This window comes from Engystomops pustulosus, chromosome 4 (assembly GCF_040894005.1).
Source record: "Engystomops pustulosus chromosome 4, aEngPut4.maternal, whole genome shotgun sequence".
Classification (NCBI taxonomy): domain Eukaryota; kingdom Metazoa; phylum Chordata; class Amphibia; order Anura; family Leptodactylidae; genus Engystomops; species Engystomops pustulosus.
The window spans coordinates 114,628,746-114,697,714 of NC_092414.1; the positions used below are offsets into that span (position 1 = coordinate 114,628,746).

Consider the following 68,969-nt stretch of genomic DNA (forward strand, 5'->3'; position numbering starts at 1 on the left):
TATGCAGTAGGGAGAAAGTTAAAAAGTTAACCACCACTATAGCTCTCCACCAGTCGGGGCTTTATGGTAGAGTGTGCCAACAGAAGCCTCTCCTCAGAGCAAGACATATGAAAGCCTGCATACAACTTGCAAAAACACACACAATGAACTCCCAGACTATGAGAAATATGATTCTCTGGTCTGGTGAGACGAAGATTGAACTTTTTGGTTAGTGGTATGTGTGGGAAAACCAGGCACTGCTCATCACCTGCCAAATACCATACAATGACCCTATGCACACAGCTAAAATAAAGCAGTGGCTTCAGAACAACTGTGTCCATTCATGATTGGCCCTGTCAGAGCATCTCTGGAGAGACTTGAAAATGGCCTCCACCAACATTCACCATCCAACCTGAGGGAACTGGAGAGGATCTGCACAAAAGAATGTAAAAAACTTGTTGCATCATTCCCAGACTCATGGCTGTACTAGCACAAAAGGTGCTTCTATCCAATACTAAAGAAAGGGTCTGAATATTTATTACCATGTGATATTTTAGAATTTGTCTTGTTTAATAATTGTTTTTTTCCTGTTAAGATTAGGTGCAGAGTGTACATTAATGACATTTTTTTGATCTTGTCAATTGGCTGCAATGAAAGCATGAGCATTTTAAATGGGTCTGAATACTTTCTGCAGCCACTATAAAACTTGCACTTCTTTTCACCTATTTCCCTGCCCCTTTCATTTTGTCCACTCCAGACCCAAACACTTAAAAGAAAAATCAGTTTGTAAAGTTATATACAACCAGCATATTCATTGTTTGGTTGTACACTCACCGGCCACTTTATTAGGTACACCATGCTAGTAACGGGTTGGACCCCCTTTTGCCTTCAGAACTGCCTCAATTCTTCGTGGCATAGATTCAACAAGGTGCTGGAAGCATTCCTCAGAGATTTTGGTCCATATTGACATGATGGCATCACACAGTTGCCGCAGATTTGTCGGCTGCACATCCATGATGCGAATCTCCCGTTCCACCACATCCCAAAGATGCTCTATTGGATTGAGATCTGGTGACTGTGGAGGCCATTTGAGTACAGTGAACTCATTGTCATGTTCAAGAAACCAGTCTGAGATGATTCCAGCTTTATGACATGGCGCATTATCCTGCTGAAAGTAGCCATCAGATGTTGGGTACATTGTGGTCATAAAGGGATGGACATGGTCAGCAACAATACTCAGGTAGGCTGTGGCGTTGCAACGATGCTCAATTGGTACCAAGAGGCCCAAAGAGTGCCAAGAAAATATTCCCCACACCATGACACCACCACCACCAGCCTAAAACGTTGATACAAGGCAGGATGGATCCATGCTTTCATGTTGTTGACGCCAAATTCTGACCCTACCATCCGAATGTCGCAGCAGAAATCGAGACTCATCAGACCAGGCAACGTTTTTCCAATCTTCTACTGTCCAATTTCGATGAGCTTGTGCAAATTGTAGCCTCAGTTTCCTGTTCTTAGCTGAAAGAAGTGGCACCCGGTGTGGTCTTATGCTGCTGTAGCCCATCTGCCTCAAAGTTCGACGTACTTCAGAGATGCTCTTCTACCTACCTTGGTTGTAACGGGTGGCGATTTGAGTCACTGTTGCCTTTCTATCAGCTCGAACCAGTCTGCCCATTCTCCTCTGGCATCAACAAGGCATTTCCGCCCACAGAACTGCCGCTCACTGGATGTTTTCTCTTTTTCGGACCATTCTCTGTAAACCCTAGAGATGGTTGTGCGTGAAAATCCCAGTAGATCAGCAGTTTCTGAAATACTCAGACCAGCCCTTCTGGCACCAACAACCATGCCACGTTCAAAGGCACTCAAATCACCTTTCTTCCCCATACTGATGCTCGGTTTGAACTGCAGGAGATTGTCTTGACCATGTCTACATGCCTAAATGCACTGAGTTGCCGCCATGTGATTGGCTGATTAGAAATTAAGTGTTAACGAGCAGTTGGACAGGTGTACCTAATAAAGTGGCCGGTGAGTGTATATAAGTGAACCGACAATTGTACAAACTTCTGGCCTGCACATATAGGGGCTATGCAAGTACAGATTTCATGCACATATTCCAGACAGGTCCTTGCTTCTAAGGACGGCACTTACAATAATAATAAGCATTTTTCATAAAAACAAAATTCTTATTAGTGACCAAGTTTAATACATTCTCATGGAACAGATAGTAGCTAACATTTGGTAGACATATTGTTGGTATATGACATTCCTTAAGATGATCCATAACCATGGTTACAGTAGTCACTAATGAGCATAAGATATGCACAGCATGTCAGCCATATGGTTCATTTTCTATCTATGGGCAGGAGTCGTACTCTAAGTGTTTCTCCACTAAATGTGGGTACTGAGCATGTTTGTTTTATTTGAGAAAAAGGTTTCAGGATTATAATTTTTTTTTTACAGGATTACATGCGACCAATCCATGCCTAATACCTGGCATTTAACCCTTTAATGTCGAGGCCCTTTTTTGATTTCGCGTTTTCATTTTTCACTGTAAGCTGTAAATGGCTTATTTTGTGCGTAACAAATTGTACTTTGCAGTGATGGCATTTAACATTCCATGCCGTGTACAGGGAAGTGGAAAAAAATTACTTATGCAGTGAAATTGGTGAAAAAACTAATTTGGGACATTTTCTCCTGGGCTTGGTTTTTACAGCTGTGCGCCCCAAATTGCATATGTCTCCTTTAGTCTTTGGGTCGGTATGATCACGGGAATACAAAATTTATTTAGGCAATGTGTTTTAATACATTTAAAAAAAATTCAAAACCTTCTGTACAGAATCTGTATCTGTTTTGCCATTTTCTGGCAGTAATAACTTTTTCATACTTTTGTCTACGGAGCTGAGTGACATGTAATTTTGAGGGATGAGCTGATGTTTTCTTTGCTACCATTATTATTAAAAAAATTTTATATATTGTAAAATGGCAAAAAGTGTTGATTCAGACATTCGGGCGCCATTTTCCTTTACAGGTTTATAAAAATAGCTAAATTATTCCTGGCTTTTAGTTTATTTTATATCAGTTCTAGGGAAAGGGGGTGATTTGAAGGATGTTTATTTTATTTACTTTTAATTTTTAAATTTATTTTACCATTTTTCCCCATATACTCTAGGGTGCATTAACCCTATATTGATCTTATCATAAACTGCTATACTACAGTATGGCAGTATATGGGGATTTTACTGATCATCTGATGGTGTGCAGGGAGTATGTTTACCAGAGGAGGAAGGGGGTGTTGACTTGGGGCATTTCAAGAACACCCGGCTGACTCAGTTCCCAGAATTACAATGGGGGAAGTGGGGGAAGAAAGAGAAAGAAAAAAAAGAGAAAAAGAAAGAGGGAAAGAGTGTGAGCAATTTTATAATGCACAGGAGCCCCTGACTCATTCCACTATCATGCAGAGCAATTCACTAGATTAAATGCGATAGAACCTGGGGTTTGGAGGGCTACATGTGCCTGACAAAATCCCTTTAACCCCTTCATGCTCTGTGACGGATATATCCTATGATATGAAGGGTGTATGAAGAGGGCTCATGGGCTGAGCCCTCTTCATACAGAGATGGGCTTTGCTGCATATTGCAACAAAGACCCATCACCCACGGTCAGTGATCGCACCAATCGCAGGTGTTAACCTCTTCTTTGCCGCCAGTAAAGTTGCTGGCGGCACTTAAAACATGGCACCGCCATGTTTTTTCCGATCGCCGCTCCCCCAAACAGCATTGGGGGGCAGCGATCGGTTTACATGACAGCCTCAGGTCTTCCGAAGACCCGAGGCTGCATGGTTTCAGGAGATTCGTTACAATGAGCCAGTGGCTCATAGTAACGAATTGCAGTATATGGTAGGAACAGTAGTATTGCAGTATATGGTAGGAACGATCTGACTATCTAGGGTTAAAGTGAAAGGGAAATGGGGGGGGGGGGGGAGAGAAAAAAAAACTAAAATATTAAAAATTCTAACCCCCCCCCCTTTCCCCAGAACGAATATAAAACATAATAAACAGTAAAAATCAAACACTTGAGGTATCGCACCATCCCAAACTACCCGATCAAAATATAAAAACGGTTATAACTGGTGGTGACCTCCGAAACGGGAAATGGCGCAAAAATGTCCAAAGTGCGACTTTTACACCTTTTTACATGACATAAAAAAATTTAATAAAAGGTGATCAAAATGAGGCACACTCCTCAAAAATGGTAGCAATGAAAACGTCCGCTCATTTGGCATTTAAATTACAAATTCCCGTCTGCTATAAATATGCTTATAACACTTCTGTTTCTAGTCATTTAGAAATAGAATCTTATAATTGTTTGTGTTTGTTTCATACCTGTCCAGGTGTAAGAGCGCGTATTGGTTTCGCCAGTGTGGCCCAAACTGTGCCATCCTGATTTAACGTTAGTACACATGGCACTAGAAATTGTAAATACAACAATTAGAAAATATCACATATACTTTGTTACTCATGCACAATAACATTGAATTAAATTAATTTCCCTCTCCATATATTTATCCTATAGACTTGGAGAATGGGTGTCATGTGGATATACAGATAAAGGGTTACAAAAAAACCATCTCTAAAAGTAATGAAACAGTGTATAGTATTAATTATGGTTTACATCCCAGATCATGCCCATGGCAATTATAACTTTACTGCACCCAGTGAACAATGTAACCATTGAAAAATAAGTCTCATGTTATTTCTAAGCTAGGCAACAAGACGTGACAGGCAGAGCATTTCTTGGGGATTACAGAACGCTGTGGGTGCATTACATCAAGGAACAAGTCCAACAGCATAATAGACAATCTTCCCGAGAGCTCCTATAATCACACAGACATGCCAGCCTGGGATATGCACCAACACTACAGACATAATGTCATTACCTGTGATAAACATGGAACCTTTGGGCTGTCAGGTAGAAAATCCTAGGCAGTAAATCAGTGAGCAGTGTTACATGCCCCTCCTAAGAGCTCGGAGACTGCAGCCTCCCATGTCTATACATAGAAATACGTTGTATAAATTGAGGGGGGACAACACTGCCCCACATGCTGTTTATAGGCGCAGGACCTGCTAGTATAAGGACATACAACACCCTTAAACACATTATTACTGAAACTTCTCACTAGATGCCCGAGTTAACACGTTACAAGGCAGCATCATACTGATCCTTTACTATCTGTCAGACTGAATGGTAAATATTACTGAGGTTTTCCAATGGGCGGTAGGAAAGAAAATTAAAGCGCTTTCTTCTGGCTGAAATTTTCCTCTTGACATTTACACTTCTATCACAAGTTCCTAAGCAACAGACTGTAAACTGGGGCTTTGTTCATAGCGCTGCCTGGTGACACAGTTGGCTGTATGTCACAGCTAAAGAGCAACTGACAAGTGATGCAGAAGGTCTTCCACACAAGCCAATCTTTCCTTCCAATCACTTCAGCAGACATGCAGGTTGCTAATTCTGCTAATGCCTTAATATTGTCTCATCACCTACACTGTACATCCTCTTAGAGAAGAGATTATAAATAAATATAAATATCTAATAATGTGTGGTCACACACCAATCACAGGCTCACCTACCTGAACATCAGAACTCAGTTGCAAAAAAAATAAAAAAATAATTGTTTAAAGTGATCCTGTTAACAGGAATGTGATTTGTAGCTGGTGACAGGTTCCTATGCGTTGCAGATTTTAAAAATGGCTTTGGCAGCATTTTGAATCATTTCAGTAGTTTATAATAGTTTACTTTACATTACTTGGTTCCCTGTGTGTGGTGTGCCCTGGGGAAGGGAGGGGGCTAGCATGCATTCTTCCTCTTCTCCACAACATCCACCTCTCCTCCTTGCTCAGTGCACATAAGAGGAAGTGGGCAGGGAAGAGGGAGCTGCACGATTGTGAAAGAGAGAAGACTGACATAGGCACACAGGCTGCAGCTGCCCCCTATCCAGAATTAGCCACATGCTTCTGGCTGGGAGGCAGGTAATGTGAAATAAACTATTATAAACTACTGAAATGATTCAGTATGCCAATAAGGGCATTTTAAAATCACCATACTCTATTAGAACCGGTCTCCGGCTAAAAATCACATTCCTGGTGATAAATTCCCTTTAAAAGGGGTGTAAGGCCATTTACATTTTCAGACACCTTTTCAACTTGTAAGAGAAGGTGGTAATGCCATATGGTAGGACACACCGCTCCATAATTTGGTACTAGCATAAAAAAAGTTAAAGAATAGATTGCTTAATATAAGACTAGACAGTCTTAAACAACTGCTACTCTATGAACAACATTGCTGTAGTCTCCCAGTTTACATTAGACTATACTGCATGTATTATACATCACATACAGTTTTTTTTTCACTTTTTGTACACTTTTTTTTTACATAAATAAAACTACTATTGTTGATTTTTAGCCAGCCCTATGTCTTGGGTGGGAAAAAAATCCAACAAAGCAGTGAAAGCTTTACAACAGTGTTAACAATTCAAAGCAGACAGGAGATAAGTTGCAGATTTCTTCTAATCTTCAGAGAGCGCCATCTGCTGTTGAAATACTAGAGATCACCAACTTGAATTTTATGCACCAAATGCAACCTGCAGATTTTACAGTGGAATTTTAGGCTTGTTCATATATATGAGGTTAAATCAGACTTGTGGACAGCTCATAATCAGAGTGAATTAATGTAAATAAGAACTTGCAGTAGAGAGCAATTCACTGCAGACAATTCACATACTAGCAATCATTAACAATTCCTGTGCTCAGGAAAACATACCAAGTGCCATCTGGTGTTGAAATCTAAAATGACAGTCCATCATTTTGTTATTCACCAGCTCTGCAGGAGGCTCCTCTGCAATCCAATGCATTCTGTCGGTCCGCAGTAGGTCCCTGAACAAGGCTGGGTGATCTGTACATGGAGCCTTTAAAATACACAATTAGTGGTCATTTACTGTAGATTCAGACAGGTTTCTTAGCCATCTTTTTCCTTATGGGGACACCTTACAAGGTACTTTCCTTACCTGACAGGTTTGACATCATTTACCGTTTACTGGTAAAAGGAGTTACTATTGCTAAGACTTGTTAAATGTGGATTTATAAGCGGTATTACATCTGTATTATTGTGTATTTAGTGGGTGTGAAAAGTAAGCTATTGTGTTATTGAGATCCGTTATGTGAAAACGCTGCATGTGCTAGCTTTGTCTGTTTTTTTTTGAGGGTGGAGAGTGATATGTAATGCAAGAAGATGAAGATGGTCCACATATTAGTGCAATAGATGCAACTTCACATTGATTTATCTCTTTCAAGGTGGTTTTTAAAATATATAAAACATAAAATATAAACCTACAAATATTATCCTATAAACCCCTTAGATTGAAAAAGCCAGGAGGAGGAGCCTAATGTTTAGCTCCACCCACTGTCACAGGAAATCAAAGCATTAACTGCATCAGAAACCAAAACAATTACTGATGCTGATGGTTTCTGATGCTTGTGGAATTACTGTTAATTGTTTTGCAGCCTAAGAAATTCACATGTCTGTGTTTGTATACAACAAACATCAAATTCACAACTATGTTTATGCACATTAGCGTCTCATGGACTGTACTTCTGGGAATACTGGGGTTATCAGTGTTTTTCTGAAATTTTTATTGTGACTTGCACTGCTTATAGTATATGCAAAGCAATAAAACAGAAACACAAGACATTCAGACAATGATCCTAAAGCTGCTCATGGAATGCATCAGAAATTATTTTGGAGACCCTTGTAATAAAGCTTCTTCACAACTACCTTACACTGTGATTATTTAGGTTTGACATGAATGATGCACCTACCACAAAGATATCACCTGTGGCAACATCCTTATCAACCACAAACCACGGATCTCTTAGGCCGCCTATCCTTGCCCTCTGGCCCAAAGTGAACAGAAACCAACCTGAAATAAAGAGAATAAATATAATAGTTCTATTCAATTTGTTCTAGACTGATCATGCACATTTTATTTTTAGATGTGTCCAAGTCTATGGCACAGAAGATACTGTAGCTGTTGTGAATACAGGGAACCAGAACTTTAACCCCTTAAAGACTGGTGTATGTGCTTTTTACGACAGTCCTTAAGGGTATTTCTGGTGGAATGCCTTTCTATTGTGTTGCATCAGAAAATTGCAAGACCTAGCGTCCTGCTTCTACTATATACTACTATAAAAGGTAGTGTATCTATCTGCACATAAATAAACGGGGCCCCCAGAAATTCCATTAGGTGCCTGTTCATTTTTGATGACACACTATAAGCATATGCTAACAGGCTTCTACACAATCATTATGGGACATCAGAGTTGTCCTTCATGTGGCCTGCATAAGTCATTAAATTATTTCTATTACACTTTTCCAGTAAGAAAATAAAGACATGAATGACCGCTGCTCCGCCATAAACCCGGTCATTCTGTGTATAATGATACGTTCCTCAACTTACAACAGATTTAAAAATAAAAAAAAATATAATATAATATATATTATGTATATATACACACACACATATACAAAGCACGTCAATGAAAATGGAGGAAACTTGTCTTTTAATGGCAAACAATTAAAAAGATTTGTACAAGAAAACAATATAATATATAAATACCTTTGTGTGTGCCCAAGATTTTACCATCTTCAATTGAGACAAAATTTCCAGGCTGGGGCTCGAGATACTGTAAAAAAGATGTAACAGTAAAATAAGGGATAAATGACATAACATTTAGTACCTGAACTAAAAAAAACATTTTATGAATTAACCTCAAGGATGAATTTTTCAAAATTTCTTTCACCAATGAAGCAGATCCCCATGCTCTAAAAAAGGAAATATAAGAATGATTAGATTACTTATAAATAGGGTATTGCTATACACTGTACTGATTTATTGCACAGTGAAAATTATAATTGTAAAAAAAAATTATAGAAATGGCGTTTTATTTACTGCAAATGATGGAAAGTGTTGAGGTGGAACTGTTAAGTTTATAAAGTTTTTTCCTACAATAACTAAGGAAAAACAATAACTAAAAACTAACATTGCATTCTGTTTGCCAGGAAGAAAATGTACAGTGTAACAGAAGATGTAGGCAATGCAGTGTGCTTGTTCCCATCTCTGCTAGTAATTACAGGAAGCGGCTTCTTAATGTATGTTCTCTCCTGTCTACAGGCTACTCATCATACACCAACATACATACATTCACCTCCTCCTCCCAAAGCTGCTATATTTAATAAATAATCTTGTATGCTTTGTCTCCTTTTCCTACAGCATGTCAGCATCTTTTTTTTATACTCTGTACTCAGCAACCCCACTGTCCAAGGATGAAGGGAGAGTGAAGGCATCTACTCAACGGCCTGGCTGACACATCCATCTTCGCAGGTAGTGTGTATAGTAGTCTGTATTAGATCGTAGGTCCATCTGATGCATATATGTGAGTTTTTCTAATAATCTGTTTCAAGGTTACTGTAACTAATGCATGTTAGTATGGACGTAAAAGGGACATAAAATTTATCTGTTAAGGTCACACATCTGCGTTGTTCTGTAACGAAATCTAAAGAGGCTAAGGAGCAGCACCGGGTTTAAAAGAGAAAAACTCGGGTGCAGGTCTTCAGGGTCCAGTGCTGGCCCGTATAATCAAGGAAAAAAGATAATGAAGCAGCACTCCGTAGATGTAGTGAAGTGAATTTATTCCACCTTCATGATGCGACGTTTCGTCTATTCTATCAAGACATTCTCAAGCCTTGCTTGATTGAATAGACGAAACGTCGCATCATGAAGGTGGAATAAATTCACTTCACTACATCTACGGAGTGCTGCTTCATTATCTTTTTTCCCTGCGTTGTTCTGTAGTAACACTCAGGAGAGACTTCAGATGGAGATTCTGTGTCTCAGGCTAGAAAGAAGCATGATATAGGCGTTTTTGGAATTCAAAGGCTCTCTGCAGCTGTGCTAAAACTATTTTTTACCAGATAACTTCTAAGTTAAGTTTTAAAGTGAAGAAATTTGACTTAAATCATCTTGATACATAAGTAAAACGTCAGATAACTGAAGTTAGATCATGTGGCATAAATAAAGGAAAATTTGCATGTGGCCCCTATATTTTAGGATGTACTGGTGAGGAGAGGGTTAAGGTTTCTGCAGCTCAGGAGACATGCTGTAGGTGTTTGTTATATCAGAAGACCTGCTGTACAGACAAGCATGCATGATTCTTCAGACTTCAGCTATAATTTGCACTGAGACAGGGCAATGAAGACATCATTATGAAGAGTCGGGGGGGGGGGGGGGGTTAACAGCACCCTGGTACAACATTAAATTCTGAAACACCAGTCATCTCCTTTACCTCAGTAGCTTTGGCATATCATGCAGGTAAACATCTGGCATATCACATTCCACTGCTCCAGCACCAAGCTCCCTGGGGCCAGCGCTAATATCAATGTCACAATTCAGAGCAAAATCAGAATTGAGATAAACTGAATAAATTGGAATGGAATTTATTTGATCACCCACCAAGTTCAATAACTGGAATTACCTCTTTCCTCTTCAACACATGATGAAATCCAGCTTCAGCTGCAATTTTCTTTACAAAGTCTTTTGTCAATCCCCCAAGTGGGAATAAGGTCTTTCTTAATGCACATTGTGATATCTGACTGAGGAAGAATGTCTGGTCCTTGAAGAAGTCTGCAGCCTGAAGAAGCTTTACATCTATTGAATTGATAAAGAACACTGGCTTAAAAGCTCTCTAAGTTGTAAACGACACGTCAGTTCCAATTACATCTGTAGCTCCATACTTACTGTTTCTTATTTCAAATCTGTTCCTAAACAGAGTCTGTGAACTCTTTAAATATTGGTTTTGAAATATGTCTTCATCCTCGTGTGAGGTTCTTGCATAATGTCCAGTGGCTATGGCATCAGCCCCTATGGTGTTTAAAAGCGGACAAATATCAAGTCAGGTCTTTTCAGGATTTAAAGAAGCTTTCCAGGATTCAGATATTACTGACCTATTGCCAACCAGCTGATATCAGAAGCTATCACTACTGGAACTGCAGGCTGACCATACACTATGAAGTGGCCATAGTGGAACTATTAGCATGATGAAGGAAAACAAGGGTGTCAAGTTCTGTGGTCACAGCACAGGAAAGGGGTTGAGGAAAGTTATGGGTAGAGACTCATAGGAAGGCACTGCCTCAATGACTTGTGTGTCCCAGCTAAATGGGGTTTAAACTTCAACATCAATGATGTATGGACCCAAATCCATAGATATTTATTCAGCTCATAAAACATAAAAGGTTATCTTCAGTAGAATGACATAGCCCAACACTGATTATCTATCTGCACACATGTGTACCCAGGTTTTGATCTGTGTTTTTCATGCCAATTTCAAGCAGATTTGTCTATTTAGGCTACATGCACACTAAGGTATGCCTGCACGGCTATGGTGCCTGCTCCCCTCTCCATAGAGATGCACGGTGTGTAACACAGGGAAAGATAGGACATGCCCTATCTTTTCCCTGTGTGCGGCACCATATAGCTCCATGCGGCCATTCCTGTTCTATGCCCCCCCCCCCACACACACACGGTTGTGTGCAAGGGGCCTTAGTGTTGTATTTTTACACTTGCATTTTTTCCTGTTTTGTTTCACCTGATCTACATAATTTAAAGCAAAAAATTTTCATCAAATCCACATCATGTGTATTTGATAAAGATTTTCCCTCTCCAAAGTAAAAAAAAAAAAAAAAAAAAAAAAAAAAATACACATGCAAAAGTCTGCGACAACACACAAGAAAAGTAACATGATCATTATTTTATCTTACACACTGAGCAACAGTTTCTGTGCGGAAAAAAAACATCTTGAATAGTGACGAAGTGCCTTTATTCTGCAAAAAAATCAGGAAGTGTCGTGAGTGAGAGCGCTTGTCCCTGCTTGGAAACGAGCGCCTCCTTCACAGACAAGCGCTCACACTGACAAGCCTTCCCAAAAGCCTGATGACACCAAAGGCTCTTGGACAGGGGGTGGCTATGTAAGGCGTGCATAATTAATAGCTGAAAGAGCGCTTGGCCACCTGTGTAATGTCAACATGCGCATCTGGCACTAATTAGCATATTTTAAGAATCTTTTACTGTGGCATTTAAGCGCTATTCAAGATATGTTCCAGAGTCCGGGGCAGCAGGCCCGCGAAGAAGGAGTGTCTGGTTGAAACCTTCTGTACAGTGTCCTTTAAGCTCTAGATTTTCTGCACAGAATCTGCAACGCGTGCAGATAACCTTATACTTTAGGAATATCTTCACACACGACAAACATGTAGTAAACATTTTGTAACCGTACTCATCTAAATGAGGCCAGACCACACCAAAATTGAATAGAGAGTCAGAGCGGCTCATACACATTTTCTTACCCAAGTTATCAATGGCATAGTTTAGGAAGTGGTTAAACTTGATATGCTTGTTGCACAACACATCTGGATTCGGGGTCCTTCCTTTCTCATACTCATTCAGGAAATAACTAAAGACAGGCAGAGAAGAATTACTACAGTAGTTAGAGGTCAATATGGTGCATGAAGAAATGCTGAAAGACATCTACTCTGCCAGTATGCCCATCATATCAAGCACTTACCTAAAAACCTCATGCCAGTACTCCTTCACATAGGACACCTGGTGGAAGGGAATATCCAGCTTCTGGCAGACTCGGTAGGCATCCTCACAGTCTTTCTCTGCACTGCACATGCCATGTTCGTCCACCACATCCCAATTGTTCATAAAGACACCAGTTACCTGGTAACCTATCACATTTTATGATGAAGCCTTAGATATTCTAAAATTGACGTTGGCATATTGTACAACTGTACTTGTTATAGTAATAAAAACCAAGTCTACAATTCAATACCATCTTGGGTATTTGTCCTAAAATGTAAAATAAAATGTAAAAAACATTGATATAGACCTTTTCATTCTTATACATGAGCAGTCAGGTAAAATCAATGGCTCTGCCCGCTTGCTTTGGGCTTCAATAACCTTAGCATTGATTCTTACAGGGGATTTCTTTACCAACACAATGAATATCATATTCCTTAGGATAAGCCCCAACATAAAACCTGGTAGGGGTCCCTTAGCCTTCAGCAGCAGATACATAGAATATGGTTTCAGTAGGCAGAGCAGCTTCCATTCATTTGAATAAAGATGCTGTGAACCCACACATACTTCTGCTTCCGTTCTGTTTGTAGGGTACACATCAATCTGATAGGATGTCATAAATGGTTTTAGCCTAGAAAAACCCTTTAAACTTTGCTTATACTCTTTATGAGTAAGACTTCTTTATAGAGACATACACAAAAATGGACAGTGCTCTTTAACCCCTTAAGGACGCAGGGCTTTTCCGTTCATTTCTCGCTCTCCAACTTCAAAAATCCATAACTTTTTCATTTTTACGTGTACAGACCTGTGTGAGGGCTTATTTTGTGCGCAACAAATTTTACTTTCCCGTAATGTTATTTATTATTCCATGCCGTGTACTGCGAAGCTGAAAAAAAATTCCAAATGTGGAAAAATTGAAAAAAAACGTTCTTGTGGGCTCAGTTTTTACGACTTTCACTCTTCGCTCCAAATAACACGCCTACTTTATTCTTTGGTTCGGTGCGATCGCGGTGATACCAAATTTATATAGGTTTTATTGTGTTTGAATACATTTTCAAAAATTAAACAAATGTGTACAAAAAAGAAAAAAAAATTTTTGTCATCTTCTGAAGCTAATAACTTTTTCATACTTTGGCGCATGGAGATGTGTCAGGGGTCATTTTTTGCAAAATGAGACGACGTTTTCATTGCTACCATTTTGAGGTCTGTGCGACATTTTGATCATTTTTAATTTCATTTTTTTATGTGGTGTAAAAGTCGCATTTCGGACATTTAGGCGCCATTTCCCGTCTCGGAGGTCACCGCCGGCCGTAACCGTTTTTATATTTTGATAGAGCAGGCATTTTGGGATGGGGCGATAGCTAATATGTTTGTGATTTTTACTGTTTATTATGTTTTATATCAGTTCTAGGGAAAGGGGGGTGATTTGAACTTTTAATATTTTATAAATTTTTTTTATTTTTTAAACTTTTTTTTTTTCACTATTTCTTAGACCATCTAGGGTACATTAAACCTAGATGGTCAGATCGCTCCTACCATATACTGCAATACTTCTGTATCGCAGTATATGGCATTTTTGCAGGTCATTCATTACAATGAGCCACTGGCTCATTGTAACGAATCTCCAGAAGCCATGTAGCCTCGTGTCAAAAGAAGACCCGAGGCTACCATGGCAACCGATCGCCGGCCCCCCGATGACGTTCAGAGGCGCGACCATCGTAATAAAGATGGCGGCGCCCGCGTGTTTTAAACGCCGCCGGCGTTGAGAGGGTTAATAGCCGCGATCGGTGCAAGCACCGACCGCGGTTATTAGCGGTGGGGGTTTTCTGCAAAATGCAAAAACACCCACCTTTGTATGAAGAGGACTCAGCCCGTGAGCCCTCTTCATACACTCCTTATACCTCTGCGCCGTAGAGCTACGGCGCAGAGCGTTAAGGGGTTAAAGAATTAAAGGGAAGAGGATAATTGGTGACAATAGCCACATGGGCAAAGAGCCATTTCACTTTTGTAAAAGCAAGGGTATTCTCCATATCCAGAATTCGCCACCTTGTCACCACAATGTCCAATAAAAAACATAGTACAATAGTCGCTTAAAAAATATCTTATCGGAATAGTCCCTGAGCGTTTCTTTGGGTCTCCACGTCCTGAATAATCCTTTAAGTACGAATTAAACACTCCCCACACGGTTATTTGCTATTTAGCAATTTTTCTTTATAAAAAATATCAATTGTTACAAGCATTTTAGGCAAAACATAATCACCCAAGTGTGAAAGTCCATATAATCCAGCGTGAACTTCAGGGAAATGAGCTGCGCACACCGTAGTTACTCCATTCATGAGGATGGCATCCAGTACATCATGTGACGTTACAGGGCGTGGCCCCTTCTTCAGACTTGTCACATGAAGTTCACGCTGGATTATAGACTTTCACACTTGGGTGATTATGTTTTGCCTAAAATGCTTGTAACAATTGATATATTTTTTATAAAGAAAAATTGCTAAATAGCAAATAACAGCGTTTCATTCGTACTTTAACAATAAAAAACATACCACGATTGTCGTGCGGAGAGGGGATCCGTGCACAAGTTGGAACCTTAATGGGTGAGCTGATTTTTTCATTCCATATTGTAGATACAATGTCCAATTCATGTTAGACTTATATCCCAGATTCCGTCAGGGTGGATATATACCTCGTGCGAGGCTGTGTCACAGGCTTACCCAGTCTTTCCCTTTCGGCAATTTCCGTCAGCTCCATAGAGATTAATGGAGCAGACCAGTCATGAGCGGCCATCTGCTCCATTAATCTGACGGAGCGACGAGGAGTCCGACCCCTCGTTCTCGCATCTGTGGGGGGTCTCACCACTGAGACCCCCACTGATCAGCAAGTTAGGCCCTATCCTGTGGGGCCCTACCCTGTTAACCCCTATAACCGTTTATTAGCTGCAGGACACTGGCAGCACATTGTCACCCACAGGTCAGCATGTAACTCAGTGGGGCACAATGGGGTACACTGACAGTGAACTATGGTAACTGCCCATCAGGTGGGGATTTGCATTCACTTTAATTACAGTAACCTGCTGCCAACCATGACCAGGGTAGTCACATGGACTAATACTGCACAGTGTAAAAACTGAAGGATTGTGTGACTTCACTTCATCATGTGCCGTAGACGGGCCATGTACGAGGGCTCACCTCTCCTCCGCAGCAGCAGAGCGCTCACTGCGCTGTCCACCCCGCCTGACATGGCGCACACTACGTGCCGCACCACCTGCATGCTGCCCCTGTGCTGCTCAAGGAGAGTCACGCCGGTCCTCTCAGCTGTGAGGCGGAGCAGCACTCATATAGCCTCGGCCAGAAACATAGCTCCGCTTCAGACGTGCCTATGTCATGTCAGCAGCTTCCGCTAGATGGCGGTGCCATACTCATGTTTCCCCGTGAAGCGAGGTTTATAATAAAGGTACTGTACGATCCCGAGCCATGGGCTCAAGTGTACATGCTGAGCCTCAGGGGGAGGGACACAAACCGACCAAAACATTAATACTAGGCGAAGTCTATTCAGGTGACAGTGACGCATACGAAGGGTTGGGTGTTCGTGAAGCAGCAGACTAAATGAAGTATTAAAGTCACCTCTGTCATGCAAATATGGAGCTCCGCCCCCTTGCTGCAGCTAAACTGTGACATTATGGGGGTCATTTATCGTTATTTTTCTTCCAGTTTTTTTCTGTCTTTTTTGAGACTTTTTTTGCTTTTTTGGGGACATTTTGAAATGTGCGCCGGATATCCAGATTATCTTCTATTCCAGATGTGCTAAATGTCACAAACGACATTTATTATTTCAAATTTTCATACATTTTTTTATTGCAAAAAACTTCAGACGAAACCATGGAAAGAGTGACTTGAGACATCTGTGCAACAGTTTTGAGACATTTGTAACAAATGTCTCAAAAAGAGATGTGAAAGAAAAACTCATTTAACACAAGAAAAAAGTGAGATTGATAAATTACCAAAGTAGCAGACAGAAAAAAGGCCGGGCAAAAACTAGCCAAGACTAACAGAACTAAGATAAATGACCCCCTTTAAGTATCAGGTAAAATCTGATTGCGGCTGTTTAACCCTTACAGGACTCTGTAGGCCCTTTTTCGTCTTTGTTTTTCACTCCCCTCATTCCAGAAATGTGTTAGAGCTTGTTATCTGCGGGACAAATTTTACTTTTTAGTGGCGCCATTTAATATTCCATGCAATGTACTGAAAAGCAGGAAAAAATTGCAGTGAAATTGATAAAAAAAAACACATTTGCAGCATTTACTTATGGGCTTTCATTCTCCAAATGACGTCTCTTTTTTATTCTTTGGGTTGATACGATCACAGGTATACCGAATTTATATAGGTTTTAGTATATTTTTTAAAAATCAGTTCAAGGGAAAGGGGGCGTGATTAGAATTTTTAGGTTTTTTTAGTATAATTTTTTTTAAACTTTTTTTTATTTTTTTACTTTTACAATTTTTCTCCATAGGTTACTTTAACCCTAGGTTGTCTGATTGATCCTATCATATACTGCCATACTACTGTATGGCAGTATATGGGGATTTTCCTCCTCATTCATTACAATGTGCAATTAGCACATAGTAATGAATGGGTTAAATCCAGACAGCCTCGGGTCTTCGGAAGATCCGAGGCTGTCATGGCAACCGATTGCCGTAGCCCGTTGACGTCAGGGGGAGCAACAATCTCAAATAAGATGGCGGTGCTCTCGATCTTTTTGAAGCCACCGGCACCTTTGCCAGAGGCAATGTGTGGGTTAACACCCGCGATCGGTGCTAGCACCAATTGCGGGTGTTACCAGTATGTCTTTGCTGCGATATCCATCCGCAGCAGACCCGTGACGTGCAGGTCGTGAAAGGGTTAATCATGGTAACACAATGCTTAATACAAAGACTCATATATATTAGTTATATTCTTGTACATAGGGGCAGCATTATAGTAGTTATATTCTTGTACACAGGGGACGGTATTTTAGTAGTTCTACTCATGTACACAGGGGACAGTATTATAGTAGTTATATTCTTGTACACAGGGGGCAATATTATAGTAGTTATATTCTTGTACATAGGGGCAGTATTATAGTAGTTATATTCTTGTACATGGGGGGCAGTATTATAGCAGTTATATTCTTGTACATAGGGGGCAGTATTATAGTAGTTATATTCTTGTACACAGGGGGCAGTATTATAGTAATTATATTCTTGTACATAGGGGGCAGTATTATAGCAGTTATATTCTTGTACATAGGGGCAGTATTATAGTAGTTATATTCTTGTACATAGGGGGCAGTATTATAGTAGTTATATTCTTGTACATAGGGGACAATAGGACAATATTATAGTACCGTATATACCGGCGTATAAGACGACCCCCCTACTTTCCTTTTTAAAATAAAGAGTTTAAGATATATTCGCCGTATTAGACTACCCCTTTTCCAACGCATACAAAACACCGGTAAAAATTTTAAAAAAAACAGATTTGAATTTAACATGGTCCTTTTTTTAATTTAAATTCTTATGACATGAAGGTATATAGCAGGAAAACTGTCGCTCATAAACATAAGGCATACAACAACAACATTACCATCGTCCATTTTACTGTAAATGTTACCATACTGTACCTTAAATTTTTATTTTATTAAATATTCCATGCCATGTACTCAGAAGCGGGAAAAAAATTCCAAATGCAATGAAAATGGTGAAAAAACGCATTTGCGCCATTTTCTTGTGGACTTGGATATTACGTCTTTCACTGAGCGCCCCAAATGACATGTCTACTTTATTCTTTGGGTCGGTACGATTAAGGGGATACCAAATTTGTATAGGTTTTATAATGTTTTCATACATTTACAAAAATGAAAACCTCCTGTACAAAAATTATTTTTTTGATTTTGCCAACTTCTGGCGCTAATAACTTTTTTATACTTTGGTGTTTACGGAGCTGTGGGTGGTGTCATTTTTTGTGAAATTTGATAATATTGTCAATGATATCATTTTTAGGACTGTACGACCTTTTGATCACTTTTTATAGATTTTTTTATATTTTTCAAAATGGCAAAAAAGTGCCATTTTCGACTTTGGGCCCTATTTTCCGTTACGGGGTTAAACGCATTGAAAAACCGTTATCATATTTTGATAGATCGGGCATTTTCGGACGCGTCGATTCCTGATGTGTTTATGATTTTTACTGTTTGTTTATATTTATATCAGTTCTAGGGAAAGGGGGGGATTTGAAATTTTAGGTTTTTTTATTATAATTTTTTTTATTTTTATTTTTACTATTTTTCAGACTCCCTAGGGTACTTTAACCCTAGGTTGTCTAATCGATCCTATCATATACTGCCATACTACAGTATGGCAGTATATGGGGATTTTCCTCCTCATTCATTACAATGTGCAATCAGCACATTGTAATGAAGGGGTTAAAACGAAATAGCCTCGGGTCTTCGGAAGACCCGAGGCTACCATGGAGACGGATCACCGCCCCCAATGACGTCACGGGGAGCGGCGATCCCAGGTAAGATGGCGGCGCCCATGCGCCGCTATCTTTTTGAGGCTGCCGGCAGCTTTGCCGGCAGCCATCGATGTGAAAACACCCGCGATCGGTGCTAGCACCGATCACGGGTGTTACCGGTAGGCCTTTGCTGCAATATGCAGCAAATACTTACCGGCTATGGAGAGAGCTCAGCGTGAGCCCTCTCCATGCAGCGCGACCCGACCGCTGCTGTGAATACACGGCGGGCGGTCGGGATTACCGGCGTATAAGACGATCCCAGAGAAGACAGAAGATTTTTCTGTCTTTAAAAGTCGTCTTATACGCCGGAATATACGGTAGTTATATTCTTGTACATAGGGGCAGTATTATAGTAGTTATATTCTTGTACATGGGGGGCAGTATTATAGTAGTTATATTCTTGTACACAGGGGGCAGTATTATAGTAATTATATTCTTGTACATAGGGGGCAGTATTATAGTAGTTATATTCTTGTACAAAGGGACAATAAGACAACATTATAGTAGTTATATTCTTGTACATAGGGGCAGTATTATAGTAGTTATATTCTTGTATATGGGGGGCAGTATTATAGTCGTTATATTCTTGTACATAGGGGGCAGTATTATAGTAGTTATATTCTTGTACATAGGGGGCAGTATTATAGTAGTTATATTCTGGTACATAGGGGCAGTATTATAGTAGTTATATTCTTGTACATGGGGGGCAGTATTATAGTAGTTATATTCTTGTACATAGGGGACAATATGACAATATTATAGTAGTTATATTCTTGTACACAGGGGGCAGTATTATAGTAGTTGTATTCTTGTACAAAAAATGCTGAATTATTTATTTTACTTAGGGGCAGTACTATAGTAGTTTCTTGTTTAGCGTATAAGGTATTGTAGTAGGATTTTTTATTGTTCATGTATAAAGCAGTATTAAGTTGTGTTATTTTAAAAAAGAAGCATTATTCCTGTATAAGGGAGGAAGTATGAGTCTCTTTCTCTGCACTGTACATGTTGAATTAGACCATCTATAAACAGTTTGTGTGGAGTTTAGCAACTCAAGTACTAAACGTGGATGTGTTATGTGACTGGGTCCATACACACAGATTATTTAATTACAAAAAAGGTCCCTAGGGACCTCACTGAGACCCATTGGTCTAAAACTTAACTTTTAATATGTTTGAGCATTAAAAGGTCTTGCTTGGATTGCTGAAACCTATTTAGCTATTTTTTATAGGTTTCAGCAATCCAAGCAAGACCTTTTAATGCTCAAACATATTAAAAGTTAAGTTTTAGACCAATGGGTCTCAGTGAGGTCCCTAGGGACCTTTTTTGTAATTCAGTTTAGCAACTCCACCCACATCACCTGGTCACGCCTACTTGTTTTGACCCCACCCACAGAATGGGAGAACTTTTATAGTTTTTCCAGGACCACTATAAATTCCCAGTCCGCCCCTACCTGCATGGTTCCCACTTGTACTTGCTGTGGCTGTGGGGTGTTAGGACCCAAGGCCTCAGCCAGATTGCATATGCATTTCTATGGAAATGCAAGCGATCGGTAATCAGAAACCCGTGTCTTGCATTGTTTTAATGTAAGACACCGGGTACTGGTTACCAATCACATTTTTTTCCATAAAAGTCAATGTGGTATGAAAGAAAAAGCGGCACTCCCCAAGTGAATCTTCTTTTATTAAACAACCATGGGCAGGGAAGTATGACAAGGCATTACTCACGGCGAGTGAGAGACGCCGGCAGCTGTAACAAGTTAAATACCCAGCCATCGATCCCGCTTCACAACGAAGCAGTTCTCTATGCCTGTCTCCTCCGTCTGTGTTGACTATGATTCTCTCAATCCCTGCAAATGTAAGTGAATTAGGATAGCCACCATGCATGTCCTGTATATGTTTTATCAATCTCTGTGAACCTTTTCCTGAGATGATGGAATGATGGTGCTCTCTATACCGTATGTAAAGCAGTCGAATGGTTTTCCCAATGTAGAAGCGTCTACAAAATATAACGTAGACCACATAATCGGTTTTACAACTGAAGAAATGTTTCACCGTAGTGGTGATTCCTCCTATATTGAGTATTTTTGTTCTTAGATGAAATCTACAAAAATTACAGTGATGACATGCAAAATTATCCTTGGGGATCTCTCTGTCAAGCCACGTAGTCTTTTTGTCGCCAAATCTACTTCTAACTAAGAGGTTTCTCATGGTGGGGTTATGTCTGAAGGACACCATGGGTCTATTCTCGGTGACTTTCTTTAATTCAGAATCTCTTTCGAGTATGACCCAAGTTTTTTTAATGGCTTTACGGATATTCTTAACCTCTCAATCTAAATCTATCTCTTAGTTCGCTGACTTGTCTTTGAAAGGACTCATCAGAATCGTTTATGCGTCTCTAACGGACAAACTGGCCGTACGGTACGACCTTTTTTACAGGGTCAGGGTGGGCACTCGTTGCTGTCGGCTTATGATAACCACTCACTTTAATCTGGTCAGCAACTACATCATGTTGGACATCAAGAAATTCTAAATGTTTGTTACCGAAATTGCACGTGAAGCGCATGTTCATCCTGTCCCCCTTATTCAAAAATTCACAAAATCATGGTCCAGGCCATGAACACATCATCGATGTACCTTAAGTAGGTGTGTATGTGTTTGATAAATGGGTTCTCCAAATTGAGGATGAACCTACACTCAAACACTGCCAAAAAAATGTTGGCAAAGGTGCCCGTGACCTGGTTAAACCATTGATTATTAAATAAAAACGAATTGTGGGTCAGGATGAACATTAGGGCCTCACGGAGAAAACCGATAAGTGCCGCACCATCACTCTATCATCTCAGTGAAAGTTTCACAGAGATTGATAAAACATATACGGGACATGCATGGTGGCGATCCTAATTCACTTACATTTGCAGGGATTGAGAGAATCATAGTCAACACAGACGGAGGAGACAGGCATAGAGAACTGTTTCGTTGTGAAGCGAGATGGATACTTCGAACAGAGGCAGAGGGCCCGATAGGGTTAAACGACAAAAATGATATGGCAGTCTTCGTTTAGATCAGATAGCGAATTATGTATGGTACTTTGTATATTTTAATCGCTTTGTAAGTCCTATAACGGTCTCAGATATTGAAGAAAAAAGGTAATGAAGCCTCACTCCGTAGATGAAGTGAAGTGAATTTTATTCCACCATCATGATGTGACGTTTCGTCTATTCAATCAAGACATTCTCAAGCATAGTGAGGTAGCCGCCTGCCGTCTTAAATAGAGGTCAGGCAATTATCAACACATGTGTACAAAAAGTGACTGCGTGTATACATATAAAACAACATTATAATACATTATGACCATGGTAGCAAGGGAATAAAGTGCAATAAACATACAGTATCATAAGTTTAAAGTGAGGTAAGATTTTGTTGTAACTCACACATCCCCGTGGTTGCCGTGGTTACCAATACAGCGTCATACTCAATCCCGGGTTGATCATCCGAGTATGTGAAAAGTGCTCAAGTGCAATAAAGTGCAGTACGTAAAAATATGGGGCATACAAGACAAAATGAATATATTCGAATGCAGAAAGAACATTATATATATTGGTTGCGCGGGCTACAGACAGGTCTATCTGTGCTGTTGCATGATCCGAGAAAAAAGTCCACGCATGTGTGGAAGAGTTTGTATGTCAGTGGTGGCCATCTTGTGTATTGGAAAATCCCAAACATAGAACCCCGAGCAGTCCGGACAGGTAAGGGACCAAGGACGGGATATCGAGGGACGTCACGGGAAGGTGCCAGGTGATCCAACGGTGAGCAAAACGACTGCAAGGTATGGACATCAACGTGCTGCCAGATGGCCAGAAGAAATCCTGCCTGCTGTAAGTCCTGTCCGGGTACACTGCTCCCTTACATGGATCCACCGGCTCCAATATATCCCAATCATCTCATCGTCGCCATCCAACACGAAAGTCCATACGGTCCCAATGTTGTGTCCGTTAGGTGCTACAAGGTATAAAGAGAGAGAAAATTAACATAGGCAACACCGCTGCATATGTAAAGCGTAAGGTATAAGTTCAAATGTTGTATCCCCAATATAAATAGATTATAGTAAATAAGATTAGGTTGTTATTATATAAAAGAGTGATCACTGTACACAGAAAGGTTAAACAGGTACTTGTACAGATTATAGGCGCACAGAACGAATTATAAAAATACATTTAGGGGAAAATCCCTATTAAGACCATGGGGGCTGAGGGATCCCAATTTATGGATCCATTAAACCTCCCTGCGTTACAATAGTAATTCCCTATTCCCACCTCGAGTAGGTGGGGGAATCCTATCTATAATCATGAACCTGAGTTCATCCAGTGAATGGCCAACTTCGGAAAAATGACATGGGACAGGTAAATCAAGTTTGTTGGTACGTATGCTAGATTTATGATTTTTCAGACGTAATCTACACTCAGTTGTCGTTTCCCCGACGTATAGGAGGTTACGCGGGCACTGGAGTACATATATCACATAATCGCTTCTGCAGGTAAGTGCAATGTTTATCTTAACATCATTTTGGATGACAAAATGTGTATCCCTTCAATAGCAAAGAGCAATTATCACAGGCCATACATGGAAAACACCCTTTCCGTGATGTTTTATCCCTTTTTGTGGCTACATCAGTTTTAACCAACATGTCTTTTACATTTTTACTGCGTCTATAGGAGATGAGTGGGGGTGACTGAAAGTGTGGTACATTTTTATAAAATGTTGTCAAAATGCACCAATTGCTGCGAATGATGGAGGCAATTCGTTGACTATGTGGGGTATAAGTAGTCACTAGCGGTATACGTATATTTTTGTTAGGTTCTCGCTTATTTGAAAGTAAAGACTGGCGGTCTAACCTATGGACCCTCTCTATGTGTTTGCCTACAAGTGATTTGGGGTATCCCCTACTCACAAATTTTCTGCCCATTTTAAATAGTTCAGATTGCTGTGTGTCAGCATCATACACAATCCTTTTGATCCTTAACAGCTGACTATAAGGTAAGGAGACTCTTGTATCGTAAAAGCGTATTACAATCAGTTTTCTTTACATAAAGATTAGTTCTCAGACAGTTGTCCATCATATACACATTGGTGTCAAGGAACTGCAAATTAGAATCAGAAACGACCATGGTAAATTTTATATGTGGGTCCACATCATTAAGGAAATCAAGGAATGTATCCAGTGAGGGACTATCCCCCACCCAGATGGAGAAGACGTCGTCAATGTATCGCCACCACACCAGTACTTGACTGAAGTGGTTGGACACATAGATGTACGTCTCCTCCAAATCGGCCATCACAATGTTGGCATAGGCTGGGGCCACGTTGGACCCCATAGCCGTACCGCGTAACTGTACATAAAATTCATCATTGAATCTAAAATAATTACACGTCAGGATCATTTCCAAAAGACCTAGTACAAATTCTTTGCCTTCGTTCGAGTACTTACCTGTAGAAGCGATTATGTGATATATGTACTCCAGTGCCCGTGTAACCTCCTATACGTCGGTGAAACCACAACTGAGTGTAGATTACGTCTGAATAATCATAAATCTAGCATACGTACCAACAAACTTGATTTACCTGTCCCATGTCATTTTTCTGAAGCTGGCCATTCACTGGATGAACTCAGGTTCATGATTATAGATAGGATTCCCCCACCTACTCGAGGTGGGAATACGGAATTACTATTGAAACGCAGGGAGGTTCAATGGATCCATAAATTGGGATCCCTCAGCCCCCATGGTCTTAATAGGGATTTCCCCCTAAATGTATTTTTATAATTCGTTCTGTGCGCCTATAATCTGTACAAGTACCTGTTTAACCTTTCTGTGTACAGTGATCACTCTTTTATATAATAACAACCTAATCTTATTTACAATGATCTATTTATATTGGGGATACAACATTTGAACTTATACCTTACGCTTTACATATGTTAACGGGGTTATCCGGGTTTAAAAAATTTTTTATGGCCGGCCTGGGGAGGGCTAGTTAAACATAATAAACATGTACTTACCTCCTCCGGCGCCGCCGTTGTCCCGCGCCGCGGTCCCTTCGATCCGTGCCCCTGTTTGTTTACAGGGGCACGGAAGCCGCGCACAGGGAGTTTCCGGTCCGCAATGTGGACGGCTCCTCCCATCCGTCCCTATCTCTCAGCGTTGGAAGCGGTGGGAGATGGTGCGCATGGGAGCATCCGGCCGGCCGGCAGCTCTCTGTGCGCACTTGTGATGAAACCGGCGCACAGAGAAGACCGGCCGCGGCGCGGGACATCGGCAGCACCGGAGGAGGTAAGTACATGTTTGTGTTTAAATAGCCCTCCCCAGCCCGGCCATAAAAAAAATTTTAAACCCGAATAACCCCTTTAATATTTTCTATCTTTATACCTTGTAGCACCTAATGGACACAATATTGGGACCGTATGGATTTCCGTGTTGGATGGTGACGATGAGACGATTGGGGATATATTGGAGCCGGTGGATCCATGTAAGGGAGCAGTGTACCCGGACGGGACTTACAGCAGGCAGGATTTCTTCTGGCCATCTGGCAGCACGTTGATGTCCATACCTTGCAGTCGTTTTGCTCACCGTTGGACCACCTGGCACCTTCCCGTGACGTCCATCGATATCCCGTCCAGGTCGTCCTTGGTCCCTTACCTGTCCGGACTGCTCGGGGTTCTATGTTTGGGATTTTCCAATATACAAGATGGCCACCACTGACATACAAACTCTTCCACGCATGCATGGACTTTTTTCTCGGATCATGCAATAGCACAGATAGACCTGTCTGTAGCCCGCGCAACCAATATATATAATGTTCTTTCTGCATTCGAATATATTCATTTTGTCTTGTATGCCCCATATTTTTACGTACTGCACTTTATTGCACTTGAGCACTTTTCACATACTCGGATGATCAACCCGGGATTGAGTATGAGGCTGTATTGGTAACCACGGCAACCACGGGGATGTGTGAGTTACAACTAAATCTTACCTCACTTTAAACTTATGATACTGTATGTTTATTGCACTTTATTCCCTTGCTACCATGGTCATAATGTATTATAATGTTGTTTTATATGTATACACGCTGTCACTTTTTGTACACGTGTTGATAATTGCCTGACCTCTATTTAAGGCGGCAGGCGGCTACCTCACTATGCTTGAGAATGTCTTGACTGAATAGACGAAACGTCGCATCATGATGGTGGAATAAAATTCACTTCACTTGATCTACGGAGTGAGGCTGCATTACCATTTTTCTTTGATTGTACGGGCCAGTATTGGACCCTGAAGACTTGCACCCGAGTTTCTCTTTTAAACGCGGTGCTGCTCCTTAGCCTTTTTGTAGATTCCGGTCTCAGATATTGTTCATCACAGTGTATGTTTAATGTGTTTGTGGTTTTTAAGATTGTATTATATATCCTAAGTGTATGAAGCGATTGCAGTTAGCCCGAGCCCATGGGGAGGTGTGTCTCTCTATTTGAGATGGACTCGGACGTCACATACACAAACCCCCTGGTCACATGACACTGTGTAATGCATGACATTGACAGCTGGGTATTTAACTTGTTACAGCTGTCGGGCTCTCTTTAAAGGGTTAACACACGTGAACAGACCTCGTTCTGACTGCTGATGTTACTCAACGAGGTCACCATTATGTTTATAAACGTCATTTCTGTATGTGGCATTTGCGAATAGGATGTATATAGCTTTATGGCAGTTGTGAATGGGGTTATACAGATGACATTCAATACAAATGTATGTATTAAATCTTTAATTATACAACATTTATAAATCAGCAGAATCAAATTATTTTACATTCCATTCTTTTAACATTTCCTCAATACATAAAACATTTAAAATTATACCATTTGGACAGAGAAAGAAAAAGTATCAAAACGGCAGCTCCCTCCCCCGATGTGTATTTTACATATAAGCCTGGCATGGTCACATCCTGAGCGGACTGGTCAGTTTCCCCAAAGGTGAATGGCATCCCCAAAGTATTTGCCTAGAAGTTCTGATACTGTTCATTTAGTGAAGGCAACTATGATATTCAAGTTCTATTAGGGGAACCAAAATTCTATATTTTTGTACTGAAGTAGAGCCCCGACGACCTTTCATAAGACTCACGTAACAAGTTTTACAGTTTTCACTAGAGGTACACAAATAGGGTTCCTTAGGTAGTAATAAGGATCTGTTAGCTGCATTGTACTTGGAAGCCCACACATGCCATTGAGTGTATTCTCCCACACCAAAAGTCATTCGCAACCAAGCTAATTTTTAGACAATTTCTTTTCTATGGGTCAGTCCAGTATTCTGCCATAATATTTCAGTGTTAAAACTTCAGGAGTGGAGAATCATATTCAATGTTTTCTTTGTTCGCTGCAGGGCTCAGCTGAATTAGAGGGGAACTCAGATCAATCAGCTGAAGAAAAAAAAAAAAAAAAAAAAAAAAAAAAAAAAGGGAACAATGAGTTATTAACAACAGAACACATGTTTCTGCACCACAAACAGATGTGTACAGATCACAGGTTCAAAATATTACCACTATACTGTCACATGTACATGACTTTATTGGTGACCACAATACGGGTGAGGAACACTCAGGCTCCCTGCCTCCCAGACGTGTGCATTAGGCCTCGTGCAAACATACAACGAGGTGCAGGTCCTTTATTTTGCAGCACAGCCACCCGGGCAGAGTGTCATGATGCGGCTCTATCCCCAGGCCCATACATTTGTCCGAATGAGGCCTTACAAAGAATTGCTGTAGAGTTCCTCAAGCAAGAGAAACTATATGGTTTAGTATACTGCCACATTTGCCATCGAATTTTAGCCAAACATACATTTTGCAGTGGATGTGACAAACAAACAAAACCCACACACACAGACTACCAACAGATTTTTTGTTGACATGCTGTCTCACAGTCTTCCCATAAGACTACTATGTAAAACACCAACAAATAAATGGATCTGGAACCACTAGAATACCACTGTAGGACTCTTACCTGACCAATATTAGCTGGCTTGAGCGGCACAAGCCTCTTATTAAATTCAGGAGTATTTGAGAGGTCAATTAGAGGTTGACTTTCAGGGTCAGATGAATGCTTTCTTACTTTTGCATCAACTTTGTCCAGTTCAATGTCAATCAACAAAACCTATTTAGAAGGAAAATTAAATGTTATATTCTGCATAATTGGAAACCCAAAACAATTTGTATTTAGTAGAGGAAGGAAAAAAAAAAAAAAAAAAAAAAACCTTGCCTCAGATTGTTTCTCCTCATTTGGTGGCATCAGTTCAGGTTTGCTTTCTGGAGAAAAGTTCAAGGAGCAGCATATAGTAGTAGATCCAGCTGCATAGTCTTCCTCAACAGGTGAACATGGACTCTTAGCAATTTTCTTCCTATTCTGTTCACATTCTGCAGAACTAAAAGCAAAATTTTACATAGAAGTTAAAGGGGTTTTCCCCATGAAAGTTAACACCATAAAGATCATTTTTAACCCTTTACTTCACGAGATAGAGAATCAGCTCCGTGAAGCCTCAAGAAAGATGGCTGCCAACCAAGTCAGAGGTCTGTGTCTGTGTGAAATCGTGTACACGAGGACTGAGAGACAGGTTGGACTTATTAACAATAATACAGCATTTCACAGATAACAGTGAATTAGAGAATGTGTTTTATTATCCAGAGTACATTTAAGAAACTAGTCTTTGTGGGAATACCCCTTAAAAGAAAAAAAAAAAAAAAAAAACTCAAATTCTTTAGAGTTCCCACCATGTGAATGTGAAGCAATTTAGCTTAAAGGGGTTTCCAGCAAAAATTTAAGTGCCCTGTTGGGGCCATTACAGTAATAAAAGTGTATATCCTGGTCACACTACACAGTACCTCCTGGGTGTCTTCCAACAGCAGAGGAACCACTAGGGGAGGTGGCATCTCAGGCAAAGCACTTAGGCAGGTGCATTGGTTGAGCAGCCCACTTTACAGTACATGACGTGTAGCACAGAGGAATGTGAAGCCATAAGCATATTTATTTTACCTACATCTCCCTCCTTCAACCGAGCCTAGCTGGTAAACCCTTCAAAAAAAAAGCACTACTTAAAAAAAAAAAAAAAAAAAAATTCACTGGCCCACGGTGATGTATTTGTAAGCCACTTGCTCTTTTGATCCGGAGATGGGTTACATGACCGACATATTTATATAGAGTCTACAACAGAACAGGAAGTCTGTTTCTTTAACCATTCCTAGGAGACCAATTCAGAGGATGAAAATAACTCATATGCACCCACCAGTACCTAACTTCATTAGAATTTATATCAAGTACCCATTTAATGGTCTAGTGCTTTCGGCCAGGGTAGCTGTATACAGGGCTGATAGTTTACGGTAGTTGGCTCAGTAGAATAATTTACCTTCCTAAAATAAAAGTTGTGAAATTTAGAGCCAGCAGGCTTCAGACTGTTAGCTGAGCGTTTCAGCCAACACCCGTTGCCCATGGTACCCACTTGTGCATGTACAGAACAGGTATGGGTTAAACCTAGGGTAATACAAGTTACTGCACATGGACTGACAGTCTGAAAGTGTGCTTCATCAAATTTTGCATAAGAAATCTAGGATAGACTGCCTCATTATGGACTAGGCTGGCAATCTGGACTTTTTTGATCCACTTACCCCGCAGGCAACTTTTTGGCAGATATGGTGGATGTTTGGACAGAAGTTACAGGGCGCAGTGAAGAAATAGGTCTTGGGATAGTTCTAGGTGTTACAATTCCAGATGTTCGGCGGCTTATGGGCGTTGGCAAGGCAGACATCTGTTTTGAGTTCGGAGTAGCAGATACACTTCTTAATGCTATATTAGAATTGCTTGTCGTTCCTTTTGAGATTCCCAATGGTGTGCTTTGTGCAATGCCGCTGAAGAGAAACAAAGTTAAACTCAATCAAGGGTTACCCTTCTAGATTAAGGAAGAAAATCTACTGAATTCAGATTACAGAGTTTCTCCGTTTACACCACCACAGATACATTTATGTAGGGAGAGTGTAAACAGAGGCAAGACTAATGCCATGAACTTTACTAGCTGGTCTTGCATCTATTGAATAGTTAACTACACAATTTATAAATTATTTTAATGGCAAGATTAGATTCTTGAGGCTTTGAAGAAATAATCTTGTTCTAATACAACACAGCCACACACATTACCTGCCTATTTCCCCACAAGACTGTAACCGCAATGGCCTAATAGATTTTCCCACAGTACGATCAGGAGACACTCCTACATAGAACATATGTATAGAAAAACCTGTTATTAACAAAGCATGATAATAAACATTATTTTAAGTTTGAGATGGCATATGATCTTACCTTCCAGCTTTTGTGTTAGCTTTAGTTTATTGGTTGGAGTAGGAATCACTCTTGCCTGAGGTTTTTTTGCGCTTGATCCTTTGACAGCACTTTCAATCTTGGTAGGTGGAGGCATTCGTTGTAAGTTAGGTGCAGAAATTTGCCTCTGAATTTTTCCAGCAGGAGTTAGGGGTTGGGAAATGGAAACTGAAGAAGACTTATTGGCAGCTTGTTTTGCTACTGTACCTGGCTTTAGGAGACCATTTGAGGAGTCAGTGGGGTTTTTTAAGGATGAACCTATACCACCAAGAGGGCGAACAAGTGCAAGACGGTTTGTATTTGGCTTCAGTCTTGAACTGGTTACTGAAGTGTTCATTGATGCAGTCGGTTTAGCTGAAAAAGCAGAGATTTCTTTATGAACAACAAACCCAAAGAGCACAGTGCAATAAACATGACTATCAAATTGTAGCCAGAAAATGGGGGTGCGGCTTACCATTTGATGGAGGTGGAGAGAAGGATATGCTGGAGTTTAGACTAGCATTCATACTAGAGTGGGAGGATGAGGAGGATGATGCATTCCTCTTTACATTGACAGCAGCTGATGGTGTTTTGAACTGTGCTTTGTTTAAGCCAAGCTGGAAGAAAACCACAAAATATATAGTAGTACCATAATCATGAAGGACCTATGAAGGAAAAACGTATTTTACAACCAAACCTACAGCTGCTGAAATAATCTTACCATGTTGTGCCAATCATGATAAACTAGGGACACTTCCTCATAGATCCAAGTAGCACAACTGTGGTAATCTTCTTATATTGTTATCCATGGCCCCATTCCTTCCAAAATCAACTTTTCAGCTGATCAACATAAATAGCACACCCATGCTGCAGCTTCATAGGCTGTTATACAGTTTCACTCCCCACCCTTGTGCAGTGAACAGGATGTGCCCATTTTATCATGTTACATTTGGATGGTAAATTTCCTGTAAGACTTGAGAGGGGGGGGGGGGCACTCATGAAAGTAGTTGAACAAAGGTGAAGGCTCTTTTTGTGTTCACTGTAACCATTAAATGACTGTAGAAAAATTTACCAAGCTGCACAGTTTATGACTTCTATAAAAAGCATTGGCTTAAAGTGTAACAGTCATTCTGAGCAAAAAAAAAAATAAATAAAAAATGATAAAAGATGAAGGGGCGGGACCTGCCTCCTGTCACCTCATCACAAGCACCTGCAGCTGACCAATGACACCATATCTAATCTATGTATATACTATCTATCCTTTCAGCACAGCACATGAGGGGACAGCTTGAACACTTGGAGAGTCTTTGAAGCCATGGAGTGTGAGGGAATGGGGAGGGTGGAGCTGCAGTTTCTGTATGTGTGGATTATTTGTTTATATACAAGTGTAGGGGAAGCCAAAGGAGAGATTAATGTAATAACCACACAACTACACTTGTTAGTGCTCCTGGCAGCACATGACTGCTGGAGCACTGAGGGAGAGGAGAGAGATGGGGGTACCTCTCATTTTCCCTCCATAGTCAGCTCCTCAGTGAAGACGGAATGTGCCTAGCAACAGCTATCTGAGGAGTCACTAACAACAGGGGGAATGCTGCAGAATACAAGAAGGAGCAAGATTCAGGCAACTATTGCAAAAGGGCTTCAAATTACCTGCCCTACAACATACCAAAAGTTTTTTTTAACTGATGGTTACTTTAAGGATTACATGTAGGCACAGAGAATGGCCAGCAACCTTCCCCACTGCCCTCATCAAAAAGTATCTTGTAGCATCTACCACCGTGTTAGGAAACATCCCAAGCAAGGCCATGTTTGATATTATAAGTACAAGACATCGTCTACATGAATACTTTTAGGATTCCTAGTACAAAGTTTCAGATTACCTTATTTTGTGCAGTTACAGTCCTTTTGCTTGGTCCTAAAATGCTGGTATTGAATGAAGAATCACTGACATCAGATGCAATACTAGATTTATCAGAGAGCAAATCCTCAGTGGAACCCACGCTGCTCAAATTTTTCCTTCTAGCTGGACTGGTTTTCTTGATTGCTTTGGGCTAGAGAGAAAGGAGGGGGGAAAAAAAAAAAAAAATGTAAAAAAAAAAAAAATCATGCAAGAATTGTTTCCATTTCTTTTTGGTCATATTTTTGACACTTATAAAGTAACTAGTCTTGGGGCAATATGTATCATTTGTTTTCCTTTGCAACTTTTAAAAGATTTTTTAGACTTTTAAAGTGTTTTTTAAACACTTTAGCAGTGTTATGCATCTTTCCAAATTTGCTGTTGTGATATATGTCTGCCTTGTTTCCCTTTGTCTCCAATTAGCTGTTTTTATAAGCATGGGGTGAGCTGTATTTAGTTTTGCACCTAAAAAGTATTTCTTTGTTCTGCAACTTTTTGTAGATTTGCAAGTTAAACATCTGTCTTGGAAAGATCCATTTAGGAACACTGGAAAAGACCCATCCACTAGTAAACTAGACCCTAGCATAGTTGCAAAAACGCAACAAAAAGAAAAAAAAAAAAAACAAAAACACCACACAAATTGATCAAAATAAAGATACAGGTCCCCGTTAGAGTTACTTTGGGGTAGGTAGTTCTTAGGGTACAGTCTGGTACTGTAACACATCTTCAATTAAAGAGGTATTCTCGTCTCGATATTCACATTCAGTTTCATTTATCTGGCGTACATAAACACTTCAATTAGATATTAACACCTTAGCGCTCCGCGCCGTAGCTGTACTGCGCAGCTTCCGACGATTAGCGCTCAGCGCAGTACAGCTACGGCGCGAGCGCATAGGATTTTAGAATTGTCACCACGTCTCGCGACGTGGTGACATCGGGACGAGAATTGGGTGACAGAGGCAGGAGGAGTTCCTGTCTCCGTCACCCGACCAATCAAATCGGTCCCGCCCGCCGATCGCCGTGATTGGCCAGTCAAACCTGACTGGCCAGTTACAGCGATTTTGGGCTGAAAAACGTGGTTTTAGCCCCTTCCTCTTCCTCCAGCGGCACCATTTTGGTTTGGTATCGCTGGAGAGAGGAAAGAGCGTTACTGTGTGCACCAAAATACACTTTTACACTATAAATAGTGTTCTGATCCTTATCTGATCCCTATTGTTCCCTACAAATTCCCATCCTATCTGTTTTTTCCTGTGTCCTGTGTGTTCCCTGTGTGATCGCCTTGTGTGATCCCACGTGTCTTCCGTTTTTCCCTGTCTTGTCCTTCTGAACCCAAACGCACTTTTCAGTGCGCTGTGTTAGCGTTGTTCTGCACTGGACGCACTTTTCAGTGCGCCGTGTGAATAGCGCTGCACAGAATCTTTAGCAGTCTTAGCGGTAGTTAGTTTGTCTTAGGGCAAGCTAGGTGCATTTGTAGCGCCTTTTTGCGCGGTGCACATAGGTTTTTTTTCGGTGCCTGGTAATATTTTTTTTCAGAGCGCCGTAGGTGTACCCGTACGTAGCTACTTTTTGTGTGTGCCATCTGTGCGGCTTGTCCGTGTGGTTTGGTGTGCATTCTCTTTTTTTGTGTGTGCTATCTGTGCGGCTTGTCCGTGTAGTTTAGTGCGCATTATTTTTTTTGTGTGCTATCTGTGCGGCTTGTCCGTGTAGTTTAGTGCGCATTATTTTTTGTGTGCCATCTGTGCGGCTTGTCCGTGTAGTTTAGTGCGCATTATTTTTTGTGTGCCATCTGTGCGGCTGGTCCGTGTGGTTTGGTGTGCATTCTCTTTTTTTTTTTGTGTGCTATCTGTGCGGCTTGTCCGTGTAGTTTAGTGCACATTATTTTTTTTGTGTGCTATCTGTGCGGCTTGTCCGTGTAGTTTAGTGCGCATTATTTTTTGTGTGCCATCTGTGCGGCTTGTCCGTGTGGTTTGGTGTGCATTCTCTTTTTTTTTTTGTGTGCTATCTGTGCGGCTTGTCCGTGTAGTTTAGTGCACATTATTTTTTGTGTGCCATCTGTGCGGCTTGTCCGTGTGGTTTGGTGTGCATTCTCTTTTTTTTTTTGTGTGCTATCTGTGCGGCTTGTCCGTGTAGTTTAGTGCACATTATTTTTTTTGTGTGCTATCTGTGCGGCTTGTCCGTGTAGTTTAGTGCGCATTATTTTTTGTGTGCCATCTGTGCGGCTTGTCCGTGTGGTTTGGTGTGCATTCTCTTTTTTTTTTTGTGTGCTATCTGTGCGGCTTGTCCGTGTAGTTTAGTGCACATTATTTTTTTTGTGTGCTATCTGTGCGGCTTGTCCGTGTAGTTTAGTGCGCATTATTTTTTGTGTGCCATCTGTGCGGCTTGTCCGTGTGGTTTGGTGTGCATTCTCTTTTTTTTTTGTGTGCTATCTGTGCGGCTTGTCCGTGTAGTTTAGTGCACATTATTTTTTGTGTGTGCCATCTGTGCGGCTTGTCCGTGTAGTTTGGTGTGCATTATATTTTTTTTTTTTTGTGTGCCTGCTAGACGGTTTATCCGTGTAGTTTGGTGCACATTATCTAATTTTTCTAGTTCTCTATTTTTTTTGTGTGCAATGTCTCAGAAGACGTACACCGTGTTGGAGGCATATAACATGCTTGCCTCTGACACCGAGTCAGCTAGTGGGGATGATGGTCCCTTTTACTTATCATCATCCTCCTGCTCATCTTCTAGTGACCTGGAAGGACCCCCAAGAAGGCGCCGTAGGGTTCCAGGGACTTCTGCAGGAGAAGTGCCTGGGACTTCTGCAGGAGAAGTGCCTGGGACTTCTGCAGGAGAGGTGCCTGGGACTTCTGCAGGAGAAGTTTCTGGGACTTCTGCAGGAGAAGCGTCTGGGGCTTCCACTGACCCCACATGGGTAGCCCCAGATAATTATACCCCTCAGGTCCCTGACTTTACGGGCCATCCTGGAATTAACTTTGACACGACAGGGCTCAGAGCTGTGGACTTTTTTAAGTTTTTTTTTGATGAGGCGCTGCTGAATATTATTATATTTCAGACAAATCTCTACGCTGCACAACATATTGCCCAAAACCCCACGTCCTTTTATGCACAACCCTACAGGTGGACCCCTGTCACTGCAGCAGAGATGCACAAGTATTGGGGCATAATACTCCTTATGGGGATAGTAAAGAAGCCTTCAATCAGGGACTACTGGAGCACAGACATACTGTACCACACCCCCATGTTCCGCATGGCAATGAGCAGGATGCGCTTTGAAGCCATCCATAAGTTTTTGCACTACACTGACAACACACAGTGCCCACCCAGAGGTGACCCCAGTTATGATCGGTTATTTAAGGTCAGGCCCATATTAGATCATTTTAGTGCCAAGTTTGCCCAGGCATATACTCCCGCCAAACATGTGAGCATAGACGAGTCCCTGGTACAATTCAAAGGGAGACTTCAATTCCGCCAGTACCTGCCCAATAAGAGGGCAAGGTATGGTGTGAAGATGTATAAGCTGTGCGAAAGTTCATCAGGGTACACATACAAGTTCAGGGTATATGAAGGGAAGGACTCCACTATAGTGCCCCCAGAATGCCCCCCCTTCCTGGGTGTTACAGGGAAGATAGTGTGGGATTTAGTGCACCCACTGCTGGACCAGGGATACCACATCTACCTGGACAATTTCTACACCAGCACCACCCTGTTCAAGTGCCTCACTTCCAGAAATACTGCGGCATGCGGCACTGTACGCAGAAATCAGAGAGGTCTCCCTAAGTCGCTGCTTGGGCAAAAACTTAAAAGGCACGAAAGCAGGGCACTATGCAGCGACTCTGTACTGTGTGTTAAGTACAAGGACAAGAGAGAGGTCCTTGTATTAACCACAATACATGAGCACACCACCACCCCTGTCCCAGTACGAGGTGCCAGTGCAGAAGCCCCCAAGCCAGACTGTATTTTAGATTATAATAAATACATGGGAGGGGTGGACTTGTCTGACCAGGTGCTTCAGCCGTACAATGCCATGCGGAAGTCGAGGGTGTGGTACAAGAAGCTGGCCGTGCACATCATGCAGATGGCATTGTATAATGCTTATGTGCTGCATCGATATGCCGGCCAGAGGGGAACTTTCCTGGAATTTCAAGAGGTGGTAATAAAGTACTTTCTTTTTGGAGACCAGGAAGGGGAGAGTGCTAGCACATCTGGAAGTGAGGCCACATCACGTATTGTACCAGGGCAGCACTTTCCAGGAGTAGTTCCCCAATCAGCCAGCAAGGGAAGGTCACAAAAGAGGTGCAGGGTGTGCTCCAAAAATGGCATTAGGAAGGACACCATTCATCACTGTGAGACATGCCCAGAAAAACCAGGGTTATGTATGAAAGATTGCTTCCGAATTTATCATACATCCCTGGATTTTTAGAGTACCCTGTTGTTACCCTGACGCACAGCTTATACATCATGCCGCATGCCGCATCTTCCCTTCTAAGCCCTGCCATGTGCCCAGCCTGTAGATTACTGTCCCGTATGCTTTACCCGGGAAAACATGCATCATGATTTTTAGGGTGTTTGTCTCCCGTGGCAGCAGCTGGGCACAAAATGACATAATGGATATTTTTTACTATGCACTATCCATTATGCACTTTTTCAGGGGTCCACCTGTGGGGTTAAAATGCTAACTATACCCCTAGATTAATTCATGGAGGGGTGTAGTTTCCAAAATAGGGTCAGTTCTTAGGGGTTTCTACTGTACTGGCCCCTATTGCCATCTACAAATCTTTCATGATGCCAAAAAGAAAAAAAAAAGTACAATGTCTGTGCTCCAACAAGTTATTCCCTTTTGAGCCCTGTCGTGTCTCCATCCTACAGATTATTGCCTCCTATGGGGTATTGCCCTAACCGGGGTAACCCGCAGAATGATTTTTGGGGTGTTTGTCTAAAGTGGCATGAGTTGGGCAAAATACTTTTGTCACTTCAATGGCATATTTGATAAATTGCAATACAATTGTTTCTCTGCACTACTCACTTTGTATTACATTTGAGCCAGCACCTTAGTGGTTAAAATGCTCATACAAACCTACATACATTCTTTGAGGGGTGCCCTTTCCAAAATGGGTTCACTACTTGGGGGTTTCTATTGTACTGGTACCTCGGGGGTACCCCCCATTACCAATCTAGTGAAAACGAAGCTTGAAAACCTAAATTGTGCTTCTTTATTCCTGACCCCTGCCGTGTGCCCAGCCTGTAAATTATTGGCACATGTGTGGTATTGCTGTACTCGGGACAACCCGCAGAATGATTTTTGGGGTGTTTGTCTAAAGTGGCATGGGTTGGGCACAGTACATGAGGCACTAAAATGACATTTTTGAGATAAAAACACAATTTTTACTCTGCACCATTTACTTTGCACTCAATTTTGGCCAGCGTGTTGGGGGTTAAAATGCTCATACAAGCCTACATACATTCTTTGAGGGGTGCCCTTTCCAAAATAGGTTCACTACTTGGGGGTTTCTATTGTACTGGTACCTCGGGGGTACCCCCCATTACCAATCTAGTGAAAACGAAGCTTGAAAACCTAAATTGTGCTTCTTTATTCCTGACCCCTGCCGTGTGCCCAGCCTGTAAATTATTGGCACATGTGTGGTATTGCTGTACTCGGGACAACCCGCAGAATGATTTTTGGGGTGTTTGTCTAAAGTGGCATGGGTTGGGCACAGTACATGAGGCACTAAAATGACATTTTTGAGATAAAAACACAATTTTTACTCTGCACCATTTACTTTGCACTCAATTTTGGCCAGCGTGTTGGGGGTTAAAATGCTCATACAAGCCTACATACATTCTTTGAGGGGTGCCCTTTCCAAAATAGGTTCACTACTTGGGGGTTTCTATTGTACTGGTACCTCGGGGGTACCCCCCATTACCAATCTAGTGAAAACGAAGCTTGAAAACCTAAATTGTGCTTCTTTATTCCTGACCCCTGCCGTGTGCCCAGCCTGTAAATTATTGGCACATGTGTGGTATTGCTGTACTCGGGACAACCCGCAGAATGATTTTTGGGGTGTTTGTCTAAAGTGGCATGGGTTGGGCACAGTACATGAGGCACTAAAATGACATTTTTGAGATAAAAACGCAATTTTTACTCTGCACCATTTACTTTGCATTTAATTTTGACCAGCATGTCGGGGGTTAAAATGCTCACCACAACCACCGATAAATTCTTTGAGGGGTCTAGTTTCCGTAATGGTATCATTTATTGGGGGTTACTATTGCACTGGCACCTCACGGGCCCTGCCAACATGACATGGCACTCCAAATCCAAACATGTGAAAACGGAGCTGGAAAATCTAAATTTCACTCCTTCCGTTTTCATCCCTTCTGTGTGCCCAGTCTGTAAATTATTGGCACATGTGTGGTATTGCTGTACTCAGGACAACCCGCAGAATGATTTTTGGGGTGTTTGTCTAAAGTGGCATGGGTTGGGCACAGTATATGAGGCACTAAAATGACATTTTTGAGATAAAAACGCAATTTTTACTCTGCACCATTTACTTTGCATTTAATTTTGACCAGCGTGTCGGGGGTTAAAATGCTCACCACAACCACCGATAAATTCTTTGAGGGGTCTAGTTTCCGTAATGGTATCATTTATTGGGGGTTTCTATTGCACTGGCACCTCACGGGCCCTGCCAACATGACATGGCACTCCAAATCCAAACATGTGAAAACGGAGCTGGAAAATCAAAATTTCACTCCTTCCGTTTTCATCCCTTCTGTGTGCCCAGTCTGTAAATTATTGGCACATGTGTGGTATTGCTGTACTCAGGACAACCCGCAGAATGATTTTTGGGGTGTTTGTCTAAAGTGGCATGGGTTGGGCACAGTATATGAGGCACTAAAATGACATTTTTGAGATAAAAACGCAATTTTTACTCTGCACCATTTACTTTGCATTTAATTTTGACCAGCGTGTCGGGGGTTAAAATGCTCACCACAACCACCGATAAATTCTTTGAGGGGTCTAGTTTCCGTAATGGTATCATTTATTGGGGTTTCTATTGCACTGGCACCTCACGGGCCCTGCCAACATGACATGGCACTCCAAATCCAAACATGTGAAAACGGAGCTGGAAAATCAAAATTTCACTCCTTCTGTTTTCATCCCTTCTGTGTGCCCAGTCTGTAAATTATTGGCACATGTGTGGTATTGCTGTACTCGGGACAACCTGCAGAATGATTTTTGGGGTGTTTGTCTAAAGTGGCACGGGTTGGGCACAGTATATGAGGCACTAAAATGACATTTTTGAGATAAAAACGCAATTTTTACTCTGCACCATTTACTTTGCATTTAATTTTGACCAGCGTGTCGGGGGTTAAAATGCTCACCACAACCACCGATATATTCTTTGAGGGGTCTAGTTTCCGTAATGGTATCATTTATTGGGGGTTTCTATTGCACTGGCACCTCACGGGCCCTGCCAACATGACATGGCACTCCAAATCCAAACATGTGAAAACGGAGCTGGAAAATCAAAATTTCACTCCTTCCGTTCTCATCCCTTCTGTGCGCCCAGTCTGTAAATTATTGGCACATGTGTGGTATTGCTGTACTCGGGACAACCCGCAGAATGATTTTTGGGGTGTTTGTCTAAAGTGGCATGGGTTGGGCACAGTATATGAGGCACTAAAATGACATTTTTGAGATAAAAACACAATTTTTACTCTGCACCATTTACTTTGCATTCAATTTTGACCAGCGTGTCGGGGGTTAAAATGCTCACCACAACCACCGATAAATTCTTTGAGGGGTCTAGTTTCCGAAATGGTGACATTTTGGGGGGTTTTCTATTGTACTTTTACTTCAGGGGCTCTTCAATTACACTGTGGCACCACAAAATATTTGCAGCCAAATTGGCCTTCCAAATTCCCGGTATCGCTAACTCTGTTCTGGACATCGATGTGCGGGGAAACAGCAGCTGACATCCACATGTCTGGTATTGCCGTACTCGGAAGAAGCAGGGCAAGAAATTAGGAATATATATTTACCTCAAATTCCTTCTGAATGTATCCGTTTTAGGGCTAAATTGGAAAGATTGAAATCAAAAATTGAAATTTCAAAATTTCCACTCCATTTTCATATGCTTCCGGAAAAATAATTAAAGGGTTAACAGACTTCTTAAATGCTGATTTGAATAGGTTGAGATGTTAGGTTCATAAATTGGTGTTACTTGTGGGGGTATATAGTACATAAGCCTTTATAGAGCACTTCCAAACTGAATTGATCACCAAAAAGTTCGCATTTTTCAAATTTCAAGAAAATCTGAGAAGTTGCTACTAAAACTTCAAACCTTCTCACATCCATAAAAATAATGGAAACGTAAAACAAATTATGGATATAAAAAGAAGACCAATGGCAAAAGGTTTCTATCAAAAAAAATTTGTGGTATCACTTTTTGTCTAAAAATTATAACATTTGAAACTTTGAAAATAGTCATTTTTTTCAAATTTTTCCTAAATTTTTGAATTTTTACCCCCCAAAAAAGGAACGGATCACTGAAATGACACTACTAACATAAACTACAATGTCTCACGAGAAAACAATCTCAAAATCACAGAGATATCTTAAAGCGTTGAAAAGTTATTACCACAGGAAGAGACACTGGTCAAATTTCCAAAAAAAGTTGCGAGCCTTAACCTGCAAACAGGCTGCGTCCTTAAGGGGTTAAAAAAAAAAAAAAAAATTCCTGTGTGAAGATAATTTCTCATAAAATGTAGTGATATGGTTCCTTAGAAACAAGACTGTCCTTGGATAGGACCACCTCTGCTGGAGTGATTGCACAAAGAAATATGAAATGCCTGGGAGTTACTGCATGTCCTTCAGTAATGAACGCCACACGTTTTGTGTGCCACACACACAATTTACAGTTGTGGCAGGCAAAAGTCACCCCCTCCCCCAATTTGCAAGAGATATAAAATATATCTAAATTTATATTCATCACATATACACGCTTATATTTCACAGATCAATAATGAAGATATTAAACCATGTATGAAAAATACAGCCTATATCGAAGAGGGATATGATAAATTATCCATCAAATTACTAGGACACAATCTTTAGTTATGAGGCCCCACTGACAGGATAGGGTCAGGGGAGGCTAGCTGTCATCCTTGCAAGTTTTGAGTAGGTTGGACTTCAGCAACCCCAGTAAATCACCTAACATCCCTATTCCTGGACAAACCATTGTCTGGTATGGGGTGAAGGGCAACGGCGCAATTATTAAATCCTCAGATCAAGACTTATAGCATTTAATGAAAACTTCTACCGAAAAGGTAACTTGCTGGGGAGGTGGTAACAGGGGAATCCTCTGAGTGACATCACAGTCTGGGGTCAAAAGAACAAACCCAATTAACCCCCTTTGTCAGTTTTCTGGAGGTTCCATTCAATTGGACAGGCTGCCCAAATGTCAATTTTCTGACCTCCACAGCCAGAGAAGTCTTCCAGTAATAAGGGTTTGTTATTTTATTCCCTTTTTTTATTTTTATATTTTTTTATTTTGGCAAGTATACAGTGTTTCATTGCACCATGATAGGCCATGCAGCAAGATATAGAGCAGGTCCCATATAAGGACTGATTTGCGGCACAACTGTTCAGCTTCCTATGAAGAAGAGAGCGCTTCCTCCCTGCTGCGCGCTTTGCCAGTTAAGCACAGTGTCGTGTGCATAGGGCCTTATGGTCAAAACTGCCAATAGACTCTTTAAAGGGGTTGGCCACCTACAGTGAGTCATTGATATTTTTGTAATGAAGTTATAATTTTTCATTATGCTTAATGTATGAATATTTCAGTTTTCTAGATCTCTACTTTCTGTCCTGCTATAGGACACTTCTATGGTTACTTCTAGTGGATAGAAAGCTGTCCATAGTCTTGTGATGGACATGCATGTGCATGAGCTACTATCATCACAGAGTAATCAGAGCTGTGTGATACACCTACGTGTCCATCACATCACCATGGACAGATTATATCCACTGGAAGTAAACACAGAAGCTTCCTATAGCAGGACAGCAAGTGGATATCTAGAAAACCGTGAAGAATTGTATATGATGAGAAAAAAAAAGTATGTGTAAAAGTTGTATAACCTTTGCTTTTTTAGAACTACTACTAGCATTCTGTACAAAACTCAACTTTAAGAGATTAAAACAGAGCCAAAAACAACAAAAAGGAGAGCAGTCATTCTGATGAATACCTTCTCAACAGCCAGACGATTGTTCTTCACATGCGCGACAGGTGCCTTCATTGCATGAAGTTTGCTCACAGTTTTACCATTGTTTGCAGGTGGATGGGCACTTTTTACTTGTAGAGTTCTAGTCTGTGCTAGTGGGGATGAGGAGTGACTTTTCACCAGTTTCGGTACCTTCAGGGGGTTCGTGTGGATCTGAGATTCTGAGCTGCAAGAGTTTTCAGCTTTTCTGTTTTGTCCTGCAAGTCTTTGCTGTACTGAAGGGGGAAGCTGATGGAATGGGCTGTCCTGAATGCAATAAGTCTCTCTTTTAATAGCAACTGGAGTTTTAGGAACATCATTTAATGCCTCAAGAAGATTCAGTTGAGACTCAACAAATTTCTCCCCAGATGGGTTTGGTACAGTCTGTGCAGGTTCCTCTTTCTTTTGGTCTTCATTCCCTATACATTCCAGTTGTAGGGCAAGTAAATGCGCCTCTTTAAAAATTTCTACAAACTTATCACCACTCAGGGGACTCCACACCATCTGGTCAATATCCAAAGGAGAGGAATTGTCCTCAGAACTGTGACTAACTGCAGCACTAAGACATTTCTCTTTATGTCCCACTGGTCCAATAAACACCTCGTCATCGCAGTCTTCATTGTCTTTTGCACTAGTGGAATAAGCACACAAGTATGAATGAAAAAGATAATCAGGTTCTTAAAAGAAGTGACAGGCAGACAGTGTGGGAAAGTTACCTTGTGGGAGATAAGGAGATGTCAAAATCAAATTTTTCATCAGCTAAAAGGGTAAATTCTGAAAAATAAAAATAAAGATTTCTATGCAGAAAATAAATTAGACTTACAGATGTTGACAAAAAACAACAAATTTGGCACTGGCAATGCAACACACAAATAAATTCCCCAAAATTTAAGTTCAATTCAAAAGGCCTCATGCGAACATACAGACACTCAAGCAATGGCTAGCACACATCGCCATGTACGTCTATCAACGCATATCCACAGCAGCAGAATGCCTTAGAGCAGGTCCTATTCCTGTCTTTCTAAGGTCATTGTCAAGATAGAAAGAGGAGCCGCAAACAAGGAAACAGTACACGTTCATATGGCAAAAACAGGATCTAGTATGCGATTTCAGGGGAGATTTACATAACACATGGTGCCATCTCCTAAGCTTAAACAAGAGATGTGAATAAGATGGACAATTCTACAAGTTTCCAAATAAGGATATAAGGAAAGTTCTCCTGAACATCTGCTTAATGGCAGATCCTACAAATAGAAAAGGTGAAATGGATTTCTTCTTACCGCCACCTGCCTCCATGCCGGAAGACTTCAGAACGTACACCACCTACAGAAACAATGGCATAAAATGAATGCAAAGGTTGAATAAAAGCATCAGAAAGATTCTTTGTCAAAATGTCAACCAATTTTCCACATATAAAGGTTTGTAATGAAAATGTGGCTAGTGCAATCACAGCAGGAGGCAGGCAGTGACTGAATACCAGGTACCAGCTCCAACATTTTAAAGGAAAGGAGGAGGAGGGTGGCTCATTCTCCCAAGTCACTAGCACCCGAACATTGTAATCATCGGGCAGCAATAGGTTTTGTGTCTAATGGGGGCTACAAAGGCAAAAAAAGTAGTAGATAAAAATAATCCACAATATGGTTGCCTTACACAAGCAACAAAAAAAAATGTTATAATACAAATCTGTGGCTATGGTGTCATGATTAAATTTACAGTTTGACTCCTCAAATATAAAGGAATTTTTTAAAATTTATTAAATGTCTGTTCTATTCATGATCTAAGGATTTAGGCCAGGTGTAGGCAAGATTTATTGCCCCAAGAGCCATATTGTGATAGGTAACGAAAGGTATAACAATATTTATTTACTTATTTAAGTTACTAATTATGCACACATACTGAGTGCTAACATAGCCACTCACTCCCACCTCATGGCTCGAGAGCCGGAGACATCACCCAGTTCTAAGGAAGTCTTGTGAGTGCAAGTGCTCTTCCTTGCTCACCATTTCAGTTGAGATGAATGTGCTTGTACTTTATGTACATGCTCAGTTTTGAAGCTCCTCTGCTATAGATTAGAGGAATAAGACCTTGGGAAGGAATGCCTGCATTTATCTTGGCACCAATAGAGTGACCAGAAAAACAGGATGGCGTAGTCGGAGTCGTGACCATATTGGTGGATCTGGAGTTGAAGTCCTGGAAATTGAGGAGTCAGTGGTTTTGCTAATCAACTCTGTCCTGGTACAAATGTCATAAAACTAAACATTTTTGGCATCAACATGATGGTAGCAATAGAATTTAAAAAGCAATTTAATGCACATTGTGCTATTCAAAAATGCAACCCTTTATACAGTAGTAACAGAAAAATTATACTGTACAGGGTTTAACCCCTTAACGCTCTACGCAGTAGCGGCAATGGGATGTATGAAGAGGGCTCACGGGCTGAGTCCTCTTCATACAAGAGTGGGGGTTGTTGCATATTGCAGCAAACCCCACCGCTAACAACCACGGTCGGTGCTTGCACCGATCGCGGCTATTAACCCTTTCATTGCCGCCAGCAAAGTCGCCTGCGCCCCCGAATGTCGTCGGGAGGCGGCGATCAGTTGCCATGGTAGCCTCGGGTCTTCGTTTGACCCGAGGCTATCTGGCTTCTGCAGATTCGTTACAATGAGCCAGTGGCTCATTGTAATGAATGAGCTGCAAAAATGCCATCTATTGCAATACAGAAGTAGGAACAATCTGACCATCTAGGGTTAATGTAGACCTAGATGGTCTAAGAAATAGTGAAAAAAAAAAAAAAAAAGAAAAAAAAAAGTTTAATTAAAAAAATTAATAAAATATTAAAAATTCAAATCACCCCTCTTTCACTAGAACTGATATAAATCATAATAAAAAGTAAAAATCACAGACATATTAGGTATCGCCGCATCCCAAACTACCCAATCAAAATATAAAAACAGTTACGGCCAGCGGTGACCTCCGAGACGGGAAATGGCGCTCAAATGTCTGAAATGCGACTTTTACACCTTTTTACATCACATAAAAAATGGAATAAAAAAATAATCAAGATGTCGCACAGACCTCAGTAGCAATGCAAACGTCGGCTAATTTCGCAAAAAATGACACCTTACACAGCTCCGTGCGCTGTATGAAAAAGTTATTAGCTTCAGAATATGGCAAAAAAAAATTCTTTTTTGTACACATTCGTTTAATTTTTGAAAATGTATTAAAACACAATAAAACCTGTATAAATTTGGTATCACCGCGATCGCACCGAACCAAAGAATAAAGCTTATTTTGAGTGCACAGTCAAAGTCGTAAAACTGAGCCCACAAGAACGTTGTGCGTTTTTTTTTTCAATTTTTCCACATTTGGAATTTTTTTTTCAGCTTCGCAGTATACGGCATGTTAAAATAAATAACATTACGGGAAAGTAAAATTTGTTATGCACAAAATAAGCCCTCACACAGGTCTGTACACTTAAAAATTAAAAAGTTATGGTTTTTTGAAGGTGGAGAGGGAGATATGAGCGAAAAAACCCTGCGTCCTTAAGGGGTTAAAGAGGACCTGTCACAAGATTTTGCCCCCTCCCTGAATAACAATGCTGATAAAAGGTTACAAGTCCTCCCCATATCACCTAAAATTAGCTGCCAGTGGGGCACTGTACCTTAATAACAGACATTTTTCTGATATGCAAATTAGCTTGTACGACTCATGTCTGGTCTTTGTGACTCTTCTCTCTCTCAGGCTGGCAGTAAACCACACCCCCATTATTCTGACTGACAGCTCTGTGTTTCTTCAAATCACTGCTTGTACTTAGGGATTGTCTGCTAATATCAAACTACAGACGGGAAATATTATGTCTTTTTTTTTTTTTTTTTTTTTTAAACAGTGCCTTGTGTTATATTCAAGACAAGTGCCCAGTGACATCACAGGTCCTTTAGATTTCTAAGAATAGCAAATTGTAAACCATGTATGTGATTACATGAAATCACAGTATCCTCCAAGGAGGCGGCTGTGACTATGAACAGATACATGCATGGGGTACAGTTTGCTATTATTAAGAGTCTAAAGGACCTAAGATGATGTCACTCTGGTCGCATGTCATGAATGTGACCAGCATTAGACACGTGAAGGAGTAGATAGGAGGGGCCGCCAGTGCAGCACATGTGTGCCCTGGCGGTAATGCCAGGTAATATAACATAAAAGGTGATTTAAGTGGACGCAAGTGAAACAATTTTTAGCTCAGGGAAGGGTGTCTGTCAGTTAATAGAGCAACAGCCAATGTGGTGACAGGTTCCCTTTAAGGAGCAGAAAATAAAAAGTATAAATGCTTGGTCATGGAGGTGAAAAATATCCTAAAGGTCAAGGCTTGGCCACAAATACAAACATATACCAGAGTAAGTAAAATCCCAAAAGCTGCATGCCCAGCCAGTGATTGGGTTGGTGTTCACGTGGGTGGCATGCACACAGTAATGACTAAAGACAAAGGACATCACAGGAAACACCAAAATCGGATGCCAGTTTATCACATGACCCACAGATCCAATGGGCAGGATGGGAAAGTGTTCCAGGGTTAGTGCAATAGGGGCGACTGAATTAGGGAATTGTACATAGCCAAATAAAATTTCTTATTTGTGCTCAACCGCTTTTAAGGAGTTAATCAAAAACTGTTGGGTCACAGGCACAGTTTGCCACATATCTACTAGATACAATGGTGCAATCAGATTAGGGAGCCAAGTAGCCCGTGTCCTTAAGGGGTTTCCAGGAGAGTGACCTGGATGATCCTCAATAACGTTTGTGAGGGTCAAACAGATGAACAGGAGAAAGCTGATGGGAAACGCCTAAGTGACAGGGCACACCAGACGGTACCGCATCTATTCGCTAAGATTATAGAATAGCGATCAGCCGCTGAGATACGCATCGGGCCTCCCCTATCACATAACACCCTCTCCCACCACCGCAGGAGCTCCGCTGGACACGGACACTACGGAACAACCAACCTGAAAGCCTAAGCGGTCAGTAGCCGCAGCATGTGAGGGGAGGCCGGTCACAAGGAATGAGGCGCAGCGCCGAACACTATAACCGGCTCTATACGCCGCTGAAACGGCTACAAATTCAAACCTCCCTCCGGCCTCAGAAAAATGCACGTGAGTGAAGAAGTGACCTGCGATTGGTTGGTTTAAAGAGCTACGCGTGATCACGGAGCATACGTTCAGCACGTACTGCAATGCCTGCCGGGAATTGTAGTTTTATGCTAAGAATTGACCCCCGGTTCAGGTCAGGCTGAGGAGGCGGCACGGTCCGTGGCGACCTAAGAAACAGACGGCTGCTTTCCAGCACTGACACTTTAGTGTGTTTTTTCATGTGTGTAATATGTCTCCATACCGCACTAACAGAAGAAGCGTCTCTTTATCCGGAACACAGATATATGACACACGTACCAGACTCATTCTGTCTCCCTGTCACCTCCAGCTTGCACCCTATTTCGTCATATCAATGGAATTACTTATCAAGTGATGAGCACTATGTGAGAACTAGGAGCATACTCATGGTGGGTTCTGGTCAGGGACTCTTGTTATCAGCAGATGTAGGACTTGCAATTCCAAGAATGCCCCATCTGATGTAAACCAGGCATGATGTTACCTGTAGTTCCTAGGGCAGTGATGGTGAACCTTTTAGCATCCGAATGCCCAAACTGCAACCCCAAACCCCCCTTATTTATCGCTAGGTGCCAACCAAAAATTAAAGCAGTAACTTATTGCTCCCTGTTCAACAACTTTAAATCATATTGGCCTCCTGAGGACAGCAACACAATGGAAAGGAGGGGAAATGTGCATAATTGTAGCTTCTTTCCTGTGTCCCTCTGTACACAGAGAATCATGGGGCCAACAGGAGGTCCTCCAAAATAATTTGGCCCTGTCTACATATTCTGCCTCTTCCTACAGTCCCAAGTAACCACGTAAATATCACTTTAAAATATCACTGAACGCAGCATCTTTTAAGTTTCTTGGAACTGCAGTCATGTCTGATGTGCTGGGGAGATGGCCCGGGTGCCCACAGAAAGGGCTCTGAGTGCCGCGTCTGGCACCCGTGCCATAGGTTCCCTTCCACTGTCCTAGGAGAAGAGGATTAGCTGTCTTTGTTGTCCATACAAACTAATATGGACATAGTCTACATATAGGAAATGAAAGCTGCATTGTGACTGGGAATATGTCCCTGTTCACACCTGTGTTGGGGCTTTTGGTTACACACTCCGTTTTAGGAGAGTATAATGGAAATTATAAATGTAGGGTGAACAGAAAATCCTACATACTTCTGCTCTGCATAGGCTTCAATGGATATATACGGTAGTTACATAACCATTATTTAAGGTTAATGGAGTGCTGTTACTCTACTTGTTAATTGTTCCATTACTAATAATGGAAAGTCGAATGGAACTTGCCGAAAGCAGGAATGAACTTAGTCTAAACTTTTTTTTACAACAGCTGACGAGATGTGATTAGCCTAACTACATTACTGTTAATGTTTCCGTTTACAAAACGCATTGTAAACGTAATGTTAACACATGTGTTTTGTTAACTTACGTGTTAACGTTATGTTAACAAATGTAAACAGTAATGTAATTAGGCAAATCACCTCTCCTCAGCTGTTGTTATGTGTTTCAGAGGCAATGAAAACGCAGTCAAAACACAACGTGTGAACGCGCCCTCAGTCTTTTCTACTGTCATCAGAGTGTTAGCAGGTCTCACATGCTAATGACACATGGGAACTGCCCAGGGCAGGTCTCTAATGTCTCCCCAATCATAATGTCCTTACAGGTTTAAGGACCCTATCACACTTGAGTTGCAGATCATGTCAGAGTACGCAGAGGACACATAAAAATCAAGGTGATTTTCATCAGTTTTTGATCTGATTCATTAGCTTTTTGCATGTTTCATACAGATTTTTTTGCATTTCAATGCACTTTTCACACGCAGACAATGCACATTAAATGCAAGTAAAGAAGACTCATGACTGTTGTCTATAAAATAACTGATCATTGCACTTGCTTGTATCTCAGAGTGCAAAGTATTTTTGTTGCGTCTCCATAAAATGTTATGGGACTTTTTCTTGCACATGACTTGCAAAAGTAGAGCATGCTGAGAGTTTTACGTGTGTTAAAAAAAAATGTGTGCGTTTGTGAAAAAAAACATTGACTACAATTGATCAGCGTGCAATGCGAGTTCTGCATGTCAAGAACCCATACAGAAATTGTGTGTGAAAAATGGTAGTGTGAAAGGGGCTGAAAACAGTGATACACAACCTTTTCTTACCAGGGATTGGTTTAATGTGGTGACATTGTAGCTCTTGGACTAATAAATGTTGACAGGGAGCCTGTCAGCAAATTCTCTCCTATTTATGTATAGGGAATGGTTGTCAGGTCTCTTATTATTTGTGTATAATAAGAGCCCTCTCACTCATGCTGGGTCAGCCCGGGGAGAAGCTGGAGGGGAGCTTTGCCGGAAGGTGGTTACTGCTATAATGCCCCTTAAAGGGGTATTCCCACAAAGACAAGTTTCTTAAATATACTCAGGATAACAAAATAACACATTCCCTAATTCATTGTTATTAACAAAAATACAGCATTTCACACATATAATTACAACCTGTCTCTATCCAACCTGCTGTACACAATTTCAGTTGCCCCTGGACACGACCCTGTATCTTCTGACTTCGGGTCGGGGAAGCCACCTTGCTCTCCTGTCTGATGCTGTGGAGCTGCTCCCTGCCTCTAGCCCCCATACTTGCATTCCACACGTCACAGCACATCGTGAGGAGATGAGAACTACAAGCTACAGACAGATAAGTTTTATCTGGGAAAGGGGAGAGAGGTACATCAGATCTGTACATCAGTGTGAGAGCAGATATGTAGCAGGGCTGACACAGTGTCATTGTGTCTAGTATGAATATCATGGATCTCATTTTCTCATCTCTGATCTTTCTCATCTCTCTATGTGTACAATGTTCAGAAGGTAAATAAAAGTGTAAATAAACCTTGTATCCTGATAAACGTACCCCAACTACAGGAATCATGAAGTGTCTGCGTAGAGAGTCCCTGCCTACACCCTGGAATCTTACAATGAGCATCACTGAGTGATAGGAGCGAAAACAGCAATAAAACTGAGTGCAATCATAAAGTAAGGGCTTAAGAATGATCTCTATTGTGTAAACATCACTAGGGGATTGAGATTTGAGAATTTTTGTTTTATGGTAAAACCCCTTTAAGGCATTATGACATACTTCTATGCCATAATACTGTTAAAGGACACCTGTCAGCTCAAAATAAGGACAAACTACACTTACTAATGACAGCCTCTCCCTATCCGTCTTCCAATTATCTTACTGTCAAAATCGAAGCATTAGCAGATCATACTGAAAAGCTGTGCCACTTGGTGGTCCAATCGACAGACCTAACTTCCAGTGGTACAACATATTCATGAGGGGTCCTGAGAACTAGTGACTGTGGTAGTGGCGGTCTGGGGGAGAAGCAGAAGAGATGGGAGTGCCATCTGGAGGCCCCCCTCATGAATACTCTGGACCGCCCGAATATAGGTCCGTCGAATGGACCACTAAGTGCCACAATGTGGCTCAGCTTTTTGGCATGTTCCGCTAAAGCTATGATTTTGATTATTATTATTATTATTGATTAAATAATTGGAAGACAGCTAGGGAGAGTCATTCAATAGTGTGTGCAGCTAATCCTTTTTTTCATCTGACATGTGTCCTTTGAAGGAAATCAAAATCTAGCATGAATTAACCAGGGACACTTACTCATCACCCACATCACTGAGGGTCCCACCAGAGTCCCTGAGGCTCATTAGCATAATTTTAAAATTTGAATTTAGAAGGAAGAAGTCAATGGATAACTGATATAAGAAGATTATTACAGTCACACTGCCTGGGTCTATGAGTAAGTGTTCCCCTTTTATCACAATGTATTTTAATGGTAGATTTTCTTAAAGGCTGTATGAAGACGGACTGAGCCTTCTTCATATTGGGTGGGTGTTGGCTGCAATATGCCCTCATACAGCTCTGTAAATGGAAAAATAAACAAGTTATGGATTTTTAAAGACAATGAATAAAAAAATTGAAATGAAGTGGTCCTTAATCCCTTAACGCTCTCTGGCGCAGAGGTGTAGGGGGTGTATGAAGAGGGCTCACGGCTGAGTCCTCTTTATACACAGGTGGGGGTTGTTGCATATGCAGCAATCCCCTACCGCTAATAACCGTGGTCGGAGCTTGCACATCATCGGGGGACCGTGATCGGTTGCCATAACAGCCTCAGATCTTCGTTCTGCCCGTGGCTCAGTGTAACGTATACTGTGCAGAAATGCCATACACTGCAATACAGTAGTATTGCATACTATGGTAGGAATGATCAGACCATCTAGGGTTAATGTACCCTAGATGGTCTAAAAACCTGTTAAAAATGTTTTTAAAAATAATAAAAAAATGTTAAAAACCAAAAAGTTCAAGTCACCCTTTATCACCGCGCTTGTACTGAACCAAAGAATAAAGTAGAAGTTTTATTTGGAGCTCACAGTGGAAGACGCAAAAACTGAACCCACAAGAGGTGCAGAGAGTTTAATCTAAATATCCAATAGGCCACGACGAACACTCCCTCCTATCAAAGGCACTAAACTTCTGCCCCTCGAAAGTAACGGGAAAGTATTGGATTGCTGGAGAATTGTGTTGTTTTAAATTGTTGTAAGAAGAAATGTTTGTATTTAAACACCGGAACACACGTCAAACACCAAGCCCCAGAAGAAGACTGAAGAGGCGAAACTTGGGTTGGGCAAGGTGTTTGGCATCTTTGATTTTAAGGATTTGATATGTGCGCTTTTTAGATGTGCTTTTTGTGAGTATATACAATAAATTGTTTGCATCCTTTATCCTGGCGTTCTACACTATTTGTCCGCAATCTCCAAAACAGGGATGATAGTGAACCTCGGGCACGAGAGTGAGACGGGGTGCACACTTCGGTCCAGTAAGTGGAGGCAGGGAGAAGGACGCTGAACCCAGGAGACCTCTATTCCTAACCTGAAGAAAAGGGTTGGTGAGATTCCTCATGACTGAATGTGAATAGGAGCCTATTTTGGAGTAGAGCACTGACACTTTCTTGCTTGTTCCTCATGACCGAATGTGAATAGGAGCCTATTGTGGAGTTGAGCACTGACACTTTCTTGCTTGTTCTGACTTTTGGCTTTTGGGAGTGTGCCTAGTCAGTAGCTCCTCTGGATACACAAACTCTTTTTCCGGAACCAATACGTTTCTTTTGACGCCTGATTATATCGGTTATAGACTCACGTGTAATCTTTCCCACTTCGTCGACCTATACTTGCAACCTCTAGTGAAGGAACTCCCCTCGTATCTCCATAATTTGGGGAGTTTGATATTGGACCTCGAAAAATTTATTTGGAAAGAGGATTATTTCTTTTTGACTTTAGGTATCTCCTCACTACATTCAAATATAAAACATGATCTCGGTACGGAAGCCGTAAAATGGTACTTCAATAATCAAACCTCTATTCCAGGAGATGAAATAGAATTTCTTTCTGACAGCCTACTATTCGCGTTAGAACACAACTACTTTCAGTTCGAGTGTCATGGGTGCTCCCGCGATCTCTGCCTCCGATCGTGGGCGCACCCGTGCCCCTCAGCGTCCCTCCAGAGCTCCGATCCACTCACCTCCCCTAGCTCCAGCGATGTCCTCTCCTGCTCCCGCGGCTCAGCGTTTGCGTCCCCGTCTCCTAGGGCGCGTGCCAGCTCGCTCAGATTTAAAGGGCCAGCGCGCCGGTAATTGGTTATTGGTTATAAGTTTCTGCCTCTTCCTGTGACCCTTGCCGGATCTTCAAGTCTTCCCCATGAAGAGAAAGCTCTCCTGTTATTCCTGCGTTCCTGTTATTCCTGCGTTCCTGTGATTCCTGTGTGCCAGTCCGTCCCTGTAGTCCTGCGTACCTGTGTGCCAGTCCGTTTCTGTGGTCCTGCGTTCCTGTGTTCCAGTCCGTTCCTGTGTTCCTGTGTGCCAGTCCATTCCTGTGGTCCTGCGTTCCTGTGTGCCAGCTCCTGCGCTTCGTGACGTGAGTCCTGGTGTCTCCTGTATTACTACCTTGGCAGCCACCACGGGCTAGTCGCACCTGTGGAACGACCTGGTGGTTACCCGCCGCAGCAAGTCCATCCCGCTTTGCGGCGGGCACTGGTGAACACCGGGTTCCACTTAGACTCCGGTCCCAGGTCGGCTAGTACCACCTCCCGCAGTGGTCCAGAGGGTCCACAGACTCCCAGTCGTTACATCGAGAACCAATTATATTTACAAAAATGTGACTTGAGCCGCCCCTAGCTATGCCAACTTGTTTATGGGGAGGTTTGAGGACCTCCATATATATAATAACTCTCAAAGGCTGAAAAATATAAGTTATTATAAACTGTACATCAATGATTTGTTTGTCATATGGCAGGCCTCAGAAGAAAATGCCCTAAAATTTATAGAAAGTCTGAATTTCAACACATGGGGGTCTATCTTTTACTATGAACTTGAAAAAGGAAAGAATTGTTTTTTTAGATCTGGAATTGTCACAAGATAAAAATCGTATTTATACCAAAACAAATTTTAAAAAGGTGGATAGTACCGTATTTTTCGGACTATAAGGCACACAAAAAATCCTTTGATTTTCTCAGAAATCAGTGGTGTGCCTTGTAGTCTAGTGCGCCTTATATACGTACTTACAGACAACAGCTGCCTTGAACTGTGCACAGGTCTGCCACCTGCTGGTCATTCATCCTTATAATCCGGTGCGCCTTACAGTCCGAATAATACGGTACATATGACAGGGAAAACAAAGAAAGAAGGAGAGTAATAAACAAACATTGGGGAATCCTATGGATGGATCCTTTCCTAAAAGATATAAAACCAGAACAGGCGAGAATCACATTTAGGAAGGAAATATCTATAAAAAATCGAATTTCAACTGAAAAATGGCATAAAAAGAAAGAATAAAGGGAAAATACTTATACCCGGTGTGAAAAAATGTGGACATACTAAATGCCTTTGCTCTAACATCATAAAACACAAAGCAACTTCATTCCGATAAAAAAACCACAGGAGAGGTGTTTAATATAAAATAAGCCCTCTCCTGTGCATCGGATTATGTCATCTATTTGGTAGACTGCGCTTGTGGCCTCCAGTACGTGGGCTGAACCATCCAGACCCTATGAGTACGCATGAATGGCCATAGGCACAAGGCAAAAATCGGATTTCTAAAACAAAGTCTCTCAAAACACTTACACTAGAGCATGAAAGAGACTTTGGAAAAATTAAAGTCACTCCAACTGAACAGATCCCAAAGGAAAATAAAAATAGGATTAAAACATTAAACCTAAGCGAATCCTATGGGATATTTAGATTAAACTCTCTGCACCCCTTTGGCCTGAATGAGTAATAGAATCGGTGTAAAAATACCTACCATTACTAAATATGTCACTACTAATATTCTGTACTATTGTTTGTATTATATTTTAATACAAAGAAGTAAACATGATTGGCGTCCTTCACCGAAGCGAGCCTCCTTCGATCTTGTAGCTCCCGCAGTACACATAGTCGCTAGGCAACAGACTTGGCGTCTCTCACCGGAGGCAGGCACCTTCCGTGTATATATTCTGTATTCATTTCTTTTAATAGGTTATATGATATGTGCGTTCTAAATGAATTATTTTAATAATATAGATTAACAAATATTGTAACTTTGTTGATATATGTACAGTAGTCCGGTGATATAATGGCGTCCAGTCACCACATGACCGGAACCCATCACGGACACCTCGCTTTCGTTTTCTGTATGTATATATATAAGTGTTGTTTATACAGGTGTATTTTATGCCTACTGAAGGTCCGAGTCCCGGACTTAAACGCGTAGCCACCAACAAATCCAATACACTATCGTGGAGCTGGTTTCCTGAGTGCTATTTTCCATCACTCCAGCTGGGAGTTAAGAACCTTTGTTGAATCTCATCTGTTCTATAAACTGTCTCCCTATGTATTCTATATACTGCCCCAATGCATTCTATATACTGTGTCATTCATCCAGCACTTGATTCATATCCATCCAGAAAAAAGATTATTTTCTTATTGAGTTAAAAACTCACTTTTTATTTATTTCCATGCTATTAAAAACATAGCTTTAATTAGTCATGAAACAAATAGAAAAACTGACGTGTTTCAAATTTTCCGATTCTTAATCATAGTCTGAATAGTACCTACAGCAAACAAACTTAAATAGCTTTGTGGAGTTGTCGTAACGAGACACCTGGTGAGTATCCTTGTGGGTATATGTACAAATATCAATAAATATATAGTAAATCATTCCGGTAATTTAAACCTATAGGGCAGGGGCGTAACTAGGATAGGCTGGGCCCCATAGCAGATTTCTGCATGGGGCCCCCCTTGCCTAATATATATATATATATAGCAGGCACACGTCTGGCGCACTGGAGAGGAGAAGAGGTGGTCGCGGCTCACCCCTCCCCTCTCCATAGAGAAAAGAGCCGCATGGCCGTTCTTACAGCCAAAGATTGAGCAGGCTCTATATCTTTTGCTCGAAACAGTGAGTACTCGTTGTGCTCACCGTACCGAGCACAGGCGGTATAGAAGCCTATAGGGGAAGTATATCCGGCAGTAAATTTGCAGCCAGATATAGGTCCCCCATACGTTCTTGTGAATGTACCCCTATACAGACATGTTTATACAATTACACACATTTATACACTGATATACATTTATACACTAATACACAGAGCATATACAAACCCATTCAGTATATACCCGCATACAGTATACACATTATATACATATACAATATACACACACACACACATATATATATATATATATATATATATATATATATAGATATATATATATAGATATATATATATATATATATATATACACATACATGCAGGATAAAAACACCATATACACACATGCTGCATATACATACAGAATATACACACATACAGCAAATTAACACACATTCAGTATATACAGCATACATACTTACCATATACACAGCATATACAAAAACACACATACATCATATATATATATATATATATATATATATATATATATATTTGAATGTGCACATATATATGCTTATATAAATACAGTATCTGCTTCCATGCATTTATACACAGTATATACATATATATATATATATATATATATATATAAATACACCGTAGATGCATATATACACATATACATAGTATTAAAACATATACACAGTATATACATATATAAACGAGCGGGGGGGCCAATGCGAGCGAGGAGAGAGGGGGGGGGTGTGGAGGAGTGTAAACAGTGCTTCCCTGCAGGGAGATGAACGGGCGGGTCATTGATATGAGCGGGCGTGTCAGGGAGATGAGAGGCAGGAGATCCATGAAAGAGTTGGGCAGACCAGGAGAGATGTGGGCGGTGGCCGGGATAAAGTGGGAGGGGCCCGGGGGCACCATACGGCAGGCACCCGGCAGTGCAGCCCCCCCCCCTGCCGGGGCAAAGCACTAGTCTGCAGGGAGTGGGACCGTGCATCCCCGGGCCCCTGAACCTCACGGGCCCCGTAGCAACCGCTACGGCTGCTACGGCAGTAGTTACGCCACTGCTGTAGGGACATGAGAGTTCAACATTAGGATCCAATATGCTTCTCTAGATCTTAGTTTTTTGCTTCAGTCACCTCCTCTTTTAGGCTTGTCTATTCGTCCAATGGGGATAACATGTAAGGAAGCAGTGTTAATTGAATTAATTCCCTTGAAATGCTTTGAATCACCCGAGGTAGTAGTGGAAAGCATAGAGGCAGGTGACCTATGTACTGTACATCGCATGTGGTGCATTTGATGATATGGACTGCATGGTCTGAATTGCAGTTTAGAATATTTTTAATGGGATACATTTGTTTGTTAGATGAGAAGCAATTTTTCGTATTCTCTATATACTTGCATGCATTACATCTCGTGCCTCTGCATTGTAGCCATGTTTTACTCATATTTGTGTACAAAATTGGTTGGGTGCTAAGATGGAATGGTTCTGGCGTTTTTGGAAACAAAAGGACACCCATTTTGCAATATCTTAGATCAGTGTCGGCAAAGCTTTTAGACACCGAGTGCCCAAACTACAACCAAAACCGACATATTTTTCGCAAAGTGCTGATGCAACAATTTAAACAGTAATTTATTACTCCTGCTCTGTCACAGGTTAAAATTGTATAGGCACCTGAGGACACCAATACAGTAAAAAGAAGGAGTAGAAGTTTGGATTATCATTGTAGCTTCCTTCTAGGGTTCTGCGCTGCCTGGGACTGCAAGAGGTCTTGAGTCCTGTCTGGCGAACCCTGCCCTGGGGTGATGGCAAGAGTGCCCGTATAGAGGGCTCTGAGTGCCACCTCTGGCACCCGTGCCATAGGTTCGCCACCACTGTCTTGGATAGTTGCTTATCGTGATGTTTTTTGATGATTCTCAGGATGTTGTTGTATTGTCTATTATAAACTGTGCTGTAAGTGAAAACATTGTCCCTTTTTACCGTATGTTTTAATTCTTCATGTTTATATGTAGCATTTCTGTCCCAGGTTTGTCAATGACGCCTGTTCAAATTCTGGTGACATCATGTTTATTATAACCTCTACTCAGTAATCTACCATACATGTATTTGGAGGTATTGTTAAACATGGCATTTGTGGAACAGATTGTTCTAGTTCCAATAAATTCTCCTTTAGGCAGATTTTGTATTACCTGGGGTGGATGACATGGCGTGGCATGAAGTAAGGTGTTACCTGTAGCTGGTTTTCTGGATAACTTAGTTTCTACTTTAAATGGCGTAATACTTCCTGCCAATAGTAGGTCCAGGAAAGGAGTTTCCTTCCGAGAATATGTTTAAATGAATTTTAGATTAAAACTGTTATGATTTAAATAATCTACAAACTGGGGTACGAGTGTAGCATTTTCTTCCCATATTAATAGACAGTCATCTATGTAACTTTTGATAGCATGTAAATATGGATTGTTGTGATGATAGATTATTTGTTCATTAAACCATGCCATGTAAATGTTAGCGAATGACAGAGAAAATTTGTAGCCCATAGGGCAACCTTGTAACTGTATATAGTAGCTGTTATCAAATATGAAAAAAATTATTTGTTAATAAAAACAATAATACATCCAGAATGTAATTGCTTTGTGTTTCAGAAAATTGACTGTTTACTTAAATGGTATTGAAATGCCAATGTCAATTGTGGGATTGAAGGGAAGTTGTTTGTATGTGCTGCTGTCTTGTAGCATGCAAACAATCTCTTTCTGGTATAAGGTTCTATCTCATATTACTATAGACCCGCCCTTGTCCGAATTTCTGATAATGATGTAGGGATTCCGTTGTAAGTCAAGCATGACTTTATGTTCCTGTCTAGTGAGATTTTATTTCTTAGGTTGATTGTGTGCATTGGTGCATAATGTTACTGGATCTCGTTCCACTAGACATTGGAATTGATCCAATAGGTCTGAATAGCAGAACACATTGCAGCTATGTCACCTACCTGTATCCTTTCCACCATATCAGGTGCTTCAAAGCATTTCAAGGAAATTCATTGTTATCCCCATTGTTATCACATGTTATCCCCATTGGACGAGTAGACAAGCCTAAAAGAGGAGGTGACTGGATGAACAAACTAAGATCTAGAGAAGCATGTTGGATCCTAACATTGAACTCTCATGCCCCAAGTCTAAATTACCGGAATGATTTACTATGTATTTATCGAAATTTGTACATATACTTTCTGCCTATGGAGAAAAGAAGGGGTTAATGATCCAAAGGATGGAGAGAAGAAGGGGTTAATGACCCACAAGGATACTCACCAGGTGTGATAGTTCTGGGGAGGAACCGACTCCACAAAGCTATTTAAGTTTGTTTGCTGTAGGTACACGTCAGTTATTTTTACTATTTGTGTCATGACTAATTGAAGCTATGTTTTTAATCAGATGGAAATAAATGCTATGTTTTTAACTCAATAAGAAAATAACCTTTTTTTCTGGATGGATATGAATCAAGTGCTGGATCCTTTTTCCAATATTCCTTACTGTGGATTCCAGCTCTGATATTCTGTGCACTGAAACAGTGTAACAGCAAAGAGAGGTGAGATGACAAAAGAACTGTGTTTTCTTTTCCCCTCGTATTAATCGTAGCATTGAATACATTTTAATTTGTTTATAGCAGCATCAAAATCTCAATATTACCATCACCTTAATGTAATGTTCAAGGAATAATGTAGATACAATATTTAAATGAAGAACTTTTCTTTACATGGTAGAACTATGTTGATTGTTCTGTTTATTATAATAAATGTCGTTTGGCAGGTCCATTGGAATTGTAGTGAGATCATGCTTTGCTTATACAGGAAGCATTTCTCGCCAGCAGCTGTAAAGGCAGCACTTCACTACATCAGTCATATATTTATGGCCATCGCTTCAAGACAGAAAATGTGGTTGGGAGGGTCCTAAGTAACAGCAGATTGTGTATGCTGAAGACACAGAAGCTGATAATGTTAGAGTTGGTGGACCAGGAGAAAAGACCAAGGACTTGTCTCTGGAAATGAAAGAAGACTGGATAACACAAGCAATGACACAGGGAGATGCTAAATCAAATAACTGTAAACTCAAAGGCACATCCTCTTACACAAAACTTTTGTAAAGTGAAATAGGCTGCCACATGCTGTGCAGATTCCAGATGAATTCCTCAAGACGGTAAGAAGACATATTTTTAATGCTACATAGATCTTGTGCAAGGTTTGGTTGTCACTCTCTCTCTCTATACAGCCGGTCCCCTACTTAAGAACACTCGACTTACATACGACCCCTAGTTACAAACAGACCTCTGGATATTGGTAATTTATTGTACTTTAGTCCTAGGCTACAATAAACAGGTGTAACAGTTATCAAAGGTGTCTGTAATGAAGCTTTAGTGTTAATCCTGGTTCTTATGACAACCCAACATTTTTAAAATCCAATTGTCACAGAGACCAAAAAAGTTCTGTCTGGGATTACAATGATAAAATATACAGTTCCGACTTACATACAAATTCAACTTAAGAACAAACCTACAGAGCCTATATTGTATGTAACCCGGGGACTGCCTGTATGTGTGTGTATATATAATATATGAGAGAACCACCTCTTGTTATAAAAAATATTTTCCGTACTTACAAATAATATTTTTTGCTAGAAAACTATAACATACACAATTGTCAATTAAAAGGTTATATGATGTGTTATACAAAAAAAAATGGGGTGGTTACACAGAGCACAGTGATAGTTTGTCTGTGAATCTATAAATTCTAGAAGAAGCTGCAGATTCATAGAGAAGATTTTAATGTTGCATTATTGTTGTATATTCATAGAACTGGCTGACTTCTGATTTTTTAAATTAAAATGTAAATCCATACTGCATGACTACTATTATTTATGCAAATAACTTCTATAAGACTTTGTTTACATTTAATTTTTAGTATATGAACACTATGAATGTGTTAATGTCCTTATTTTTACAAATAAATGGGCATTCAGGGGGCATTCATAATTTGTGACAATTTAGTTTAACAGGAGAAAGTAAATTTTTAATTTTGCTAGATTCCAGAAATTTGTTAGCTTAATTTACATGACTCCAGGATATACCGTTTTTTTGTACGAGAAATTTGTAATATTTGTAAAAAGAATGATAATTCTCATGAATAAACTACCTGATGATCTCCTGCATAACAGTTGAATATTTATGGTCAAATCATAATAGATCCATCTGAGGACATTTTGCATTACCTGATTAGGGCCAAGCGCTGTTGTAAATTTATGGCACAGGTTTAAAGATCTGGATTCTAAAATCTAGCAGGGTTTATGACCACTTCTGTTTTCTTCTTTTCACACGACATAGCACTAAGGAGTGAACAGAGGAAGCAGTAGAACTACAAAGTAGTTTAATGAAAAGTCTAAAACCACAATGGGTCCAAAAACATTAAAGGGGTTTTCCCACAAATTCACAGGATAGGGCCTAACTTGCTGATCAGTGGGGGTCTCAGTGAAAACGAGAAGTCTTGGTCATTAAGGCCCCTTCAGGTCTGCATCTTAAGGTCTAATGTGTCTTTCTAACAAAAATTCTACCCCTCAGGGGAAGGGGCGAGTAAGCTTAATAAAGTGTACTTATCCTGCCATTACGGCGGGCTTCAATTCCCCGACACTGCCATCAGGGTCACATAACAAACTGAGGTCACTGAGTGTCCCTGGCAATGTAGAACAAGTGACATGGGGTCTCAGCCAGCAGTGCAGGGGAAGTCTTAAGACAACCCTCTTCGGCTATGGATAAGCAAGTCTAGTAAGCCAAATCAACCTGATAAGCAGTATACAAGAATAAAGACCACAGTAACTACTTCTGATTCTTCAGTCATCAATTCTGTCTGCTGACTAGTCTGGAATACCTGTCCCCCTGACAGCTTTGGCCTCTACTTCCAGCATAATCAACTGTTAGTGTAGTGAGAACATTAGTAAAGTGAAAGTAAATGCATAATGCACACCCTTAGGCCACAGACATACAACCATGTTCATTGTAACCTATGGTCTCAATGCTTATGTACAGGGGGACCTCAACTACAATTTTGCAGTGGAGCCGAACCCTTGTTAGTTATGTCATTGTTTCTATATATTAATAAAAAATTTCAATTTATTTTTTTCATTTCATCAGAATACACTCCCTTCGGGCTCACAGACAGAGGATTCCCATAACTTATGTGGATGCCTGGCAGAAGCAGCCCTGCAGCTGTACAGATCAATGGTGCATTGACGAACTTGCCACATATCTGTTAATTAGCATGATTATTCTAATTGCACTTCTGGGAGCTTGGGCAAGAAAGGAAGTATATGTGTAGAAGTCCTACACATTGACACCACAGAACCTTCCTCAAGAAAGATGCATTTCTAAAATCCTCAGACTGACTTTTCGTGGAGAAGACAAATCAATTACCTTCAAAGTTTTATTTGAAAGATATTTATTATTTGGAGAAATAAATGGCAATGTATTTTCCTGGCTACAGAACAATGAATGTTTACAGTGATTTTCTGTAATTGTCATTGAGGATTTGTATAGTGACTTGTTTAAATTCGTTGAACCAATATCTAACTGTAGTCACAGATGGTGAAGTTTCCCATAAACAGCATCCAACTTTGCTTTTATCGCCTCGCATTTTTTCATATCCAAAAACAAAAAGCGAATTACCAAACGATACTGCTCTTTTTCCATCTTAGCAAAAAACTTGAAACACATCTTACTCAAATGGCTGCCAAATCCAAACTAACCTATCATTCAGTCTGCAATTTGTTTTTCTGTCGTTTAATAGATGGCAGCACACAATAATAACACTAACTTCCCTCAGGAACTCCTTCTGTCATCAAACACAAGTACTTATTGAACCGCCCTCGTATTAAAGCAAATTACCTCTGGCCCTCTTATTAGCTCTATGATACCTGCTAAAAGGCTTAGTTTACTGCACAGATTTGCCTTCTGTTACAGAAAGTTCATAAGATCTATGGAGCGAGGAAGGAAAGTATAAGGAATTAAAGAAAATCTACCATCAAAACCATGATAATCAGGGACACTTACTCATAGATCCAAGGACTGTGACTTCGGTAATCTTCTTATACGTCATCCATGGCCTCCTTTCTTCTAAAATAACCTTTCAAAATGATACTTATGAGCCTGAGGAGCTCTGGTGGGTGTTTCCAGAGCCCCCCAGTGATGTCTTTTCACTGGTTGTGATGCAGAGCAGGTATTCCCACCCCCTGTACTTCCTGCTGCTGCTAGATTACACAGGCAGAGGGAGGAGAGAGCAGCGGGAGGGGGAGACATGTTCTGCTCATTGTAACAGCCTATGATGCTGCAGAACAAATGGGCTCTGGTTATTTATTTTAAAAGGAAGGAGGCCATGGATAACAAATAAAGAATACCACAGTCACAGTCCCTGGATCTATAAGTAACTGCCCCTTGTTTATCATGATGGATTTTGATGGTAGATTGCCTTTAATAATGAGAGAAATACAGAAAGTGTTTCATTAATTTCTAGCAGTTTGATACTAATATTTCAACAGATTGTAGCAGCATTGTGTAGTTTATTTATAAATACTGTAAAGCTATGGTGAGGCTGATATCTTGCTGTTATCTACTCTTCAAGGTCTATTTCTATATTTCTCACTCTTCTACTCCTCTTTGAAGACCAATTTGAGCAGTAAGTTGAGAAGTTTAGCTGTCAGAATACTGTATGGGTGGAGATAACGAGATAGAGGTATTTTATATGGTAAGCTATATAGCAATGGATCATATCGTAATATGAAATATTACCGTATTTTTCGGACTATAAGACACTTCTTACTATAGGACGCACCCCAGATTTAGGCTTCCAAAAAAAGGAAAAATATATTTTACACCAATTAAAATATCGCTGTTGGTCGCACTAAAGCACAGCACACAAAAACATACATTTACACACTCAGCTCTGCATCGTCCATCCACATACACACACAGCTCAGCTATACACACACAGCTCATCTATACACACTCATTTCACCTACACACACTCAGCCCACCTACACACACTCAGCTCACCTACACACACAGCTCACCTACACACACACACAGCCCACCTATGCACCCTCTGTCTTATAGTACAGAAAATACAGTAATTAGAATTCCATATTAATATTTTTTAATATTAAAGCGTAACTGTAACGTTACTTTACAAAAAAATAGTTTTAGCACAGCTGGAGAGAGTATTTGACAACAATTCCAACAGACATATATCATGCTTCTGGCTTCTTCTTATACAGAGATATAGCCTTATATATCAGCCGTATCTGTAAAATCCTCTCAGCTTTTCTTGAAGTGGGTGGGACTTCCTTTTTGTGATATCAGCTATGGGCAGCGATGCCAAAGCAGTGATGGAATTCACGTGAACAAGCACAAACCCAGCAAATCAGGACACAGAATCAGTTTTAACTGCTTGTACAGAGATCTAGTGCAGAGCAAGGCATGGATACATGGAGTTCTGCATCATATTGTTATCTGCTACATCACAGATGTAGAAGAAAAAGATATATTAAAACATGTCCACTAACACTATAAAGAATCTACATCACACCTTAACACACACACACACATATATATATATATATATATATATATATATATATATATATATATATATATATTATATTTAAGAAAAAAATGGCAGCACTTAAAAATATATATATACTCAGGTACTCAGGGGCACATCCCAGAACTCTGGCTCAAATCCAGGCAGCACTCTGAGATTCTGATATAATATATATATATATATATATATATATATATATATATATATATATATATATAGGCTAATTGCCTAAATACCAAGCTCTCAACACACCAATTTCACCAAAAGAGTCTTCCTTTCTTTGGATACATCATTTCTTACAAGAGACTACTGATGGATCCTGCCAAGTTGTCAGTGGTAGTTCAGTGCCCATGCGCCACCATCTTTTTGAAGCTGCCGGCAGCTTTGCTGGCGGCGATGGACAGGTCTATGGACAGTACTGCAATCGGTGCTAGTACTAAACGCTAGTGTTACCAGTAAGTGTTTGCTGCAATATGCAACAAAGACTTACCAGCTATCCCGTGAGCCCTCTCCATTCACCCGCAGCCGATGCGTGACATACTATTACGTCACACGTCGGTGAGGTTAAATGTATTTATACAAGTTCCACTTTCCGTGGTATTGGAGCTACCATTCTTCTAATAAAGATTTTTATTGATGTCCTCTGTTCCAGTCATGGAGGCGGGCAGCTGAAGTATACAGTCAAGCTACCCCGCCCTCACTGACGCTGACACTGCCAACCTGGCTGAAGAGAATTTCTGAGGGAGTGGTGAAGAGAAAGGTCACTCTCAACCCCCACATTCCCGAGGGAGTGGTTAACGCTGTCGCAGAGCCAGTCACACAAAGCCACTGTCTCTCTTACATGCTTTTCACCTCATCCCTGTCAGGCTTGCAGGTGTGGATCCTCTGGACCACTGCAGATGATGACGTAAGCCACTACCTGGGACCGGAGTCTAAGTGGTACCCGGTTTTCACCAGAGCCCGCCGCAAGGCGGGTTTGACAAGCTGCGGCGTGGTACCACCAGGTCGTTCCTCAGGCGTGACTTGTCTGCAGTGGCGGCCAAGGTAGAAGTACAGAGACAGCAGACAATCTCGTGGTCGAAGTCCAGGCACAAGTTCAGGGCAGGCGGCAGAGGTGCAACGTCAGAGTCAGGTCCAGAGTCAGCAACAGGAGGTCCAAGCAGGAGGGTATGGGAATGTAGGAGAAAATCGGGAGAAGAAAAGAGACCAACGAGCCTGACGAGGATTTAGACGCTGAGCAGTCTGGAGATAACGGAGATTCTTGTGGTCGGTATAAATATGGACCAGATGACGAGCTCCCTCCAGACTATAGCGCCATTCCACCAAAGCTAGCTTTATGGCCAAGAGTTCCCGATCTCCAATGGAATAATTCCTTTCGGCAGGTGTGAACGTCTTGAGAAGAAATCGCAGGTGTAGGTACGACCCTTGGGCCCCTTCTGGGTAAGGACGGCACCGGCACCAACGGATGAAGCATTAACTTCTAACTGGAAAGGCTTTTCCGTGTCAGGCCTTGTGAGTACAGGCGCAGAGGCAAAAGCAGACTTCAACCTAGTGAAGGCATCTTCAGCAGCCGGAGGCCATTGTCTCGGATTAGCATTCTTTTTAGTCAATGCCACAATAGGAGCCACAAGGGAGGAGAAGTGGGGAATAAATTGTCGATAATAGTTGGCAAAGCCCAAAAATCTCTGTATGGCACGTAATCCCACTGGTCTAGGCCACTGAAGTACTGCTTCCAATTTGGAAGGATCCATTTGAAGGCCTTTATCTGAAATGACATATCCCAGAAACGGAAGACTACTCTGGTGAAATAAGCATTTCTCATGCTTGGCATATAAACGGTTGGACCTTAGGCGCCTGAGGACCTGTCGGACATGGATCTGGTGAGACTGAAAATCTGGGGAAAACACCAAAATGTCATCCAGGTAGACTATGACACAAGAATAGAGTAAGTCTCTGAAGCTGTCATTAACAAATTCTTGAAAAACTGCTGGAGCATTGCAGAGTCCAAAGGGCATTACCAGATACTCAAAATGTCTGTCACGGGTATTGAAAGCGGTCTTCCACTAGTCGCCTTCCCGAATATGGATGAGGTTGTATGCCCCTCGCAGATCCAGCTTGGTGAAAACCTTGGCACCCTGTAGTCGGTCAAAGAGTTCGGTGATGAGAGGTAACGGGTAGCGGTTTTTCACCGTGACCTTATTGAGACTGCGGTAATCTATACACGGACGAAGGGAGCCATCCTTCTTGGATACAAAGAAGAAGCCAGCACCAGCGGGAGAAGAAGACTTCCGGATGAAACCCTTTTGCAAATTCTCCTTAATGTAGGCAGACACTGCCTCGGTCTCAGGCACCGACAACGGGTATACTCGTCCTCGTGGAGGAGACATACCCGGCAGCAGGTTAATGGGACAGTCATAGGGGCGGTGTGGAGGCAGAACCTCCGCTTGTTTTTCAGAAAAAACATCGGCGTAGTCTCGGTAGCATGCTGGAAGATTCTTCAGAGGCTTGTCAACCCGGATAGTTGGCAAGACAGATACTGGGTGAGGAACTTCTAGGCAATGAGACTGACATTCCGGGCCCCAACAGAGAACTTCTCCAGTCTACCAATTAAGGACGGGTGCGTGGCACTACAACCATGGAAGACCCAGCATGAGGGATGAGGTAGAGCGTGGCAGAACCAGGAAGGACAGACTCTCCTTATGCAGAGCACAGACTTGCATGGTTATCGGCTCCATGTGGTATTGTACAGGGTCTGAAAGGACTTGTCCACTAACTGAAGAAATAACCAGTGGTTTGTCAAGTAGAACCACTGGAATGTGGTACCGGGAGACCAATGCAGTATCCATGAAATTCCCAGCGGAGCCGGAGTCTAAAAAAGCTGAGACCTGAGTCTGGTTATCGGGGCCAACGCTGAGAAGCACTGGAATCAAAAGGCGTGGAGAAGCACTGTTTACATCTAGGGACGCTTCTCCCAAGAACCCTAGGTGCTGGCGTTTCCCGGGTGTTGGGGTCGGATAGGACAAGACGCAAGGAAATGCTCAGGACTGCCGCAATAGAGACAGAGGTGACCCTGGCGTCTTCTGATACGCTCCTGCGGTGACAATTTGGCCCTGTCCACCTCCATAGACTCCTCAGCAGGTGGTACGACTGGAGGCCGGAAAGGTCTTTGGAAAGCTGGAGCTAAACAAGAAAGGCGTCGTGGACGGACTGGAAGTTGCTCACAACGTGACTCTTCCGCATGCTCCTTGAAACGCACATCAATCCTGGTGGCAAGGGAGATTAGACCACTCAGGGAAGATGGCAGGTCACGAGCGGCCAGAGCGTTCTTGACTTGAGAGGATAGGCCCTTCTTGAAAGCTGCAGACAAGGCCGCGTCGTTCCAGGAAAGTTCTGACGCTAAGGTACGGCACTGGACCGCATATTCTCCCACGGAGGAATTCCCCTGACGCAAATTCAATAAGGCAGACTCATCGGAGGAGGCCCGAGCCAGTTCTTCAAATACGGACCGGAATTCAGATAAGAAGGCTGCCAGAGATGCTGTAACTAGGTCGTTCCTACCCCAAAGAGGAGTAGCCCAGGCCGGAGAGAAGGCTGATTATAAATGCCACCTTGGATCGCCCCGAAAAGAATTGAGTCGGCATAAGTTCTATGTGCAAGGAGCACTGAGTAATAAAGCTCCTGCACATCTTGGGATCGCCATCGTACTTGCTGGGCATGGACAACCGCATTCTAGGTTCAATGGCAGGCAGATTAGTCGGTAACGGAGTTGTTGAAGCAGCCTCAGGAACCTGTTGCTGTTGCTGGTTGACTAACAGTTGTTGCAGCATAGCGGTGACGTGCTCCAGCTGATCACGCTGTGCAGCAATCTGCCGGGACTGGTGGATCACAATAGTAGCGAGGTCTGGCTTGCTAGGAGATGGAACCTCGGCGGGATCTATGGCCAGATC

General features: G+C 41.3%; 2 protein-coding genes and 1 long non-coding RNA gene across 3 annotated transcripts in view; 1 reads left to right on the plus strand and 2 right to left on the minus strand.

Annotated features, from left to right (window-relative positions):
- Positions 1-16,041, minus strand: part of TRMU (tRNA mitochondrial 2-thiouridylase) — a 17,752-nt gene extending 1,711 nt beyond the window's left edge. Inside the window, exons 1-10 of the mRNA XM_072147104.1 lie at positions 15,859-16,041; positions 12,651-12,816; positions 12,433-12,539; positions 10,832-10,954; positions 10,569-10,741; positions 8,806-8,859; positions 8,654-8,720; positions 7,857-7,957; positions 6,802-6,946; positions 4,365-4,447 (exon numbers count right to left, since the gene is read on the minus strand). Of these exons, the coding sequence (XP_072003205.1) occupies positions 4,365-4,447; positions 6,802-6,946; positions 7,857-7,957; positions 8,654-8,720; positions 8,806-8,859; positions 10,569-10,741; positions 10,832-10,954; positions 12,433-12,539; positions 12,651-12,816; positions 15,859-15,940 (1,101 nt within the window). The 5' untranslated portion in view covers positions 15,941-16,041. The remainder of the gene's footprint in view (positions 1-4,364; positions 4,448-6,801; positions 6,947-7,856; positions 7,958-8,653; positions 8,721-8,805; positions 8,860-10,568; positions 10,742-10,831; positions 10,955-12,432; positions 12,540-12,650; positions 12,817-15,858) is intronic.
- Positions 16,042-27,015: 10,974 nt separating this feature from the next.
- GTSE1 (G2 and S-phase expressed 1) lies at positions 27,016-47,968 on the minus strand. The gene is made up of 12 exons (XM_072147105.1): positions 47,758-47,968; positions 44,041-44,083; positions 43,477-43,534; positions 42,746-43,391; positions 32,484-32,654; positions 31,079-31,220; positions 30,607-30,978; positions 30,445-30,517; positions 29,919-30,158; positions 28,519-28,681; positions 28,264-28,413; positions 27,016-27,683 (listed from the first exon to the last, which is right to left on the minus strand). Exons 2-12 carry the CDS (start codon positions 44,054-44,056, stop codon positions 27,594-27,596), a joined length of 2,121 nt encoding a protein of 706 aa, XP_072003206.1. The 5' UTR covers positions 44,057-44,083; positions 47,758-47,968; the 3' UTR covers positions 27,016-27,593.
- An 11,652-nt stretch (positions 47,969-59,620) lies between these two features.
- On the plus strand, positions 59,621-63,048 carry LOC140129074 (uncharacterized). The gene is made up of 3 exons (XR_011855292.1): positions 59,621-59,969; positions 60,191-60,577; positions 62,562-63,048. It is a non-coding gene; the product is annotated as an uncharacterized lncRNA (long non-coding RNA).
- Positions 63,049-68,969: the final 5,921 nt, after the last annotated feature.

What these genes read in the sequence shown, in the direction of transcription:
- GTSE1 (XM_072147105.1), bottom strand. An exon ending in ATCGTCTGGCTGTTGAGAAG is followed by an intron (nt 32,655 to 42,745) that starts GTATTCATCAGA and finishes CTTTCTCTCTAG; the next exon opens with CCCAAAGCAATCAAGAAAAC. An exon ending in ATGAGGAGAAACAATCTGAG is followed by an intron (nt 28,414 to 28,518) that starts GCAAGGTTTTTT and finishes CCTTCTAAATAG; the next exon opens with GTTTTGTTGATTGACATTGA.